This window comes from Puntigrus tetrazona, chromosome 8, assembly GCF_018831695.1.
Source record: "Puntigrus tetrazona isolate hp1 chromosome 8, ASM1883169v1, whole genome shotgun sequence".
Lineage (NCBI taxonomy): Eukaryota > Metazoa > Chordata > Actinopteri > Cypriniformes > Cyprinidae > Puntigrus > Puntigrus tetrazona.
In genome coordinates this window covers 13,018,356-13,090,444 of record NC_056706.1, presented here as the reverse complement: position 1 = coordinate 13,090,444, position 72,089 = coordinate 13,018,356, and the positions used below count along the sequence as shown (strand labels likewise).

At 37.5% G+C, this 72,089-nt stretch overlaps 4 protein-coding genes across 6 annotated transcripts in view; 2 read left to right on the top strand and 2 right to left on the bottom strand.

The window, feature by feature from the left end:
- Positions 1 to 25,921: 25,921 nt before the first annotated feature.
- slc16a1b (solute carrier family 16 member 1b) lies at positions 25,922 to 45,044 on the top strand. Of its 2 annotated transcripts, none has more exons than XM_043246816.1 (5): positions 25,922 to 26,079; positions 35,371 to 35,661; positions 39,591 to 39,734; positions 39,852 to 40,646; positions 42,181 to 45,044. In XM_043246816.1, the coding sequence occupies exons 2-5, from the start codon at positions 35,445 to 35,447 to the stop codon at positions 42,417 to 42,419; spliced, it is 1,395 nt and encodes a 464-aa protein (XP_043102751.1). In that variant the 5' UTR covers positions 25,922 to 26,079; positions 35,371 to 35,444; the 3' UTR covers positions 42,420 to 45,044. The 2 variants fall into 2 exon arrangements, with proteins under 2 accessions (XP_043102751.1, XP_043102752.1); XM_043246817.1 differs by lacking the exon at positions 25,922 to 26,079 and adding an exon at positions 35,190 to 35,285.
- Positions 45,045 to 45,896: 852 nt separating this feature from the next.
- On the top strand, positions 45,897 to 54,483 carry zmynd12 (zinc finger, MYND-type containing 12). 2 transcript variants are annotated; one of them, XM_043246829.1, is made up of 8 exons: positions 45,897 to 46,249; positions 47,226 to 47,367; positions 47,452 to 47,623; positions 49,199 to 49,368; positions 49,594 to 49,716; positions 49,798 to 49,879; positions 53,059 to 53,204; positions 53,815 to 54,483. In XM_043246829.1, the coding sequence occupies exons 1-8, from the start codon at positions 46,137 to 46,139 to the stop codon at positions 53,926 to 53,928; spliced, it is 1,062 nt and encodes a 353-aa protein (XP_043102764.1). In that variant the 5' UTR covers positions 45,897 to 46,136; the 3' UTR covers positions 53,929 to 54,483. The 2 variants fall into 2 exon arrangements, with proteins under 2 accessions (XP_043102764.1, XP_043102763.1); XM_043246828.1 differs by having other exon boundaries at positions 53,059 to 54,483.
- Positions 54,254 to 67,352, bottom strand: rimkla (ribosomal modification protein rimK-like family member A). The gene is made up of 6 exons (XM_043246824.1): positions 67,032 to 67,352; positions 66,731 to 66,927; positions 61,187 to 61,417; positions 59,629 to 59,715; positions 57,900 to 58,103; positions 54,254 to 57,635 (listed from the first exon to the last, which is right to left on the bottom strand). Exons 2-6 carry the CDS (start codon positions 66,891 to 66,893, stop codon positions 57,103 to 57,105), a joined length of 1,218 nt encoding a protein of 405 aa, XP_043102759.1. The 5' UTR covers positions 66,894 to 66,927; positions 67,032 to 67,352; the 3' UTR covers positions 54,254 to 57,102.
- A 3,667-nt stretch (positions 67,353 to 71,019) lies between these two features.
- The window catches only part of prdm2a (PR domain containing 2, with ZNF domain a), a 6,641-nt gene continuing 5,571 nt past the window's right edge, over positions 71,020 to 72,089 (bottom strand). Inside the window, exon 3 of the mRNA XM_043246785.1 lies at positions 71,020 to 72,089. This exon is cut by the window's right edge and continues 3,751 nt beyond it. Within this exon, the coding sequence (XP_043102720.1) occupies positions 71,411 to 72,089 (679 nt within the window). The 3' untranslated portion in view covers positions 71,020 to 71,410.

Genomic DNA, 72,089 nt, shown 5'->3' with positions numbered 1-72,089 from the left:
CACATAGACAGACAGCCATCCAAACAGAATAAAAATGTTTTCACCCCTGAGGGGAAATTTTGTTTAAAACATCTGTTTACAAAACTATGCATAACACAATAGTTACACACACACTGCATAGATCTATATATACGGTAAGTAACACTTTGTTTAATAGTCCACTTTGCAAGTAACTTCGCAACTGCACATTGACTAGTGGTCATAAGTATAAGTAGACTGTCTGCTTAATTATTTGGGTCCACAACATACAACATACTGACTGTCAGAAATGTTGTAAGTATACGACAGCTTATTCTACTAACCCTAAACCTACCCTAACAGTCTACTCTGAGACTTAGTAGATTTGTAGTTGCTAATTGATGAGAATAAGTTGACATGTAATTACAAAGTTACTAGTTAGTAAAGTGTCTAAAGTGGACTATCAAAATAAATCAACACACACAGTAGTCAGTGTCAATTAATAAGATTTTATACAGGTACTTGAGATTTATAATGGGACTGAGGTACATTTTAAAAAGTCATTATTTAATAATATGTAAATCAATGAGCAGCCAAGATGAGCAATTCAGCGCAATCAGTCTGTTCATACTGATTATTTGCACTGACAAAGGTTAACACTACTAATCACAACCTATGATCTCTACATTATCTCTTTTACGAAAGGCATTGGCGCACTTCATTTTCAATTACAGTTTGTATGTGAATGTGTCAGACATGTGTGACCTGTTGCCTGCTGGCTGAGTGATCAGTGTTTTTCTCATCTGTGTAATGGAGAAATTCTCTCAAATGTGCTTGTGTCCTACAGCTGCCACAGCTCTATTTATAACCACAATCCTTTGCAATTAAAGAGACAGCTCACCAAAGGTTAATAAAACAAAATAATTACTTACTTTGCCTTTTACTACAATGGAGAACAAAATCAGATGTTTTGAATAATAAATACTGGTTGCATTTTTTTTCCATTTCCATTATTTCCACTAGCATTATTTAAAAGCAAATTAATCATTATATTTAGCATTAAGATGCTTTCAGTACATTGAAAATAACATTTATAGTTCTAAATAGATTTTATTTTAAATTAATACTGTTAGTAAAAAACTAATGGTTTCAATAAAAAATAATAAGAAGTACAATTCTTTTTTTGAACATTGATAATAATAGGACACTACATCTCCATGTTAGATTGATTTTTGATTCAAGAATCATGTGAATGACTGCTGAAAATTAAGCTTTTGTATCACAGGAATTACTTTTGAAACTATATTAAAAATACAAAGCTAATATTTTAAATTGTAATAATATTTAAAAGTATTATGGTTTCTGTTGCAGCATATACTTAAATAAACGCACGCTTGTTGAGCATAAGAGAAAGAAGTGTTTAGAAAGTACATTTTTATTGTCTTATTTGAAAAAAAAACATGCTTGACTAAAAACAACCATTTCTGGGTTATTTGGCAACTCAGTGCAGGTTAAATATTTAAATATTGGACAGATCACATGCTTCTGGGTTATGTTGTTCCAGCTGGTTGTGTTAAATGTTTTTAACCGACATGCTGATTTTTTTAACTCTGTTATTTAAAGATTACTATACTGCTGTCTTAAAATGATTTAGAAATTAGAAATCGAGGTCCCACTTTATGTTAAGCATCCTTAACTTCTATGTACTTAAAATTATTTGGTACGATACACTTATTGTGTACATACATGCTTATATTTTTAAAAATACCTGCATGTAATAACATCTGCAATCAATTGTATGCAGAATCACTACAGGCAATAATTAGAATCAAAAGATTAACATCTATTAATTATGGAAGCTTGCTTGCGCCGCTGAATAAAAAATAAAAAAGTTTATTGCAACTTTTCATCTCACAATACTGACTTTATGGAGTCAGAACTTGCAATTGTGAGTTATAAAGTGACAATTCTGACTTTATCTCAGAACTGTGAGATATAAATATGCAATTGTGAGTTATAATTTTCAGCGGAAAAAAATACTGATACATTCTGAGAATGAGTGTATTTCTGATAAAAAAGTGTCAATAACCTTTTTTTTTATTCAATGGTGGAAACAGACTTCTATAATCAACAATAGAACACCCATGGACAAAAACAAATGTCATTTTTATGAATATAGCATAGTTAACAATTTTGCATAAATTGAAACCAACACAACAGGCTCAACCCAGCAGTTGCGTCGAAAAAAGGATTTTTTAGAATGCATGAGACAATCTTGTGTTGTTGGTTGTGCATCAATGACTCCATTTCACTGTCTGGAGTATATAATGATGATGATCATCATGATAATAACCTTTCATAAATATCACACATTTACCAATGCTTGCACTTTGGAATGAGTTGTATACTTTGCTATATCACTTCTCAGTCTTTTTTCATCGTATTCAGGGAGAGTATGAGAGGTGAAGCCGGGGTTATTTCTGTGGTTAATTTTGCTGTAAATTTCTTAAAGTGCAACGTAAAACCGCAGAGAGGACGTGGCCTCTGATCCTCAGCACCAAATGAGAAAGAATCACTTTTCTAAGAGTCACATTATTAAGCAGTGCTGGTATAAAGGGCTTAAAGTGGTTTTCCCAGCTATTACAGACTTATTTAGTTCCCATCTGAAATAAGGAATATGGGGAAACATGACTAAACAGAAAGATAAATCTCTAATTTGCTGACACATAATGAAATTCTAAAAGGTGAACAAAACCTTCTATTAGACCGACGAGACAGAGGAAGATTTCCTCTGCACATTAAGGTATAACTCAGTTAGTTTGTTGTTTTTTGACAGGCAAAGTTATACAGCTTTTTGTATTGAAATACCACACACTAAACTGTTTAGCGAACTCCTCATTTAATGTTGTACAGATAAGACAGAAAGAAGCTGAGTTGTGTGTGTGTGTTAAGGCTTCTCTCATCCTGGCAGCTCTACACAAAGTAAATAATTAGCAGCTTTGAAAAGTCCATTAACAAGCTTAACGAGCTTAACGAGGGCCTCTGTGGTTGAGTTCCACCATCCCACGGTTGCTAAGACTTAAAGCCTGTTTTCAGAAACAGGATTATTTAGAAACATTAGTATGAGGAGAACTGGCATGACTGAACCTAAAATGGCTTAATAAAGTGAATCTCCCCTGTGGCAAAAATAATGGATTTAGACCACGAGGTTGAACTTTGGTTCACAAACCCCTGTGGCAGTTCCGCTTGTGGATTGAATTTGTGATTTTCTTGAGGATTTAGAGTGAGCAGTGGTGAGAAGTGTTTGTAAGGGACCCAGATGATAGTTGCATTGCTTATACTGTAGGTTCCTCTTTCAAAGCCCTGCATGTCATTGTGTTTCGGTGAAGTACGCTATATAATTTTTCGGAGGTTTTCCAAGATAAATACACAGGCATAAATAGTATTAAAAGCTGACATACCTGATTATAGAGTTACAATATGAAATTTATGTGTGGATAGCATGTAGCCTGGGTAAGGGGCACACACTGATGAGAATAATTTGCTTGTTGAAATTTGATACAATTTGGATTGTAGACTCCTGTGCAAATATGAGCACACACTGTACAAAAATAAATCTGTAAAAAAAGTACTACGGCTAATTAAACACAAAGGAAGCACTTTCGATTCTAGGACATTTTAAAACGCTTTTTAAAGTGGCTTACTGCTTTAAAACAGTGTTTTTAAAAGACCAAACTCAGTAACATTATTATTAAAGCATACTATGTACAGACAAATGGATGAGACAAGAATAAGAACGTAACTCATTACAGCGTTTCCTCCTGTAAGGAATACGCTTAACGTGAATAAATAGAATTAAATGAAAGAATCTGCATTTTGTAACCAGTATACCACGGTTCTGTAATTTAAAGAGATTTTACGTTAGCTGAGACTCTCAGTTACGGCTGTTTTTCGAATTTATAAATTCTTAGGTGAGTGAATTCTTAGATCTTTCAGAAATGCAAAATCGCATGATGGCCTTGATTGATGATTGATCTTGGGTAATGATCTGTGTGTGAGAGAAAGATCGATGCAGGTGTGGATAATGCAACTGTAATTGATATTAGGCTTTGTGTGATTGGATTAGTGCATTGCCTGTGTGAGAGGCTGTATTGATTATTCAGAGCTCTGAATGATACACAAGTTAATAATCCTGTAAATTCCAGTGAGAGAAGCACACCAGTTACCACAAGATATCGTGGACTAGGAAAGGCAATAAACACAGGCATGGAAAGCTCATATCTAGTTTGAACTCAGTTAACTTTCAGAAGCAAAACTTTCTAATAAACTAAAGACCAGACACCTTATAATTTTATATATATATATATATATATATATATATATATATATATATATATATATATATATATACATACATACACACACAAAGAGGCAGGCATCATTTCAGGTTGTCATGGGGAAATCCATCATTATGCATCTCAGACATATGGTGGTTTATACTGTATACCTATGATACATTAGAAGGATCATTGAACAATGATTCAAAAACGTCTTATCAATCAAATTTTAAGTAAGTAAGTCCTGCACTGAAGATTGTTTTCATCATATCTTTCCGCATCTAGTTTGTGATGGTGGGGTGTGGAATTTCAAGAAACACTCTGCAGATGTTTTTTTCTGTCTCAGATTGAGTAGCTGTTCCCTTAAGGAATGAAATCCCAGGGGATGTTCAAATGCGGTGTGAAACGTTACTTTAAACCTTTCAAAACTGCCTATATAGACTGAATTTTAGCCGCCATATGTGAACTGATATGAAGCATATGGCAGCTGCTTCAGATTGAAGTCGGTAAATTGAAAGATACCTCATTTTTGCCTAAATTTGAGGCAGCATCACATGTCTTTGTGGAAGAGGTAATCCCACTGTGTACTGCAGCAGGCTCAATGAAAAAAAAATATTGACAGTATTCTTTATGAATATCACCACTTTAATATTCACTAATGAAAAGTGTTATTATTATCTTATTATATGCTTTTTCATTTTATTATTTGTTCTTTTGTTAAGAAATTGTTTTTGTTTCATAAATGTCCTGTTGCTTTTTGCTTTTCTCATGCAAATACTCATAATTGCAACAAATATTCTAACTCAATAAACAAGGTAAAAAAGTACAGAATCTGCAGGACCGAAGGACAGAATCTGCAGGAAAATAACAATTTAAATCTGCTTAAATAAGATTTATCTTAATGAAGTGTTGACTAGCAACAAAAAAAAGTTTGTTTTGAGAAACTGAAAAAGATTTGCTAATTAATGTCTGTTAGCATTAATGCATCTGCAGAAGCACGCAAAGTTCTAGTGAGTTACAATAGTCATACAATAGGATTGCATAAATAGCTCGGTCAAGTGTTGGTTTTCTTTTAACACATGTTGTTAGATAAAAGGATAAGTGGACGGATGGACAGACAGACACCCTTGATAGACATACTTACAGTATCTTCTAAAGACGTGAAAGTATGTCTGAAGAAGTTAAGCGTGCATGTTGAGTCATTCATGTCAGAATACATATTTATAGATTTCGTCTGCCGAAGCTAAAGCTGAAGCTGAAGAAATATCTGCAATATTAAATGTCTAAGTTTAAATCAGCTCTCAAGAGAGGAACCTGCTCGGAAAATATGAGCTCTGAGGAACGATTAATGAGATTCAAAGTGGTTGAAGTGCAAAGAGTTTAATATTCCTCACATGCATCTCAAATGCTGTTTTCACTAAAACCAGGGATGTTTATTAGACAAAAATTAAATGAGGAAAGATAATGAAGTTAACCATAATGTAACCAAGCTGTAACCATGTGAAATGTGTAGGAACATTTGAGATTTTGCTAAAGATATCCTTTATATTTTCTATATTACAACACTTAGAGGTCAATCAAAATAGTTTTTTCCAGATAACGATAACCGCTGTAGGTTGGACTACACTGACCGATAACCGATACTCAAGCTGGCCAGCCATTGACATTTTTTAGATCTGCTTTACACCACAATCTGAATCGTAATTACTTCATAATCATATGAAAATGTGCTGTATATATCTGTTTTAAATCCTGCTCTGTGCAGCACACTATATCGTGTCAGAACAAACTCCAGAAATTGGTTATTAGTGCAGATTAATCGGCAAAACTCAATAACTCAAACTCTAAAATACCCCTGAAACAGAGAGATTGTGGGGCTGTTAGACGTGTATATTGGGAGTGTGTCGTCCAATAATGAGTGTATTGATTTGATTGACCTGCATTAGTGGATGTAACAGAGGTTTAGAGTTTTATGATTAATTAGTGAGAAAATCACCTTGTGAGTCCAGAAAGAAACAGAGGAGGGGGGTAAAGACAGAGTGAAAGAGACGTTTAATGGACTTGGGACATGATTATTGATTAGCTACCCTGCAGCTAAATTAATTTTTCCAATCTAGCATTAATTAACAGAAATTCCCCAGTGAGAGCAGCATGTGTAAGTGGAATGAGAGAGCCTCTGTACTGAATTGGGGATTTATACACACACACAAACACATACACACACACACACACGCATATCTTTCTTCATAAGAAGAAAAAGAGAGGATAAGCAGTTAAGAAAGACAGAAAAGTGGCAATATGTTTTTATTTTATTTTATTTTATTTTTTGACCCTTTTATGGTTTGTCATTGTTGGTCATTCACAAAATATGATAACATACAAAATGTTTGTATTCTTTCTATTATTATTAATTGTTTTTTTTAACTTTAAAATACGTGTTACACTAATGATTTAGTGAATGAAATGAATATTAAAACTGGACATGGAATATAAGCATTCAAAAATATACATAATATGCTAAACAAATTTTTATTATTTAAGGCATAGTTCACCAAAAAAAAGTAAATTGTTTCATTAATTACTCAAGCTACTGACTTTCCAAACCTGTAAGACATTCATCTTCAGAAAACAAATTAAGATATCTTTGATGAAATCCGAGAGCTTTTGGACCCTGCGTAGAGAAGAACGGACCATCAAATATATCTTAATTTGTGCTCCAAAGATGAATGAAGGTCTTGTAGGTTTGGAATGACATGAGTAAGTAATTAACGACAGAATTTTCTTTTCTTTTTTTCCCCTTTAAAATCAAGAGATGTGCTCGTGACCATATTTTACAAAATGACCCTTAATTATTTTCAAAGCCTGAAAGTCTAACTAAGTGATTCTCCAATAAACATTTCACCCTGAAAGAATGAAACCAAGCCCAGTGACACTTACAAAACACACTTCACAGCTAAACACGAGACAGTACAGACAGAGTTACGGTGTCACTGAGAGTTCATCTCTGTCGCTGCAGCCCGGTTACGCCCCTCGCTGTGTTCGTCAATAGCTTTTAATTAGTGAGAGTGATTAGAATACGTCCGAGCGAGAAAGAGGGTGAAGCTACTAATTTATCACTCTAGCATGCAGATCAATCACCGTGAGAGTGATTAGTGTTCCTGTCATCCTTCATTATTCTGCTGAGAATTTCTCATTAATCGATCACTTCCCCCCTAAAAAGCGTCCACAAAAGAGGTCAGATCTGATGCCCAGGACCCGACTCCACAGGGGAGGGTAAATGGAGAGAAAGAGAAGGAAAAAAGTGAGATAATCAGCATGTCTTTTGTATTTGAAATGAGACGTCACGTTCAGCTGCAATAAGCAGGATATTGAGTGATGCATGTTCATTTGAGCCTGAGACTCTCTGCTGTCTCACATGTACAGGTGATCAATCTCTGAATCACCACTGATCACTGTAACTCATGTGCTTTAGGAGAAATGAGCTTTGAATGTCACCTGATTCCTGCCTATCTATCTACCTGTCTATGTGTCTGTCCATCTTGAAAATCAGATTTCCAGCCGCTTTGGAAAAGCTAGTTAGCTGCTCTACAAGCTACTTAAGAAATGTAGTTAACGGGGACATTGCGTGATCACGTCTCAGCAACGATTACAATGGTAAATATCCATTCACTCTTTTTTTTTTCATTCCTCGAAGTCTCAATTATTATGCCATTTTGAACTGCTCAGGCCCCGCCCACGAGAGCTGATGGATTGTCTCGTATTAGCATATTTTCACCCTCAGCCAGTCGTATGCTTTTTGAGCAGCTGTAGCAACAACTATGGCCTCGTTCACACAGTACCAGAATTCTGTAACCAAACTCACACCAGTAAAAACCCTGCTCATCTTCACAATACAAAGACATTTTTAATCTATTCTGAGAGCTCTCTGACCGTCCCATAGACAGCTACGAGAATACTTTTTTTATTTAAAGACAACAAAAATAACAGTTCAACAGTTCAGTTGGATGCAGTTCAATGCAGCAGTACCTATCTCCTTACATGTTTCTGGACATTGATTGTGTTAATTACATTGCTGAGAACTCTCAGAATGCATCAAAAAAATAATCTATGTTCCGATTATGAACGGAGGTCTTATGTTTGGAATGACATGAGAGTGAGTATTTAATGACAAAATTTTAATTTAGGGGAGGAGTAACCCTTTAGTTTGTGGTTTTGGTAACTTACAGTGATGTTAGAAATGAGCTGTGTCATCTGAAATTTTCTGAACGTCTGAACGTCGCCATCTTTGATGTTACTTCAGTCACTGTTGCTGCTGAGGTTACTGGTAAAGGAGTCCGGGCTTGACTTTTATTGCACATTAATACAAACAGTATTCATAGTTCATTCAAAGTCTCATATTTTGTAATTGGATGTAAAAGTGAACATGGCAGTCTTCTTTTTCTTACAATATCAGAGCCACTAAGTACACAAAATGGAGAAGACAGGGGCGGGGTGAGCAGCAGCTCGTTATAATTTAAAGAGACATGCACCAAAACGGGTTGCTGTAAACAGAGCTGGTTTTGACAAGGTAAAAGATCTTGTGACCTGTTGCTCCTTTTAGTTAGTTACTTCACAACATTGGACCTTAGTCAATGGAAAGTCTTAGAGAACCGATCACAGCAGGAGAAACATAAAATAATGTTCTTTAATGAAGCAGGATAGTTTTTTGATCTCTGGCAGCAAGTCTTTGTAGCTGTCTTATATTTTGTTCATATAAACACAGAGCTGTTCTCATCTAGTCTGTTTCTCTACATCTTCAGGATGCTGCTCTCCGACAGCAGGAGAGAATTCTGGGTAGGTGAGAAATGCAGGTCTGATTGGATATTGATCCAGCTTGGAACATCATCGTGTGACAGCAAACAGCAAATACACTATGATATGTATCTCCCTCTCTCTCTCTACACAGACACATACTCCCTGTTGCCTGAAATGTGAGAGCCAAACACAATGGGAGTCTTTGATAAGTCCCAAAGCAGAAAATACTGTCAGTGGAGCATCATTCACAAATGTATTACTCAGACTGTAACCTATGCCCAAAAAAACAATCCTTAACTTTTGATTTTATTTTAATCCATTCAGCCATAAATAAATCAGAGAACAGAGAATGTTTTGAATAATTCTGAGTGATCAGGGCTGACAGCACATACTGTAGATCAATGCTGTTAGTGCTCATTGTTTCCTGATATTTCTCAGACAGGTGGAACGGACTATCTGGGGAGAAGAGAGATGCTTTATAAAGATCCAAATATTCCATCATTTCTTTGATTGGAGATCTCTGTTGTGTAATGCTACCCCAAGGTATAGAGCAAAACTTGTTTTTTAGCCAGAGAAGCTTTTGGCAGCCTTGCAGCTGTCTCAGCTGATCCTCCAAAAACACACACACATAATTTTGTTGTATTTTTTTGCCTTTTTTATGGTTTAAAATTAATTAAAAATATTAATTTAACTTAATTTAATTTAATTTAATTTCTGTGAATTTGTATTATGCTTAATTCTACCTTTTTGCTCCCACATAGATCAGTCCAGTCAAAAAAGTCTGGTTGAAGCCAACAGCGTATTGGATTTCACTTCTGATGACGAGTTTGTGTCCTTGTGGTCCTTTCTCAATCTCAGCCCATTCAGCAAAAAACACCAAAAATTAAATAAAATAAATGTTATATATATATATATATATATATATATATATATATATATATATATATATATATATATATATATATATATATATATATATATATATATATATATATGTCTGTGCAAAAGTTTTAGGCAGGTGTGAAAAAATGCTGTAAACAAAGAATGCTTTCAGAAATATAAATACTGATTGTTTATTTTTGTTAATTTACAAATAATTTACAATTTAAATGCAAAAGAAAATCTAAATCAAATCAATATTTGGTGTTACTACCTTTTGCCTTCAAACCAGCATCAATACTCATAGGTACACTTGCACAAAGTCAGGGATTTTGTAGGATTATAGTCAGGCATATGATCAACCAATTATACCGAACAAGTGCTAATGTCAATGTCACACGTAGTTTGAAACCCAGTCATGAACTGAAACAGAAGCAGCTGTGTAGGAGGCTTAAAACTGGGTGAGGAACAGCCAAACTCTGTTTAATGACAGTTTAATGTCATGGCAACATTAAGCACAGCAACAAGACACAAGGTAGTTATACTGCATCAAAGGTCTCTCCCAGATTTCAAAAGCAGACTGGGGTTTCAATATGTGCTGTTCAAGCTATTTTGAAGAAGCACAAAGAAACAGGCAACACTAAGGATCGTAGACCTAAGGAAACTTAGTGCAGCAGATGATAGACACATCAAGCTTATTACCCATTGAAATCGGAAGATGTCCAGCAGTGCCATCAGCTCAGAACTGGCAGAAACCAGCGGGAGTCAGTGGTCTTCATGGAAGAGTTGCAGCCAAAAAGCCATACCTCTGATGTGGGAGCAAGGCCAAGCGACTCAAATATGCACAAAAACGTGGGGTGCAGAAAAATGCAGCAGGTGCTCTGGACTGATGAGTCAAAATGTCAAATATTTGGCTGTAGCAGAAGGCAGTTTGTTTGTCGAAGGGCTGGAGAGCAGTACGATAATGAGTGTCTGCAGGCAATGGTGAAGCATGGTGGAGGTTCCTGCATTTCTGTAAATGGAGTTGGAGATTTGTTCAGGATTAATGGTGTTCTCAATGCTGAGAAATACAGGCAGATACTTATCCATCACGCAATACCATCAGGAAGGCGTATAATTGGCCCCAAATTTATTCTGCAGCAGGACAACAACCCCAAACATACAGCCAAAGTCTTCAGCGTAAAAAAGAACAAAAAGTACTGGAAGTGATGGCATTGCCACCACAGAGCCCTGATCTCAACATCGTCGAGTGTGTCTGGGTGTACATGAAGAGACAGAAGGATGTGAGAAAGCCTACATCCACAGAAGATCTGTCGTTAGTTCTCCAAGATGTTTGGAACAACCTACCAGCCGAGTTCCTTCAAAAACTGTGTGCAAGTGTACCTAGAAGAATTGCTGCTTTTTTTAAAGAAAACAGTGATCTCACCAAATATTGATTTGACTTAGATTTCTCTTTTGTTCATTCACTGAATTTTGTTCATTTATGAAAACAAATGTTTAACATTTTTGAAAGCAATCTTTGTTTACTGCATTTTTTCACACCTGCCTAAAACTTTTGCATAGTACTGTATATTCCACAGGATGACAATAAATGTTGGGCTAAAGAGAGAAAACAGTATTAGGACATGACAAGATCTGTTTTGAAACTGTATCAGCAGCACAATGTAGATAAGTTGCATGCTAACAGCCACCCTATAATTGTTTTAACATGAACTCTGCTGGGAGAAACCTAAAAACAGCACATCCTGCAGGTTCCAGGCATAAGAGATTCTTGGCATGTTTGCAACATCAGAGGGGCGCATGTGATCCTCGCTGCTGCACAGGAGCTTCAGGCCGCAGGATTTCAGTTATCATCACAGACCAGGCTGAGCTAACAGGAACTTCTGACCTCACAAACACATAATAGTACTAACTCTTCAAAGAATCGATAAAACAAAATGTGCAGCATTCTTTAGCGTTTAGCATACATAGAGAAAAATGTGGTTTGAACCCCAGAGACAGCCAAACAGCTTTCAGTATCTCAGAGCAGCCTGATACAGCCTCAGAAAACTCTGTGTGTAGCTCAAACACTGTGTTTGTGTGTGTGTGTGTGTGTGTGTGTGTGTGTGTGTGTGTGTGTGTGTGTGTGTGTGTGTGTGTGTGTGTGAGAGAGAGAGAGAGAGAGAGAGAGAGAGAGAGAGAGAGAGAGATGGACTCTTTATTCCTCTATTCATCCACACATCCGTTGATAATCTATTAGGGGTACTTTAGTTTTTAAGTCACAGTTTCAGTGTATTTTCAGTCAAGGGGCACAGGACATAACTACACATACATATACTTTTTTATTACCAATAAATAGCAGTTTTCTCAACAAATTGTGATATTCATTTGTGTTTATTTCATGCTATAACTAGCAAATCAAGAGAAAAAGATCACTAAACTAAGGAACTGACAGAATTTGAAGGATGAGACTTTGGGGACATTTGCACAACCCGTTTTCAACTGAAAACAAAGAAATTGAAGAAGTCCATACTTTTGAAAACTATGACATTATCCTCTGTGTAAATTACAAAAAACTAGAATATTTGCAAATGTTGACATTATGCATATTATATGTTCATGTCCATAGGCATGTGTGCAAACAATATGTTTTAACTAGGAGTTGCAGACATGCAATGCAGTATTTGTTTAGTACACTTGTGTAATAAACTAGAACATTACGTATAGAGATGGACATCCCTGCAATCTGCCTGTTTATCTGTCAACTTTCAAAGCTGTCTCACCAATGTTCAAGCGTATTTGCCCTGAGATATATGGTGGCTCAACCTTTAATTAAACTTTGGCTGTCTTATGCGGGAGGACTCTTGAATTTCTTGATGAAAAGAAAGAGCCAAAGAAGATGAGCAGGCCATGCAGGGTCGGGTCAGAGATTTCCCACCGGCCATAACTTCATTAGAAAATAAAACGATCAGAGCAATAAAAGTGCTTTTTATTTCGAAAAAAGCTTTTATGCTAATCCAATAACTCTCTCAGGGTGCCTGTTGCCCACAGAGATGAGAGGATAGAGATGTGTTTCCATAGCAATTGAAAGGCATTCACGTACACAGCCGTTTGTTGCCGTGGTATTATTCTCAACTCACAGCCTGGAGCAAGTTTTGGGCCCAAACTTACTGTGCATCAGCACATAGTCTATAAACTCCCCAATCTCTCTCTCATTTGCCCAGCAGTGCTGTGTGTGTGAGTTAACGGTGCTCTGAGGAAGAGCCTTGTCCTGATCTGTGCTGTGCTGTTATTAGGAGAACATTGATCTGAGGCCCTTGCCACCACTTCCTGCTGCTATTATCTTTTCCCAGAATCAGAGAACAATTGTTGGTGTGTAAGTGACTGTGTGTTTGATAGAAAAGGGTGTGGTGACACTTTGCCTGTCCTTAAATGCTGTTCTACAATCGACATCCTATTCTATTACATTCTATCAAAGTATTATGGAAAGAGTTCATTTCAAGCTTTGATATTAGTATATATGGGTATATTTTGGACTTTTGGAATAAATGTGATATCAAACATGAAAAAAACACAAATTAGAACTTGTCTACTTGTCTATTTCAACATAATGTTATTTTTTTAGACAAAATAGCATAATATCAATTAAAACTAAATTGTTTTTAAATGAATTGGATTACGATTATGAATAGAAAAACTAGTATGCATTTATCATAGTTTTTGGGTTTACATTTATTTTGTTTAGATATATAAAATGTGCTTTGCTGCTATGGACATGGAAAATGATCTGATTATTTTTTAATAAAATAAGTTTTATAATTCCTTTTGAATTGATCTATTTGAGTCTGTAATTCTACTTTCAAGTCTTTATTAATTCTATAGTGATACTGCTGTAAAGCAGCTCTAAAAGACAATAGTGTCATTATTAGCTCAAGTCAGTTCAGTGTTGGGTGTATTCAGATTCATTTATTTAGCAATTTATTTATTTATTACTATTTGCATTGGTAACAAGCCTCCACAAGCTTTTACGAAATCCACCAATCAGAGCTGCCTTAAACAGTGGAGTGACCCTTAGGGTATGCAAGAGAATTGTTTAAAGATTTTAAGTATTTTTTCCCATGTATTAAAAAAGTAAAATAAAATAATTAAAAAAATAGTACAGCACATCCTAGCTATTTTAAGAGATGGTTGAGGCTTACTAGAAAGCTTTGAAGTGGTGCCATCATCAAGAGAATTATGCTCTAAAATCTACAGAAATAGGTTACTGTTAAAAAAAAAAAGTTAATTAAATAAATTGTACTATATTTGGGACAATAGGAGATTTCCTTCACTCTTCAGCAGTGTCTTACTCTAGAGCAGTGGCTCGAGACTGATTTTAATAGTGAATATGAACATTAAAAAAAGTTTTTAAAACAATACATCAAAATAACTGATCAATAAATAAAATATCACATATTTCGGGTACCTCTGGTCAGCATGAAGTCGTTCACAGGTAGGAAGAATAGTCACAGAAAAGAATATTCGGTTCTCTCATTCCTTTTCTCTCTCTGTCTCTATTTCTAGAATTCAACTCTTTCTCTCATGGGTGAGGAAAATTACTCTGCTAATCTACTCTCATAAATTACTTTCCTAATCTAATTAATATTTCACAGGCGAGATCAGCCTGACATCGCACCTTTATCAAACATTAATTATTTAATTGACTGTTAAGGAGAGATGAATGGGGAGTAATTAGCCAACAGACTTGAGAGACCCCCCATAGAGTGAGCTAAGTAGCCCTCACTAACCTGCACAAGCTAATGAGCCCGTGCTAACCTCCGCTAGCTAACGAGCCTTCGCTTGCGGCTTTCCAACAGTCTGAGAAAATGTCCACTATTTCGGTTACAGTCAGCCATATCTTCCATTTCCATTAGATTTCTGTTTTAAAATCACGGCCAAGTAATTCCAAGAGGGTCCTCGCACGCTAATCACCGAAACTGTTGGTGTTTACAAAGGCACTCGATTTAAATGACATCCCGCCATCTTTTGTTCTTCCTGAGATTGTAGCTTTAAAATGGCTCTGTTTGGAATCCCCCAGTAATCTAGTCGTATCCCTTCTCTGTGTTTCACAACTTTGAAATCCTCCTCTGCTGCTCTTTAACATCACAGTGATGGGGTTGTCCTGCTGTCATGCTAACTCACTTAAGCAGGAACAGATGCAGAACAGTTTAGAGGCAGACGTTCACTAAGTCAGTCACAGAGGAGTCTCTGATACCCACGCAAGCGTTTACTTAGCAATCCAAAACAGGACATACCTCAGGACATGTATTGTTTTCTACAGACTTAACACAGCCCTTACCATTTCTTTACAGGGACTTGAAACTGAAAATGTTTTTAACAATTATTTTTGATTATAAAAGAATATGTGTAGTATTTTTGCTACACATTATATATTTTTGTGATACTTTTTTAGTTTAAATCTGTCACATACCTAAAATGAGTGAAACATTCAGAGTATAATGCTGATTAAATTATTTGTATTATAAATAAAAATAATAAAAAAAGAAACATTTTACTATTTGTGTGTGTGTGTGTGTGTGTGTGTGTGTGTGTGTGTGTGTGTGTGTGTGTAATATAAGTATATAATATTTGTATTTTTACTTAGTTAATTTTGTTTTTAAATAATACAAATAGTGCACTTTATTTTTTAAATTAACCTTCACATAAAAAGGGGAAAAACTAGTAACAATTGTTTTAATGTTAATAAAAATCGACCCCACTGACCATGTTGACCTTAACAGATACACACGTATACATGAATAACAAGAAGTCTAGGCTATAGTGTGTGTCGCTAACATGATATCTAGCATTTCTTTCTGATAATACTATTATAAATACAGAAATGGGTGCAGGAGAGCCTCCGGTGAGTGGTGGTTAATATTGTAGACCTCTGAGGCCACAGATAGCACTTTAAACAACGGCCTGACATCCGAGACCTCCCCACACATCACTCTCACACACTGTCACAGAAATACACAAGACAAAGACAGAGAAGAAGAAAACTAGAGGAGAAGAAAACTAGAGAATGAAGCGTGCAGTAAAAACTATTATGCTCTGACAAGATTATGCTCTTACTGTATGTCATGTTCTGTATCCACTGCATTCTGTAAACGAGTCTTCATTTGACAAAACCAAATAGATATAGCACAAACACTGGTTTTGTTTTGTTATTTTTTGATTATATAGGCTTTATTTAATTTGATATCATTGTATCTGCAAAACCAAAATATATATATATATATATATATATATATATATATATATATATATATATATATATATATATATATATATATATATATATATTCATTACATAAAATATTCAATATAATATAAAATATTCATATTCTTTCTGTTGAATCTGTAGGTGGATTATATGTGAGCAGTTGTTCTAAGAAAGTGTAAATGGCCCAGATGTGGAAACTGTCAGAAAGTTACACACATGCAACCTTTGTTATGACTTTAAGCACTTGGCTGTTGAGAAGAACACTCCAACTGAGAGCTTCCCTTAAATAAAATGGCATCCATTATTATTCAACATCTCTGAAATATGTTTTTGAGTCATGAGAAGCCATTTTATCAATGTCAGACAGAAACCCTCTTGCATGCTTTTCTTTTTTCTTTATTCAATTACACGCACTCTCCCTCTCTTTCAAAGGTCAATTTAGCTGTCTCTTTTTAGCCCAGTGATCTCCCTCTCCCTTTCTGTCTCACACACAGGGGTTAATTTCCTGCTCTCACCTGTCTGTCTCTGTGGGGCTGCAATAATGCCCCTGTCCACTTATCTTAATTACGTGTCAGTGAGCGTATCTGTGTGACAGTGAGGAGTGTGTTTGTGAGTTTATATGTGTGTGTGTGTGTGTGTGTGTGTGTGTGTGTGTGTGTGTGTGTGTGTGTGTGTGCGCACTCAGGTGAAATTGTGTGTTGCATTTATTGAATTTGGGACCTTTAATCTCCTCATCAGGATGGACTCAGAGTCTGTCAGGACCACTGTCGAAGAGACAACCATTCTCTCTCTCACTCTTTCTGTCTTTGTCTGCCTGTAAAAGAAGTCTTACTGGCTCTGACAGCTTTGAAACTTTATTTGAAAATCATTTAAACCAAAACGGAACGTTTAAGAGTTTCAAATAATAAATTCATTCAGTTGTAAAGCTGTCTTTTCAAACAAAAATGGCCATCAGTGTTAGTGTGTTATAACACTGAATCCATGATCTTGAAGGCAGAATATGTTGATGGCTTATTGTTCTTTGGCTTTTTGGGACTCAGCATCCATCTGACGAGACTTTCTGAGCTAATCCTTTTAATCTCATCTAATCTAATCTATTCTAATCTAATCCTGCATGTCTACAGTCAAAACGCTGACCCTGTATGACCTTTACCAGCTTTCACTGGAAGTAGTTTTCTCGGTCATCTAGTTGTAGTATTGAAAGCCAAAAAGAAAGCACTCAAAGGAATTTGACTTTCTGCAAAGTGTTCTTTTGGCAGATTGAAAAACAACAGATTTTGTGGAAGACTGCAGATCTTAATCTTTTTGGCCTAAAAGCATGTGTCTTTGGGAGAGAAAGCAATGTTTTAGTGTATAAAATCATGCTGGATACGTCAATATGACTCAATTACACTACATCTTGTATAGAAAAAGAGTTAGTTAGTTATATGTAAGATTATGTAAAAATGATATGGAAACACACAGACACGTGTGTGTGTGTGTGTGTGTGTGTGTGTGTGTGTGTGTGTGTGTATAAATAAATTAAATAAGTAACAATAGTGAATTCATAGTTATAATTGGTTTTTTTTGTTTGTTTGTTTTTTATTTCATGTTGCGAAATGTTTGTGGAACAATGATTAGAGTTAATATGAAGAGCTAAAAAATTACGTATCAAACGTAATGACATTCTTAATCTGTTCACATACGTTTTGGGACATTCCTAGTATGTTTAGTTCGTCTGAGAACTGAGAACCTCAAGTAGATGTTTTCTTTGGTTTTTATGGACAATATTAATAGAAAAAATGAAATATGTGAATGTGATATGCCTGTTTTTTGCCCATTAAGAAAGCAAGTCTGTTTGCAAAGTTAATTCATTAATATCTTGATATTCTCACAAGCTCTGTGCCCAAAATGGTATTATCTGCCCTTTTTAATTCAAGACCTGTCAGTCTATTTATCTGACTTTGTCCACTAGAGGGGGCTGGTTGCTAACAGGTAGATTTCATCTGTTGAAGTCTGGGTTGTCTGTCAGTATCAATACATCAAATCATACTTAGAAATAGTGTGGATAGATAAAGATGTTCATCTCTATACATTCCCTTGTGAAAAACTATTTTTTCTTAAATGTATAGAACATGGACATGTAGTGTAAATAAAAAATCTATAATATAAAGTCTATAATAAAAAACTATAGGTCTAATGATATAATATTAATGAAAGTAATGGCCACACAAGTGAGTACACTTTAATGACAAGGTTTTGTTTATGGTTTCATAGACTGATAGACAGTGACAAACTTTGTCTGGATAGGTAGTCCTACTCATTAAATCTTTAGCAAAGAATTTAGGTGAAACTGAAACCTCCTCGTTTTTGCGTGTACAAATTAGAGAGAAAGAGTCAGTGTCGTTTAGTGGAAAAATGAATCACCATTTCTCTGAGTTGCACCTGGAGTGAACATCTGATGCTGAGTAATGAGCGTGAAGCTGCCAGTCGGACAGGAAGAAACCCAGCAGCTAACCGACGCTTTCCCGCCATATCCAGAGCTGACGGGCAAAATGCGTCAGAATCGAGACAGCTGTTTACTTTACTTTACTTGTTTATTCACACGTGAGTGTCACACGATGGCAGTAAACTGTTCATAATTCTTATTTCGTAAATTTTCCTTACTACTGTCTGTCATATTTTTTTAGTTTTGAATATTCACAATATAGAATGGGCTTATAAATGTCGGTCCATATTTCTGACAAAGGCACCTCTCAGTCAATCATACCGTGTGTGTGTGTGTGTGTGTGTGTGTGTGTGTGTGTGTGTGTGTGTGTGTGTGTGTGTGTGTGTGTGATTTATTTAATTAATGTAATTTAATTGAATATTAGCTTTCATCAGCTTGTATAAGGATATTTTATCATGTAATTTGCAATCAGCAGCATACTACAGTTTGTAAGCAATCTGTCCAGCACTGGTCACATCGTGAAGTTCAAGCAGAGCCTCGAAGCGTCTGTGAATCTCCTGATGTCCACTAGATGTCCCCGTGCTAACACAAACCTCAGCTCTGTGGCGGCCTGGCACCGCTGAGTCCGGATTTCCAGCCGGAACGGACCTCTCTTGGACCATTCACACTTCTCCTTAGCATCATGCTACATCTCTTTCAATAATGTGTCACCTCTGTTTCCATCAGAGCACGGTGACTCTCGGTTAATTAAATTCACATTAACTAATCATTCCCTCAGTATTATTTTAAACAGGGTTTACATGAGTCTTATATTTAAGGGTTAAGGCTGTACTTGTGGAAAAGCCGTTTATTGTCAGTTGCTCCGGTGGAGTTTGTAAGGTCATTTAACCATTTACAGACATGCAAATACACTGGCCTGTGAACTGGAGATGTAAGAGTCCTGCTTTATCACAGTTATGACCTTGAACAAAGCTCTTTAGTATAGTATTGCTGCTATTCCTTTATTCTCTGGAAGAAATATAGACTACAAGTGTTTCATATGGTTTGTGCCTGAATTCAGTATTTTGAGGTCATTTGATAGCCCTGCTGCAAGAGGTAGGCTAAATAACAAAATGTTAATTTTTATTCCCTGCATCTAAAAATCTAAAGTGTGTGTGTGTGTGTGTGTGTGTGTGTGTGTGTGTGTGTGTGTGTGTGTGTGTGTGTGTGTGTGTGTGTGTGTGTGTGTGTGTGTGTGTTTCTATACTTGGGAGGAAAAACACCTGTTTTATTCAGAGGAATACAAACATTCTGCTAACTTGTGATGTAAATCAATGTAATCTTCAGCAGACTACTTACATAACATGCTCAGAAATATAAGCTGTCACACTATTTCTCCCAATAATAAAAAGTGTTAGTACGATGATATAATGTCTCAACGCTTTATGATCAAAGCTCTGTAGTTTTTGGGGGGGTTTTGTGGGTCAAAAAACATTTGCATACAGTGCTGATTGAGAGATGTTGAATCTGATGAATCATATTAGATATTCACATTTTAACAAAAAATTTTATAACTAATTTATGAATTGATTATTTGTATAGATAATCAAGTAAACCTTTATTGCTTCAGTCCAGTAAGTGTTCAACTTAAAACATCACTAGCAATATAGAAATTATTCTTGAAGTTATGCTTAATAAGATTAAATAAAGATTTCAGAAGAAAAAAGACAGATGAATCCTGAAGGTGGACATTCTTAGAATGATACTAAAATTCCTTTTGCACATTATTATAATATATTATAGAATTATAAATCAGACATATGATTGTCAAAAAAGAGTTTTTAGCAAAATGTTGATCATTTAGAAGCGTTCAAATATGAAACAGACAACTTTAGAGGTTTCAGTTTGTAGATTATCTAGGGAAGCTAAAGCTATGACGGTATTTTATGAACTTCATGAAATACGTCTTTCATTTATTCCATACAATTATTTAAGTTACACGGGGAAAAACAAAGGAATACTGAATGACAAACCAACTCTCGTGTTCTCAAGCTGATTCTGCTTGTCAACGCATTGGAAAATCTGCAGCACTGATGCTATAATTAGTATATTAGAATCTTGCTCACTATGTCATGCACTGTTCCACCACGACTACAGACACAACACCTCACACACACACACACACACACACACACACACATAGTGAAACTGACTCCAGCCTGTTGGTTCTGGTTAAAACTTCTAACACCAGAAGTAACATGTCAAGCATAAACACTCACACACAAGTTCATTACAGACGCTAAATAGCACGTGTGTCTTTATTAATACAATTCTGTGATTTAGGTGATTTACAAGAAGTAACATGGTAGTCTTAAGAGAGGTCAGAGGTCAGTCTGCAAACGCTCCTGTAGGCCTTGATTGAATCATGCATATCTAAGCAATTCAATTATTTCCCATGTTATATACATACTAACAAACACATTGTCAAAGGTCAAAGCTTGTGGCAAAGATCTCTCATTTCCTTCACAAGCTTTTTGAAAAGTCACCACCCTCTACGCTTTCAAATCCCTTCCTTAAATCAGACACAGATGGCCACACACCCATCTCCTGTCCACCAATCACAGGAGAGGCAGGAGAAGGCTCCGCCTCCGTCTGTACGGAGAAGGCTGAAAGGTGACAGAGTGCATGTGGAGATGAAACAGGCCCTCTGTGCTGTAAATATGACAGTCATAACAAACATGTGCACCTATACACACATGACAGGGATCAGCAGCATGGATGGATACGGCTGCTCTCACGTAGCTTAGAGCAGTGACTCTGAAAGTAGTTGGTATATAGTACAATACACCATGTAGGGTAAATAAACAAACTATAGATACATAAAAGATTAAGTGTGTCATTTTGTGTTTTTATTGTGCAGAGACGACTATAAGTAAGCCATAGATAAGTCAAAAAATGTAAATAGTGTGGATATGAAGTGGCATTAAAGCTACTTTCTTTTAAAATAGGCACTGCATCTTTAAGGCGTTTAGAGATCTAGAAATACAGCACTGTTTGTCTCCTCAAGTACTTGAGCTTGTTAGGAGGCTGTTTTTGTGGCAAATAAAAAAAATAGTGTAAGATTTAAAGTCACAGATCCTCCATTTTAAACTAATGAATGCATGACTTTAATAATTCACTGGATACATTTGTAGGATTTAAAGGATAAAATCTATATTTTTTATATATATATATTTGTACTCATATTTAATGTTTTAGAACTTGGCATAACTAGAAAAACATATATTCCTTATAAAATGGCCCGTGGCTTTTAAAGATTTTATTAATTCATGCAACTTTTCCTGGTCTGGAAATCGCACATTTAAAATGAAGCTACCTCACGTTTCTAAGACCAAAGGAATCCTGGTTATTCATGAAAAAGAAATAAACGTTGTTAATTAGGTGAATTAAAATGAGAAACATTTTTAGTTGGCCTAGCTTATATTAATGCTTCGTTTTCTTATGTTAAATCGCTACAAGTCATCTTAAGGCCCTCAAATGGAAAATCACTGCTTGGGAACAATTGCTTTACATAATTTTTATTTCCGCATATAAAGCTCAGGACAGTACAGTTTGAACTCATCTCATTTTACATTTCATTACACATTTAGGCCTAGAATCTGTTTTTCAATCGGTATTGACTGTGCTCAGTATTCGGTGTGTGTTGTTGGGTATTTAGCGATCATTGTTGGTCTTGATGTGTGTGAGTGCTGAGAATATCCTTTCAACTCACAGTACATCATCAGGGACCGACACGTTCTTTCATTGGGTGGAAAATATCTGTGCAACTGAATTAGCTATTTAAAAGGGATGTGTTATACTACATTCTGTACTATCTAGAGCATGTCACATGTTTCTCACTCCACATGTCTCCTCTTGGTAACAGAAAAAAGAGCACAGCTTCTCTGTGTGTCTCTGGTCAATGTCATGGTGACAGTTGTGGTCCTGTAGCCTGCTATCTGTCTGTTGTAGTGAACGCATATCTCTCAAACTGCATTGCACCTTGTAAGGTCTTGGTGTAATTCTACTATAAAGTAGCTCTCCGATGTGTTCATGTTTTTACTTGCGTTTGACCTAGATAACCGAACCGAAGAATTGAACTGGAAAAAGATTTCCATGCAAAAGTGTTTTCCAGCCAGAGCAATCTCAATTTGGCAAGCTGTTTCAAACTCACCGAACAAATACAAACAGCAGTTCATTCTTCTCAACTCTTTAATCTGTTTTCAATGCTGGCTTAAACCATTTTGACCAGCGACATCAAAAATCCACCTCAGATATGGATATATCTCAGCTCTTTGCGGCATCATTCAGTACCATCGGATGTCCGCAATAACATTTTATATGAAAAAGAAGTTCTCATACAAACAGATAAAAGAGGCTTTTCAAACTGTGATGTTCTTCTGCTAACCAGTTCTGGAAATGACTTTTAGATAAGCAGAAGGGATATTAGAATGTGCTAGTACGAGTTTAGCCAAGCCAAATGAAATCAGAGCAAGCCATCCACCCCATTGATGAGCATAACCGTTTCCACAGTTCAGAATTAATTACATTACTCTGTTATAATACTGCTCCACCCATCTCCGCTGCCGATCTAAATATTTGGTTTGTAGACAGAAAATAGGCTTCTGTTGATCATAAGCGATACTGAAACAGGAGGAGACACAGGCGCTTTTCCTCGTGAACTGCAGGGGGGGTGTTTTGAGAAGGACTTGTGTAGAGAAGAAGTTCTCTGTGGATAAACAAGCCTGTGGGCTAGCTTGCTTGTGTTGTGGGGTTGCGGGTTAAAGTTCCCACTTCTGATCTGTTCAAACAGAGATGGGTCATTCTACATCTGCAGTAGTGAAATACTAACCGACAGAGGGAGAGGATTTGTGTGGGAACATGCTGGTTCTGCGAAATAAGGATAATATACTCTCTCAGAACAAAAAAGGGGTTTTGATATATGAATTTTTGAAATTAACTGTTGAATGAAAAAAAAATAATAATAATAATAATATTGCGTTCCACAGAACTCATATAGGTATGGAATGATTTGAGTGAAAATTCAATACTAATAAAAATTCAAAAACATCTCTTTTTAAAATAGTTTAATTGTCTACGGAAGTGGCTCTAAGTATGTTTAAAGGCGCACATTCACAAATCTTACATCTTTCTGTCGGTCGATACTACTAATTCGTATAACAAAATACGTAATCTTTTGATTTTCACTCAGAATTGAAAATTGACTGTCACAAAGAGCTTGATTGGCAGGTGATCAGACCAATCATATTGCCACAACAACTATTTATTGTTTGAATTTCTTAAAAAAATTAAAGCTGAGTCCTTCTTTCATACCAGAGGTAACCTGCTTTGTCTTGTCTGTCAGGGTGTGGTGGCTTTCCTTCTTTCTTCGTGGTGTATTTATTACTGCGTGAGAACCAGCTGCGTAGTGTCACACTGGTACGGCTTGTCAGATATAGCAACAGTAACCAAGGAAGGCGGGTTTTTACAAAGGGTCAAAAACGTCTGGATTGCGGCCACAAACATTTACCACCAGACGACAGTTAATCAGACTGCATTTTAAACCTACCACAGTATGTAGCGCTAACCAAAGACTGATACAAATTAAGTTATGTTGTTCTTGCAATTTTTGGCTTGGACTCATCAAATAATTATTGTTTACCAAAAAAATTTTCACCTGGGTGTGTCTGATTCTGATAAAGCTGTGCTCAAGATCTTTGTACCCTGAAAGATGATGAAAGCAGGATATAAAGTATGCCAGTATCTGATTCCAAAGAGAGTGCAAGAAAAAGACAAAGGTTAGCATATGAATAATTTATATACGCATTAGTATAGTGGAAGCGCTCATTTTGAGCTGTGCTAAACAGCAGCTACTGAACTCTCCAACTTACTATACAAGTAGTGTTTAAAATGTTTTTTTCACCTTTGAATCAAATTGGTTTGGACACGAATCGACAATGTTTACATATATACCTATAGTGCATGAGCAGAGATTTAAGAGATTCCACTTGTATTGATTTCCACTCATGTTTAAAGTTGGAATGCTTTAGAAGGGAGTTTCCTGGAATTTCATCTTTTCCATTCCTCCCGTTGAATTCTTCAGAAACTCAAAATGAAATAAAAAAAAATGGAATGTAAATAATCACATCTATGTGCTACCTTTAAGAATCTTTCATCAAAACTGATCTCAGGGTGTGATATATTCAGGAACACACCAGGGGACTTATCATATCCTGTAACAAAACCTGATCCTTGCTGCCTAGCATTTATAAGCTAAATGCCCATATAAAGGTGACCTTTGTAATCTGCAGGTCACACAAATGTTTCAGTAACCATATACAGTTAGGAATTCTGTGGTAAAGTTAAATCTCTGCAAATTGAACTTTTGATTTGCAACATTTGATGTGCAAAGTTTGGAGTCTCAAATGATTAATGTGCTATTCTGTTTATACAATTAGGTTTCACAAAGAGCTTCTTGGGTTAAGAATTTGTGGTCACTATCTGTGTTTTGCGTGCTTGTGCACACCAGAAACATTCAGAACAAGTGGTTTATCAGACTTGTTTTCATATTTTTCTTTCATTTCAGCGCTCTTTCCTATGGTGATCTCTGATTCAGTGAAGGAATTAGTTTTCTTTATTGCCGTGACTGGAGCCGATGGTTATTAACAAAAGATTAATTAATCTCAGCTGGTGCAGCACAGCAATTTCACATGCTGTCAACTGGAAATTAAAGAAAGGGAGACGGCAAGATATTGGCAAATACAAGGAAATCTTTTCAGTTTACAACTTTACAAAAAATAAAATGTCTCAATCTGAACAAACTGTAATTGAATTAAAGTTAAATAAAATACATATGCAATACATACACATATAGGTTTAATATTTAAATTGCATTTAAAAGTAGGCTATCCACAGTCGTTTAAAATAATTACTTTGTGCTTTAATATATTTTTCTCTTATTTTTCACCTTCCCAATTTCATATATTTTATTTTAAGAACGTTAAGATATTTTATTTTTACTTTAAAGCGAAAAGTTTGAATGTTGAACCCAACTTTAGCTAAAAGTTCAAGTCTTGATTTTTTTCACCCTATTATTATGTAGATTACAGTAAAAATGCAAATAACGTGTAGCTTACGTTTTAAAAGTTCCCGGTGAGGTTATAACATGACGGTCAAAGTCATGACTCTTCATGTCCTTGTAACTGGAGACTATTGCACCACATCACGCTAGTGGGGCCGTGCAGCAGTTGTGCGCATGCGCAGCAGGGGTTCTATGAGTCGAGTGGATGGAAACCTCACACCACATATCCACGAATCCACGGATCCACTCAGAGCTCTCCATGCTGCTCGGTGAACCGGGGCCGCACACCGAAGACGGATAGCGCGAACTTACAACCAGAGTTGGTGAATGAAAAGCTCAGGTATGTGTTTCGTGGCAGTATGTGCAAGTGAATTGTGTGACAACACGGTCTTGCTGGAAAGAGTGGGGGTCCATTTAACTGCGCGCTGACTTGAGCTCTTACACCATGAATTAACCTGAACTCTGGAGAGCGCGAGCGACGCTCTCTTTGTGATTGCCTCTCAATGTTTCGGGGCAGTTACATCATTCGTGATGTCGCAGTAGGCGCAGACTTCCAGATGGAGACATTGCGCCGATTTGAGACGCACTGGTGAGTGAATACGAGGTTTGTAACCCACCATCACGGGAAAAGAGCCTTCGCTTAAAACCAAGAAGCTCTCCATTGTCACGTTGTTCGCCTTTTGAATCCATCGCTACGCGCGCGTGTCACGCGCTCACGTGCACAATGAAGCGGTGGTGGTATGAGAGGAAATGGTGAAAAGTGAAATAAATGTTTATTATTTATTAAAACATGCCTTGTTTTGTCAAGTTGAATTATTTTCAGCATTTAGTTGAAAAATGAGGGTTAGTTTTGTTTTGTTTTTTGAGGTATGAGGAAATTACCAAAACCTGATGACTGAGATTCCTAGCTAAAAGAGATTTTACCAACATAGTCTAAGCAACCATCTAAAAGGTTTTTGATATGTTATTGTGTAGATTGCTATTCAATAAAAAAAATCCACAGTACTATTTCTTCTCAACTCAACCAAGCAACTTGTAGATGGAAAGTAAGGGAAAACACTGACGATCTGAGCCGCTATTTGATCGAAACTAAATTATAGGCCTTTTTACATTCACAAGAGGAAACCAATACTTAGAATTAAAAAAAAAGTTCTAAGCACTCTACTTGTATATTTGGGTGCGAAATGCTAAAACTAAAATATTTTTTTAAGGACGATGGATATCTTTAAAGAGAATCTGATTTAGTTTATCAGCTTTATATTGCAGGTGAAAGTTTCTAGCTTATTCGTATCATCAAGCTAGGTTGAATGTAGGTCACCTCAGACTGAATCAAACGGATCTCTACTCGATGTAGGACTAGCATGGAGAAGAGCAATGTAAAAAAACGCTGTTTTTATGGAGCACAAATAAGACTGTGTGGGAGAAGATGCAGGTATTTGCATGCCAGAAACCTGATATGAATTCAGGCATAAGATGCACGCCATTTACCTTTTTCCTGTATTTAAAAATATCTATTCAGCAGTAGAGTTCTGTTGCAACTTCTGTTTGCAACGATTAGTCTGACGATAATCTTCCATCAGTGAAATTGGGTCTTAAATGTTTTGCAGTAATGTTTGCTTAAAAGTCCAATTGACTGAAAGTGATTTTGTGTTGTCTGAGGTCCATTTCACTGACGTAACATTCAGCGTGGTTTGACGTAAAGTTCAGCGGTCACTTCTGATATGAGGCACAAGGACAAATGTTAAGGTTGTGGAAGGGAGAGGAAAGGGTTCAGCTATTCATTTGGGTCACAAGACCGAAAGAACACACAGATGAATTGATTTCTGTAAGATGCCGAACTTTCCTAGCGCACATTTGGCTACTATATTTCTTAATAGGTATTGTTTAGTGATGTTTGTTGCTAAGACAACCACTAACTAATTATAGTTGCATCCTGTGATAGTTTGGCAGACCTACAGGTATAGTGTCACAGGCGCTGTTCAGTAGTGGTTTGTGTGTGCGTGTGATTGTGTCCTTGTTAGAGGTGGCAATTGAATATGACAGAAAGGTCATTCTATTGTTGGATAGCTATGCTGCAAACTCACTGTTGCATGTCTAAGATTTTGACTGCTTTGATGGTTGTGAAATTCAGTCTTGGCTGTGGTTGTGAGTGTATTGGGTAACTTAAAGGTTGCGGTTTGATGGGGATAAAAAAGAAGAAGAAATATTTCAGGGATATATTGTTAGCTTAAATACAGGACTGTACCCTTTAATTAGAGGGTGAGAAATCAAGTTGGAGAATGGAAAGCAAGGACATTTGAATGAGAATGGAGGGCAAGGAAGGTGTGTATAGCTTGGGGCAGGTCTGTCTGGCTATTCCACTGTTCTTTTGGTGGTAAATGTTTTTGTCTTTTGAGATGCGTGCACACACACTCGTCAGCATCGTTGAAGCGGTGCTTCTCAAGCTATTTAACTCTAAAGCTACCCGCTGTCCATAACAATATTCGTACGCCACATGACTTTTCCCATTGTTTAATTTGCTGGATTTTTGTATTTTATTAGAATGTGTCTCAATTACAGTGTAATTACACATTTAAGTATTGAGTAATATTTTAAAAAACATTTTTTTCAGAGCTTTTTTTTTTTTTTTTTACATGCAATTGTAAAGAAGAAAAACTTAAATGACTTTTATTCCGTTTCTGTCTCAAAACTCTTTGTAGCGTTTTTGAATAAAAGTTTAAAACATCTGTCCCAATTTATCGTTGCCGTAGTAATTTTCATGTTTTAGGTTAAAATACTGCTTTAACTCGCAGCCCTTCTGCACATGTAAACGATTAGTGTCCATTAGTCAAATGTTTCCTCGGCAGAGCCCTGAGGAGGCAGATGTTGTGAAGTCCGAGACCAATGAATGATGGGGGAGTGTTTAAACTCACCACTCAGGCCTCAAGACTTTGAGAAGGCAAGTGTTGTTAATGTCTTTGTGTATGTGTAAGTGCCTGTTAAATAGTTTTTTTGTGTTTTTTCCTTATTTTTTTTACTCTCTGTGTGTGTGTTAATTGTCTAACTGTTAATAATTGATCAGGGTCATAAGAACAGTTTTACATTTCCATCAGTTTCTACAGAGCAGTCCACTTTTTTAGAAGCAAATGACCTGGTTTGAATGTCTGCACACTTTGGTTGTGTGTATGAACGAATAAAGTCATGCAATACCATCCTTGCTACTTTGCCGAGAGTGAGAGAAGAGGTATTGTGAAAAACCTTGCAAGACCTTGGGCTTCAATGAACTGTTAAACCTGTAGTTTACACTATTCAGAATGAATGTCAGCAAAACTTTGCAAGTGTAAGTCTGGTTCCTGATCAAAGGCCACACATTATGTAGCAATGACTAGATTTCATGCTCGATTAACTTATCGTTCATATAGAGATTGGGCGTCTTCTGTCAGATTTCTGAAGAAGAGGAAATGGTGTTAAGATTTCTTCAGGGTTGTTGCAAAATTGTTTCATAAATGAAAGTGATGAACAAACATGAGGACAAAAAAAATTCTATGTTTCACCATTCAAGCTGATCCTGAATCTCTGATGTCCCGGTCTTTTTGTGCTGTGACTGAGTTTATCATACTTTGGTCTTCTGTCAGTTCGCTTTCTGATTGGATGTTGTTTCGTTTCATGTGGTAATCTCCAGATATGGGTGCTGTCATCCATCTATTGTCTTTTGTTAGATAAGATCATCGTAGTGCTTTGATACAATCCGTGTTGTTAAAAGCGCTATATAAAAATAAAAGTGATTGAAAAAAATCGATTGATCAAACTGAGGGTTTATACCATTTATGAACTATAATAGGCAATAATATCTCCTGACTTGCTGAATACTGCACAGTGTACTACGATTTAAATAAGGCATGAATAATTTAGAAAGCAGTGTCCAGTTAACATCTGGGAAATTAAAATGGTTATTTCACATTATGTCTTAACTTCGGGCAGTTCAGTCTTTAGTCATCTAATGAGTCAAAGATATTGCTCCATCTGGCTGAATATAAAAGATGAATAGTGTTGTGGGATATACTATCCCCCACATTTCTGCTAATAGGTTATCTCTGTATTCTGTCTGTGAAGATAATTAGCTTTGTAAGAGCATAAACTTGCTATGAAATGCAGCTATAGTAAGAGTGACTGCTTCATCCTTTTTTTTCTTTGTTTAATCGTCCCAGCCATTTAAAATTGTATATTGTTAGTGGCCTTTCTGCGCTGCTATTCAATTTTTCCACATAGATGCATTTGGTGTGTACAAATGTTTTGATAAAGTTTGAATTGAAGGTTCATTTAGATTCACTACAGCAATTTATTTGAAATTCTTGAGGTTTTGTTAATCTTTTGAGCATCTCAGAAATGCATACTCATGTCCAGCATAATTAAAGCTTCAGTTTTTATGATGATGGGTTTATTCTCTGTGATCTGTTACGGTCAGCGTTGGAGAGTACTGGAAAATTCACTTCTACAGACTTACTACAAACCATTTAGAGTTTGGGCTGTACAACAGATGCAGGTAATAGATTGACTCAGTGTTTGAAATGTGATTTTCTTTCCATCTGATTTTACGTTATATACATATACAAATAAATAAACCTCGGTAGATGGAAGCTAACTTGATTCATACAACAGGCGATGTGCATTTTGGTGATTTTGCATGATAACTTTGAATATTAATATTTACTATCTTCGGAAGCGATGGAGGATATGTGCAAGTATTGGATGTGTTTTTGGTCACATGTTGATCTCGATGATGACAGACAGCATTGTGCCAAATTATTTTTATTCCTGTACTTTGCATTGATCTTCCCTACGCAGAATACACCAAGGTGAATGTCAAATCACATTATGTTGTGTACTGAATAATAATGTTGATTCAGATTTGATTAAAAATGTTATCAGACCTCTTGGAAGAAATTCTGCAGAATAAAAAAAAGATTAGATTAAAACGGAAAAACTGAAATTGCAGCACCAAATGTTGATGAAAATGCCATAAAATTACTTTTCAGTTTCTGAAATATAACAATATGAACGTGAAATAATCCAGGTTTAATGTAGTTTAATTAGTACTGGCTGATGCTGGACCATCTGTGGACGGAGCTCTCCCTGCTCAAGATTTAAATAGCACCGGCCCTGAGTGGGCAAGACTTAATGGACATTTGCTCGGTTTTAGTGCTGATCTCTTGTCTCTTGTCAAAAGCACAAGACTGTCACCTGTCAACCTATGACTAGTCAGCATCCTGCAGCTCCCAGTGGAGAAATATTAGGCCGTAACCTTTACTGCTGAGAGCCTGACTGAGACACGCACACATGCCCACAGTGGAGAGCAGTTCAGGACATCCGCAGACTCTCAGGAGATCACTGAACCAGCAGCTTGTCCAATACTGCAGTCTCTGGAGGAAAGAGCCTCTTCGTGGCTTAATTGGGCCATACTGAAGCATGCTGGGAGATTTACAAACTAGTTAATATTAGCCTTGTATTCACTGTCTATAAAAGGAAACCATAACCTATTTCAGAGAGATTAACACAAGCTAATTTTTACTCAAACATGGACACGTACATCATATAGATGTCGCAGTAGCATTTTTCTGCTTTTAAATGCATTTCTGACCCTTGCATATTACAACATGGTGGTTTTTCAGTAACCAGAAGTATTCATCTTTGCTTATGTTTTTGCAAGGCTATCATACGTTTTATTAATGATTTATAAATAACTGTATGCCGGTTAAGCTACACTGCCCTTATGAGGGTATTTGCAAAGTCAGTGGAAAACAAAATCTCTTATTTTAAGTTTTAACACACCCACACACACACACACACACACACCTTCGTTTTTCCTGTCCCAGATTTCAGCAAGATTAAATGCATACGTTTCTGCAGCATTAAAAGAACAGCAGGTAGGAATGTTCCAGCTTTATACGTGAGATGATCCTGCTCCAGCTGATGGGATTTCAGTCTGAAGTGCGTTAGGAAACAGATCAGCATTTTTAAGTTCAAATCTGCAGATGTTTCCAAACTCGTTTGTTTTTATTAGTATATTAGTAGATTAGGATTAGATAGAGGAGGTGTTAAAGCATCAAAATACTGCACCTAATAGAGGATTGTCAGTAGCCATCAATAAAACATCACAGGGACGTTGGAGAGGCTGGTGTCACCACACTCAAGTAACGATTCTCGGTTTGTTTCCAGAACTATCCAGCTAGTGTGTTTATGAGCTCATAGCTAACTGCAGATGGATGTATATTAGACAGCAGAATGCAAGAGGATACATCACCCACTGGGTGATATAATATCAAAATGCATTCTCTTTTCTTAAATCAGGTTTCTGGTCTGTTTATTGTAAATGTTATTTCCAAAAAAATGTGCAAAAACAAACATATTACAAATAGTCAAGTCCCGCCTTTTTCAAATCACACAGAAACAAGAAGTTTAAAATGGTTTGCAGTTGGCAGTTCACATTTAGTTTGAGATTTTTTCCTGCTCCTTTTTTGGACTATAATTTCAAATTTGGCAAGGCAGAACATATAGTTGTGTAAATATTTGTGAGAGCCAGTAAGGACTTCGTCCTGGGCGTCAGTGGAAGCTGCTCTTTGAAATGGTTGAGTTCAGAGGGAGTTTCTTTCTCAGAACATGAGTGTTTGGGATTGCAGTGTTGGCAGTGATGTAAAACATGTCCTAATTCTTGAAGAGTGAACAGCTGCTTAGATATTTCATTGTCTCATAAATCATTGTTATCTCTGCAACTCTCCAATATTTTGGCAGTGTATAACATCGCATTGATGCTCTTATTAAGAACATCATGTGCTCCAATGTCAGAAGAGAAACATATTGTGCAGTGAGTCAACATTTATTTTTGCGAGCCGTCTACCTTACACTTATGAATTTGAAATATAAGAATAATATATAATAAAATATATTTTAAAAAATGTTATATTGTATTGCCCACATATTTATTATAAATTAAATCATTCCATACAATAGTATCAAATATCACACTTTGTAATTAACATCTGAATCTTTAAATAGTACAGTCAAGGATATCAGAATTTTCATGTTAAAATATAGATATGAAGTATTTTACAGTAAAAGTATACTAATTAAAGAAAACCACATGCACATGTGCACATGCACATGCATTGAATTTTTAATTTTTTTATTTTTTCAGATAGGGAGGTGTCTTTATTAAAGTATTATTATTGAACTGGGTTGTTGATTTGATCGTGTCAAAACATGTTGCCGTGCGCTTTACGACCTATGCCACTAAACCCGTTGTCAGAAGCACATCTTTAGTACTGTTGTCTTTGTCATATCAGACATTGATGGACCGAGACCGCGTGAACAGCTTCTGCCAACGAAGTACGCTATGTACACTTAAAGAGACAATCCGAAATATGACAATATGTTGTTGTTGTTTTTTTCTTCCCCTCACATGGCTCCAAGTGCGCATCCCCAACGCCCTTTGCATATAATCATTTTTGAAATGTATCTTGACTTTGCTATCTCTTATATTTGCACTGGCTTAACGTGCAGTAACAGGCTTTTCTGTTTAAGTTTATCTCTCTTGAACTTTTGGCAACTAAAGCAGCACACGTTGTTTAACACCAGCTGACATCAAATGTCACGGCACTATTTATGCCATCAAACACTTTCTCACTGTGCTAGACTTCATCAACAATTACCCAAAACTGCTAAATCTCTCCTTCATCCTTTGAATGGCGGGGTGTACACTTTCTTGCTTTTAGTTTTTTCAGACATTCATCAGCAGGCCTCAACAGCTCCCATTATTCTCATGGCCTAATTTTTAATCCGGTTTAACACAACGAAGCTACGTTGTTATGCATAAAATAACCTAGATTATTTTCCATTTCCTGTAGGGCTGGGCGATTATCATGATATTATTTTTCATATTCATCGATCTCTAATTTCGACAAACTTCCTATTAAAGTTCAAAGTAAAAAAAAAAAAAAAGTGAAAATTGTACGAACTAGGGCCTGTATTCAGAAAATATCTTTATAAGGCTAAAGGCCTGTCCTCACCAAGGACAAAAACTATGAAGATGACGATAAAGATATAGTTACTAAATACTAAAAATCTTTCTCAATATTAAAGTATAGCAGAACACACCACTATAACAATAAAGGCACAGAGAAACAATATCGTTGGAATCACTTTCAGAGCATTTTTTTTTCCAGCTGATTAACAATGTAAATATTAATAGCCAATCAACTGTAAGAGTTGCCTGTACATCCTTATATACCTGTTCATCAATACAATGTGAGAGGGCTGGGGACCACCGCGGACCAAATGACTCAAAATAATAATTCACAAAGTAAACCGAGTGATGGACTCCATTGTGCTGAGTGACAGCACTTCTCTTCCTGTGTAAGCGTGCTCCGGCTCGAATGCCAAAGCGCAACGTGAGCGTAGTCTGGGGTGAAATCGTACTCGGACTCAGTTCACAGCAACCGTGGCTAGTGTGAGTACACCCTAAGACAAAGCCACAAACTATCATTACTCTTACTCTTAACTTAAGACTCCTCTCTGTTCCTTAGTAAACGTTTGTCTCGCTGCTGTGTGAATAGGTTTTAAAAGAAAACACTTAGTTAAAAACTTTCTCCAATTTTTAGGAGAAGATAAGATAAAAAAGGTAAAAGCCCCTGATTGTTTAATTGTGATTTTAAACTACTAATGGTGTCGTAGTTTTAGTCTAACAGATCTTATTTTTATATGCTGATTTTTTTTTAATTAAAATTAACCACTGGTCTTCCATAGTAGCATACATTTTAGATTACGATAACCTGAGTAAAAAAAAACGCACATAACCCAGTAATTTAACTACGTATTTGTATGGAAAAAGGTAGTCTAAATACATTTAGACTATTAAAAAAACAGTAGTTGTTTCAACCTGAAATGCCCCGCTGCCTAAAAATGTTTTGTTGAATATTTTAGTTAATACTTCATGTAAATAATGGTAACTTTTTTTTTTTTTAAGTTGTAAGAACCACTGTTTTTTACAGTGTTGTTTAAGTGCACAGCTATCGGTGTGCTCAGGTAAGTTCTGCCTAAAGTAACAGTGAGAGGACTTAATTAAAACTGTTACCCCCATCTGCTTTATCCTTACTGATATATTAGCCTTCCTCCTCTCTGAGTGATTTAGCCTCCACCTCCCCTAGCACACATACCAGCCTGAGAACATGACTTTCACGCTCAAATGAATGTTTTCTGTGCTCTGGAGCCAGAGGGACTCTGTTCACTGGAATTAAAGATCGTGTGTGAAGACATCTGAGCCTGTTCTCTATATCACTTGTGGGGGAAAGGACGTTTGATGCGTCCAGGTCTTGTACGTTTGTGTATTTTGACATCAGCTGAGTTAAAGAGTAACTGACTAAAGCATTTACATTCAAACTACAAGCTGTTTACACAGTGTTTGTGTTCACGCTTTGTTCATCCACATGCTGTGCTCTTGCTCTGTCCGCGTGGATAACTTTCCCTGAATTGGACCTCATCCAGTGTGGACTAGTATCTGACACAGTTCACAGGGTTGAGAACTACTGTGTGAATCATCTTTTTCAGTCTGCTCGTGTGCGTTTCCGCTCTAAATTCTTTTCTTTTTTTCCTCTCGCAGACTGACCCAGTGCGGTTGAAGCTCGGCTGATCCTTCTACTTTTTTTTTTTCGTGGTCATCGTCGGTGTGTGAAGATGCCGCCAGCGACAGGAGGGCCGGTGGGCTACACTCCTCCAGAGGGAGGCTGGGGCTGGGCAGTGGTAGTAGGAGCCTTTATCAGCATTGGCTTTTCCTATGCCTTCCCCAAGTCCATCACGGTGTTCTTCAAAGAGATCGAGGTGATCTTCAATGCCACCAGCAGCCAAGTGTCGTGGATCTCTTCGATTATGCTGGCTGTCATGTATGCAGGAGGTCAGTTCCTTTTACTACTGTCACTTCTTCCCAACCTGGTACTTGCTGTACTTATTAAATTGAGAATTAATTGACTGACATTTTTAAAACCAGTAACAAGCCGTTTTATTTTCACGTCATTTGCGTATTGCCCTTGTTGCCAACTTGTTGATATTTGCGTATTTGTCTGAATGAAAAGGCAAATTCATTCCCCTAGGTGCCGCTTTTGTAGAATTAAAAGCTTGACCAATGTAGTCAAAAAATTAGATAAAATATATATATTAAATTATGTTAAACTTTTTTTGTTAAGGTACAAAATAACTTTTTTTTTTTTTTTTTTTAAAGTTGAAACAACTACTGTTTTTTTACAGTGTTGTTTAAATGCACAGCTCAGGTAAGTTCTGCCTAAAGTAACAGTGAGAGGACTCAATTAAAATCGGTTACCCCCATCTGTTTTATCCTTGCGTTTCATATTCACTTGCCCAGAACTTTCAGTTTGTTCACATATATTTATTTTAAGAGATTATCTAAATATTCCTGATTTAAAAAATGGAAAATTAAAAGGCTTGTACTGCAGTTCAGTAGATGTTTCAGTGGATTGCGCTCTCTAGGTCACCGCACAAGTAAATAATAAAAACTGTGAATTGCTCAATTCTGTATTATATGAAATAAGGTCAAAACTGAAGCACAGGTGTGTTTGTAACCAATGTGCACTGCAGGGCTGTGCATCTGTTTGTTGCGTGAGTTTTTAGTTTCTTTAATTAAGCTGGTTAGGTAGAGGCATGTTTGAACTGGTTTTATAATCTTGATGTTCTTCCAGGTAATCGCCAAGAATTCTGTGCTGATGAACGTTTAAACCACACTTCTTTTACTTCCGTGTAGTTAATGTTTTGGAAAGCATGGCAATGGAAAAGGCATTTAGGATGCCTAGCCAGGTTTGATGGGTAGTTTGAAGAAACTGCCGAGAAGAATTTTTGGTTTAAGATTTGAAGAGTTGCTGAGTCACTTGACGCCACACTAGGGAGAAGCTTCTAGTATGACAAATAATTGCAGTAAACTACCTCATAAGAGCGTTTGGGTGAAGATGGTGTAGACTGATGACTTCACTTCCTGAAAGAGAACATGTCTGTGGTTTCCAAAAAAATTGACTTCATTATGTTCATGTGTTTTTGCACGTAGCCTGAAATGAGCAAAGAGGCTCTTCCAGTTACCTATAACCTAAAAAAGGCAAAGAGAGACAGAGCAAGTTTTTTTTTCGTTCTTAAACCATGTGGTGTAAATGAAATGGTTAAATGAAAAGTGTAGTAAATGTTAGGCAAATGATAATGTGCTGTATTCTGGTGAATTAATTAATCTTTCTCTTTCTTTTTTTTCTTCTTTCTGCAAGAGTAAATATGAAAAACAGGATATGATGACAGGATATAATTTTACTTATGTGAAGTTAAAGGTCAGGTTTTATCCAGCAAGGATGCATTAAATGAATCCAAAGTAACATTTATAATGTTTTTGAAGATTTATATTTGAAATAAATCCTGTTCCTTTGAACTTTGATAAGATTGAATATTTCTTGAGCATTTTTAAATATATTAATATTAAATATATTAGTCATTGTAATTGTAACATTTACCAATATTACTTGCTTACACTTTTCGATTGAAATGTAGCCTTGGTGAGCATAAGAGACTTGCGAACAGTAGTATATATTTTCTGCTTTAATTAAACATTTAAAATAGACTGCATTGACACTGCAAACCATGCAGCTTCCAATGAGTTTAATGTTTTTTTAATTTTTGTAGTAATGCGTGTCAAAAATTAGAGTTTATTACGTCTTTCATATGACCAAGAGGTCAATCCGTGACCTTTTAGACCCTTTATTGGTCAAACACTTTGTTGCTGTAGAATTAGCAGGTGAGAGTTCACCAAACTCGAACTTTAGTTCAGCAAAATCGATACCAGGGATGAGTCAATACCAGGGATTCCCAAACTTTTTTGTCCTCCGAGTGCCTTTGACCTGAGGTCTTTACTTTCCTACGTTTTTTTTTTTTTTTTTAAGTTCATGTTTAAATGTAACAACATATTCAAGTTTTCATTTCATTGTTGGTTAACTGTCACATGACTTGCAGGCTTTATTATTTTTTATTAATATTTTAATATATTATTTGAATCATTTTACAATGTACTGATTTGCTTCTCATAAGCTCACACACCCCCTAGCCTTCCCTCATAAACCCAATGGGAAAGCGTGTCCTATATGCGTTTGAGTATGACTGTGTGTATGTGATTTGAATTTAGCGTCATGGCCCTTTAGTCCTTAACTTTTTATTGAAGATCCATTCATTCTGAGTGAGATGGTCTAGACACTTTCCACAGACGTGTGTGTGTGTGTGTTCTCACCTGTTTCCCATGGCTCATGTCAGCACTGTTATGAAGTTATGCCATATAATATCTCTGTGTGACATCCCTGTTTGTTTTCAGTCATGTAAAGCGTTAGATTTTTCTCCAGTGTTAGCGGGACTCACACTGCTGCTCCTGCAAGTCGTGCATTTTAAACTCTCTTCGTAAAAGTACAAGCAGCTCTCAGACTGAATATCTAAAACCTATCCTCTGCTGACTCTCACGTCTCTCTGAACCAGTTTATATAATCGTGTATGTGTCTCTTTGTCTCTTTTTTTGGACTGGAAAGGATGGCCCGTTTGGTGCTACACAAAGCCTGTCAGAATAAATTAATTTGAGGAATGTGACTGGGGGACGGGCAAATAGCTTTGAACTCTGATTGGCTGCGTGAAACGTATGAGAAAGTACCTCCTCCTGATGATAGATTAGCTTCCATGGCGAACCGGCACGTGCAAAGTTTGTAGATATTTTATTTTGTAAACACAGGCAAAAAAAAGTTTATAACATTTTTGGTGTCTATACATTTCTGTACACTATTCATCAAGCCTTTTTTTAAAGCTACGCGACACGTTAGCATTAGCTGGGGTTGTATGTGCACAGAACTATTTGCCATGACGTTTTTATGGAGCTTTCTCTAGATTCCCCTGCACCGTGTTTTCAGTTTCTCTCAACACTGATAGATTTGTCTAATATAGGTTTGGTTATTACAGAAACACTGCATCTTTTCTGTGTTTATCATTTAAAAGTTTGAGTTATCGTGTTGAACAAACAACCACTGTCTTAAAGCTGCGGTGTCTCGCCTTGTAAGTGAACTGAAGTTATTCAACTCTGACGCTGCTCTAAATGGGGCCTTTCACAAGAAAAGCAGAGCACTGACCAAACAGTGCATTTATTCACCAAGAAAGCCGCCCCTTTCTTTTAGTTTTTGAGTATATTTATTACTACCACAATACAGATCAGGAGTGAATAAAAACTTTTTAAGCAATTAATTGATATAGCTTGCGGTTGTGTGTTTGTGCGGGAGCTTTCGCTAATTCTTTCGAGTAAAATAAGGTCATATAAGGCAGCTCGTTCGGTCTGATTTGCATAAAGTTAACCGAAATGAACACTGGCCTGCCATACACTGAGACGCACAGAAATAGCAAGTTCCTGTTCTGGTGGCTGGAGGCCAGCTTCGTTCTGCTGATTAAGATTTTCTCCTTTACAGCACCTCGGTAGATCACATGGTCATGTAGTGAAGTGTGTGCGTATGGTATCACGATTTCCTTCCTCTCGGTCGTCTCCTGTGTCCTCCTGCAGTCCAAGTGGTGTGAATGACTGCTGTTGCGATGCCATCTTGTGGTGGACTGTATGATTGTATCATTAAAAGATTACAAAATGCAGCCTCCCTTACGAAAAGTTAACCGTGGTTTTATTGTAGTAAATGTGAAATACCCATGCTTTTTTAAATGTTAGATAAACATTAATTACATTTATATTTTATTTTACTTATTTTTATGTAATATAACTATGTACAAAATATGGATTTATTTATTCAACCTGTTTTCTCTCAATAGGACCAATCAGCAGTATTCTGGTGAATAAGTTTGGTAGTCGGCCAATCATGATAGTTGGGGGCTGTCTGTCTGGAACAGGGTTAGTCGCCGCTTCCTTCTGTAACACAGTGGAGGGTCTGTACTTCTGTGTGGGAGTTATAGGCGGTAAGTGCACTGAATGACACCGATCATAACTATTCAGAGACCTCAAGATTGAGTGAGTACAATTAAACAATCAAAATTTCTGAAATCTTTTTTTTTTCTTCTCTCATCCGTTTCTAGGCCTGGGTTTGGCTTTTAATCTGAATCCAGCACTGACCATGATTGGCAAATACTTCTACAAGCGCCGTCCAATAGCTAATGGCATCGCTATGGCGGGCAGCCCGGTGTTCTTGTCCACCCTCGCTCCACTGAACAGCTGGCTGTATGATCAATTTGGGTGGAGGGGGAGTTTCCTCATTCTGGGTGGAGCTTTGCTGAACTGCTGTGTTGCGGGGTCACTAATGCGGCCCCTTGGACCAAAACCACTACCTGCTAGCCCAAAAGAGGACGACGAGCCCAAACGTCAAGAGAAAAAGACCTGCATGCAGACCATTAACAGCTTCCTGGATCTGACCCTGTTCACTCACAGAGGCTTCCTGCTGTATCTTCTCGGAAACGTCGTCATGTTCTTTGGCCTCTTCGCGCCTCTTGTGTTCCTCAGTAACTATGCGAAGAGTAAAGATATTTCCAAGGATAAGGCTGCGTTCTTGTTGTCCATCCTGGCCTTCACTGACATGATCGCTCGGCCGTCCATGGGCCTGGTGGCCAACACTCGCTGGGTCCGTCCTCGTATCCAGTACTTCTTTGCCGCATCTGTGCTGTATAATGGCGTCTGCCACTTGTTGGCACCGCTCTCCACAGATTACCTGGGTTTTGCCATTTATGCTGTGTTTTTCGGCGTGGCATTCGGCTGGCTGAGTTCTGTTCTGTTTGAGACTCTGATGGACCTGGTGGGAGCTCAGAGGTTCTCCAGTGCTGTGGGGTTGGTGACCATTGTGGAGTGTGGGCCTGTGTTGCTGGGGCCTCCCATACTGGGTAAGGCTGGGTGTCAATCCTGTTCACTTAAAAGTCCATGCAGTCCTCGTGTCATTGCAAAACATTTTTCTGTGAAATAAGTTTTAAGAATGGTGGGAGCCAAACAGTTTTGGCGACCTTTAAACATTCTGTGATTCAAAAACAAAAAAACAAAAAAAATTTAATTAATTACTATTTGGAATGACATGAGGGTTCATTTTTATTTTTCACTTATTTTTATTAAGTGTTGGTACAACTTCAAATTAAATGTTCTGTTTAATTATATTATTTATGATTAAAACAGTCATTAATTTTATTGGAAACATTTTGGTTAAACATGAGCATTTAAGGATACATTTTTTAAAAATGTGAATATATAATTAAATATTACAATTAAATAATATAGTTTAAAATGCAATATTAATTATTTAATAATAATAATTATCTTGTAAATTGCTTAAATATTTGGTTTAATTTTACATGTTCTTATCAACTTAAATATTTTATTAAATAATTCATGAATATGGCATAACTCAATATCTACATTTAAAGGACTTTTGTAAAAATGTTGATATACAAAATGAATTACTATTATATTATTTATTAATGTTCAATAATAGAAATAAATCTTGAATATTTTAATTTTATGTTCTCATCAGCTAAAAGGTTATGTGATTAGTATTGACAAAGTATATTTAAAACAAAAATACCTTATACAAATACACTATATTCCCAAAAGTATATGAACAGGTTTAACTACTTTAAGATTTGTACTCATGGATATTACTAATTTTAAAGCATGTAATGATATTCTAGGGAATTGTGTGCTATTTAATTTTGTAGCAACTGTCTGGACAGGACCATTTTCTAAAAGAAGTCAGTGGGGAAGAACTTGACTGGACTGCATAAAGCCAAGTCCCAATCCCAGCTGAACACCTCTGCTGTGACTTTAAATACAGTCCTTGAGTCAAAAACTCATCAGTAAACACCAGTGCAGATCAGTCAAGTTCTTCCACACTCAATTAATACTTTTTTTTTAACCTTGCCTTATAAACAGAGGCATTGTCATGTTAGAATAGAAAAGGGTCCTGTCCGAACTGTTGCAATAAAATTAAAAAGCACGCAATTCTCTAGAATATCATTATTATATGCTTTAACATTAAGATTTGTACTCATGGATATTACTATAGTAGTAACCCGTTCATTAGAAGTAATAATAATGTCAATTATAATTAAAGATAATAATTATTTTTCAATTCAATTAGATGCTTAATTATTTGTAAAATGCTTGAATACAAAAATATTAATATTGTAATGTTATTATGTAGATATCATATTACAAATAAATTGGAAATAAAATTATTATTAATTATATAAAAAAAAGCATCTCAACCAGTTTGTCATGGCATTAGCTCAACTAATGCTGTGAGTTTGGGACTGGACTTTTCAGCTTTAATTACATAAATCGCTGAAAGTTATAACACTGTTAACCTTCTGTTCTAGTTAGTTTGTAAAAGAGACTGACAGGCCTGTTTTTCCATTTCTTCTCCTGCAGGAAAACTCAATGATGATTACGGTGATTATAAATACACATACCAGGGTTGTGGAATCGTCCTGGTGATTGCCAGCATATTCTTGTTCGTGGGAATGGGAATAAACTACCGGCTGGTGGACAAAGAGAAGAGAGAGGAAGAGAAAAGAGCTAAACTGGAAGAGAAGGATGCAGAGACGAACGTAGACAATGCCTTGATTGAGAAGGCGAAGGAGGTGGATGGAGACGCATGGGATGCATGAGATGACAATGCCAAATGGAGGAAACATTATACGCACACACACCAACAATCCGTGTCTTCCGGTTTTGACCGTCCAAAATGATAAACTCAAATCATTTCCCCTCTAATGCATCACTTCATGATTCAGCCAGTGTTTAAAACAGCACAAAGGACTACGATGCCAAGAAATTCTCTTTTATGAAGTTTTATACACATCTCATTCTGCCAACATTCATACGGGAGTGTCTCCATACCTTGTCAAAATTCGCCTTTTTTGGTACATGTTATAACCATAATGAGAGCATTCCTATTTCTTGACTCCAGAATAGCAGTTTATACACCTTTAAATGAAACCACAAAATGCACATTTCAAATTTTATATGAGAATAATGTGATGTGTGACATTAAAGTAACATGCACAGAATTTTTCAGTTCGAGATATGGAAGAGGGAGATATTTCACTCCTGTTTATCTTCCATTTTTAGAAATATAGTGTTTTTGGACTAAAGGTCATTTATTATATGTAGATTACTTTTTTTTTTTTTTTTTTTTTTTTTTTTTGAGTGTGAATGGGTTTTTTTTTTGTATGTGTATGTAGCGTACTTTCTTGATCTGATTGGCTGGTAGAGAATAGTGCCAGGCCTTCCTAGACTGCCGTACAAAGGCAAAACACAGGAATTATATCAAGACTTGGGTCAAAGCTTTTGAATTGCTTGAAAAATAATTTTTGTGCTCTGAACAGTTCAGTAGATCCGATCTGTCACGGGACAGGATTTCACTCATGAAATATGGTAAAAATGTGTAATTACTGTGTTTTGCCTTTGCATGGCAGAAGAATTCAATGTTTGTTTCCAGGTGCCGTTTAATGGATTTTTTAACAGGCTGCTTCCTGCTCTTGTGATCACATGATCTCAAACTCTTTACTCTGTGTACTGTAACCATGAAGATTTCTGTGGTTACCTTTTTTTAGGAACTACAGCAGACACGATATTGTAAAGGTCTTTTGGTCTGAGACGGTTCTCACTTTTTCACATGAAAAGACTGCTAGAGATGTGCTTCTGCTTTTACTTTTCATTCAGCATTAATGAAGATGAGGTTCACTAGGGTACATTTAGATAGGTGATCCTTTTACAATGTTCACTTGCTTTTTTGACCACATTGCTTTTTTATGTCTAGAAACGATAAATTACGGTCGCCAACAGAACCTGTGCCTTGAATAGGTGCCTTTCTATGCTTTCTAACAGGTTTTATTTGTATTTAACAGCCATACGTGTACCAGTACTAACTCCTGACCGTTTTTACAGAGCTTTCTACTGTCAAAAGGATGCGTAGTGATTTTAATTTGATAGTCTGATATTAATTAGCTGTTGATGTGTCATATTAAGAGAGAGAGAGAGAGAGCTTCATTTCAAACTGAGCCAGCAACAAACACAGCACTGCGTTTGTGTTGACTAGAGATGATTTCATTTCAAGTTCTGCTAGTGTTAACCCGAACTCGCTTTCTGAAATAGGTGAAATCCTCGAAGTCGCTCAGCCATTTTATTCCTTCAGCCTTTTAGATTTGGCTGAGCATGTGAAAAACAACACGACTCTCAGGTCAGCGGAAAGAACAAGATTTGGCAGATCTCAAACATATCATTGACAGCTTTGGCTCTCCAGAGAGAGTCAGTTTCAGGTGAAAACAAAGGGATGAAAACACCACCACCACCTGCTGGCTGCCGTGATTCATTGCGACACTGCAGTAAAGCTATTGTGTTGTAGTTCTATTTTTCAGGAATTTTTTTTTTTTTTTCAGCAAAGTAGTAAATCTGTTCTAGTGTCGTTGTTTGGTGTCAGCAGATGACGATTTTGTGTCGTGCACTTTAATTAGGTACATTTAAGGTGAAATTCATACTCGTGAGTTATGCACACCCAGCATTCATGGTGTAAGCCAGTTTATTTGACCTTTTATTCCTTAGCAGAAACGTATCGGTGCGGGTCCCGAGGGAAGTGCGCTTGTATACAGTTCTCTGGTAATGTAAGCTCAGAGCTCGCCTGAATAAAAGAAAAAACGAATAAACAAAAAAAGCAGAGAATCAGAGCAGTGTTAACGAGTCGTTTTCAGTATCTCAGATAAGATCAGTATCTCTGCTCCGACCGCACTTCTGTTTACAGGATCAGAGCTGTCTAAACTCCACTCCACTGTGTGTGTGCATGTGGATTTGTTATTAGTGTTGGTAACCGTGTGAAGGAAGATACTGCTGTATAGAGAAAATGGACCATCCTGAGAAAAAGCATTGTAGAGGGTAAAGCCTTTTTACGCTTCTCTTCTCTTTTTTTGTCGTCGTATTCCCTTTTAATTGTGGGTTCGATGTAACCGAAGTAACACTAACCAGCGTGCTTTTAAAATGTTTCCTGTCAGAAAGACAACTGACTGAGGTGAAGAGAGACAGGGTTAGAAAGTGTTTGTGTGTGTTTGTGCACAGATTCCATGCAAACTCATGATTCATTTAGGAGAGTGGGTAGAATCTGCCCCTTATGAGGTATTCAGGGCAAAGGAAAAATAGTTGTATTTTTAGGTATTTGAACCAATATCACGTGTGAGATCTTGTATGATTTGATGTTTGTGTGTGTGAATGAGCAAATCAATAAACTTTTTCTAAAAATGTAAATGACTGATTACTGTGAGCGCAATGTATAAATTATGTTTACTTCATTTGTTGTGTGTGCTATGATGGGGCTAAAGAACTAGATATTGTTTGTTTGGTGTTTTTTTTTTACTTTCAGAGCAGTTTTTATAAGTAAGTTTCTATGTAGACATGATTAGCTTTAAGTCTTACGGAATGTTATTCAGTATTTTCACAATTACTTCCCAGTGGGGAAAAAAATACATTCCTAATGGTAATGAGGCATGTTTTCAACATATGGGTTAAGTTGTCAACAAACCTTTCGGCTGAACTCGAATAATAGCACAATTATGAAACTAAATTATGACAACTTAAAAGCCACTGAACTGTAGTCTGCTGTAGTTTGTTTCTAGTGTTTATGATAATATCATTATTTACGTCTTGAAATTAACTTCATCAGCTTATTCTCACTTGCAAGTTGCTTTGATTAAAACATACAATAAATGAATAAATGTAAACTCTGAATATTTATGTTTACAACTTGCCCTATAGCATGCATGAAAACAGGTCATTTTGTTGCTAATAAATAAAGCCCTGTGACAACTAGCCCCGGTCTCTCACAACTATAGTGGTCAAGAAATGAAAATAGTAGGCCCTAGAGTTAGATGAATAATTTGAGTGAAGTTTTAATATCACGCAAATAAACACTAGCCAAGCTTCACCACCAGGTGGCTAGACACTTGCACTTCCCGTTTTGCCTGTATTTCGAGACAATACGATACGACAAAAAGAAACGTTTTATCTATATGTAAATATCTATTGAAACGAACACTCTTGTGAGATACAAAACTGTAAATTTTCAATATAAAAAACCCCAAAACAAATACAAAACATTAAAATCGCGAGGACAGAAAAATCCTCGTCGGTTGCCCCGGGGTCGTCTCCTTGGAAACCGTTTTGAAAAACACTACTAAGTTAACTCTAGAGAGAAAGGAGGAATTATTGAGTTGCGTTGTAACGGTATTTGGGGAACTCTTGCATCGGCTTGTGGCCAGAAAGGAAAATAAAAGTTTTTTAAAATTAATTTAAGCACATTTTGAAGGCTGAAACAGCTGCGAGCAAATTTATTTGTGATGTCGGACATCGTCAATCCACTAGCAAATCCTAAAGGGGTGAAGAAGCTGTGCGAACTTTGTCAGAAACCTGCAAAACGTCAGTGCACAAAATGCCTGGTCACATTTTACTGGTGAGTCCGTTCTGGTTTATGTGTTTATTTTAACCAACCGGCCTAGTAATACGTAATGCTCCCTCGTGTAGTTGCTCGTGCGGACAGCAGGTGGCACTATAGACAAAGAAATCGCGCGCGCATTCTTCTTGGCCGCTTTACTGCAGAGATGGAAAGGTTGAACGAGTTCAAACAGCTGGAGGAGAAATTATGTGCAGAGGGAAGAGAATAGCCAGCCATGCGTGCTTAAAGCCAACCAGGAAAAAAAAAAAAAAAGAGAAAGAAATATGACTGGAAAATGTATGTGTTTTGTGTGCATGCGTGGAGTTTTCACTTGCTGCTTTTAAAGACGCCACAATCTTAACAACCCACAGTCTCTCAGTCTGCATGCAAATACACATCGATATAACTTGGACAGAAACAGAATGTTCGTTGACGAGCAGTTTTTAAAGCAATAGTTAAATGAAATATGGAAATTCTGTGTTTATTTGCTCACCATTTGGTTTCGAACCTGTATGTCTTATTTTATTTTGTGTCCGCTTCACAAAAGGAGATTGTATAACAAGTTGGAACACGTGTGTGTGTGTGTGTGTGTGTGTGTGTGTGTACAGGGTAGAGGACATGTTTATATGGTTTATGGGACACATATGTGTATAATGACATAAGTATTACAAAGTGATATGAGTACACTTCCTGTTTTCTTGTAAAACAAATGGTCTAAAGTTATATTTAGATGTGTGGGTTTTTTTTAGTATATGTGTGTGAAGGATAAATTTGTTCTTAGAAATTAGCTAAATCTGACAAAACACTCTTTTGGAAAGTCCAAGTTAAAAAAAAAATAGTATTTTAACTGTAAAATAGAGTAAAGTTTTCTATTTGAGTTTAGTTGTATTATTTATAGTTGGCTTTATATGAAAACATTATAAGTCTGGAATGTGTGTGTGTGTGTGTGTGTGTGTGTGTGTGTGTGTGTGTGTGTGTGTGTGTGTGTGTGTAGTAACTCTGAGCACCAGCAGAACGACTGGACCAGTATTCATGAAAAAGTGTGTCCGTTGCTGGTATCTATCCACGCACCTGCACCGTTCGGCACACTGCAGTCCGACCGAGAACACCACCTCAAAGAAACACTGAAGAAGCAGGTTTGTATGCACAACACATAAATTGAGGCAGTTGGGATGCCAGCGGGGCAGATGTCTAATTAGTCTGTGTGTTTTTGACGCTAGAAAAATCTAGTAGAGATTGCTCATTTAGAAGCGCAGAGGTGGGTTTCCATGAAGAGGTTCCGAGATGCGTTACCGGCCGCTCTCCTGTTCCTGCGCTGGGCCATGCAGGTGTACGGACCCTGCGCTGTTGAACTGGTACCAGCTTACCTACTGCTTGCACAGGCTAACATAGGTGAGACACGCATAGAAACCTGTTTGCAAAAATCAACACAGTGTTGTACTAATTTTAAATCTCTCTAAGGTCCATTAGATTAAAAGCCACTGGTAGACTTCACAGTTTGCTTCACTTTCTGAACCTCTCTGGAGGCTGACAGCCAATAACTTCCACTTCAGGAGAGAATGGAAACAAACGTTTGCTAAAATCTGAGGCTGGCAAAGAGCCCTGTTTACTTCCTGTGGGACGGTCTATCGGTGGGCTCAAGGGCGGTGCTTGGACATGAACTGCGGAGAGAGACACTTGTTATGTAATTCAGGATGTGGCAGACTAGTCATGCAGATGTGTACCGTCTGAATGAAAAACTCTTGCAGCTCTTCGTCGTGAGCTGCCTCTCCATTTCTGTGTTGAGAAACTGCACATTGAAATGCATCTGGTATTAATAAACAACCTCACTGTATAACACGTATGCATCTACATAACAGCTGTTAAAAAAAATTGGCTTGTCCTGCATTTTTTATGTAAAACGGGTCATGTGCAAATGTAATATTCAGACAATAAGCTAATTAAACAAGGAGCTAAATCCTTCCAATATACTTTAAATAAACAAATCTGTAAATATTTTTATAAAAATGAATACTTTTATTTAGCAAGAATGCAACAGTGAAAGTAAAGACATTTATATTACAAATAAATGTTAATGATAAAAATGGTTTGTATTACAAACAAATACTGTTCTCTAAATCCTGACCAAAAATATGTTTTTTACAAAAACATTAAGCAGTACAATAATAATAATAATAGTAAATCTTTCTCGAGCATCAAATCAACGTATTACAATGTATTTTCTATCAAATAAATGCATCATTTGACTTCTTTGGAAAATATTTAACAAAATCTTACAGACCACAGACAAATTTATAACAAAATTTCAGAATATGGATAATTATTACAATGATTAAAATACATGTATTTTTTAATTGTATATATATATATATATATATATATATATATATATATATATATATATATATATATATATATATATATATATATGCAAGAAAAACGTTTCTCTTCTGTGAATATTATGAATAAAATGTCAAGACAGAAATACAGCTTTGTCTAGGTGGATTTACACTTGCACTCATCTTCTCACAACTAGAGACAGTGCAGACATGGCGACATTTCCAGTGACTGCAGTGAGCAGCTGATGCTGGATTCAGTGGATTTTTTGGGAGTGAACATGGAGCAGTTTTGATGATGAGACTGGCCCTAGGAATGGCCACCTCCCTGGGCAGTGCACTGTTGAACTAGGGAGCGGATTGAAACACACCCCTGATAATTAAGCTTCTGTCTATCTAGAGAGATGCGATGCTTTGTATGCTGAGAATTCACAGTGGCTGCTTTCATCTTCTGTTTGACAGATGAACAAACCAGGCACAAATCTTTAAAATGCCGGCTGTCTATTCCAACGCAAACTTCAAAGATTTCAAGTATTAAATAGAACGACCCTCTAATAGCCAGGCTCTCTTAAATTCAAGAAGCATCAAGGACCTTTCGTTCATAATATACGCTGTTTGTGTGTGTGTGTAGGTTTGGGTTCTCTCTCCCTGGCAAATGAGTATCTGTCTAAGGCCGAGTGGACACTAATGAAAACACCAGGCTGCAGTCACACTGTCCTTCATCAGCTACACAGAACCCTGGGCCGCCTGCATGCTGCCATGGGAAAATACACATCTGCTCTCACTCACTTTGCCAATGACGTGAGTCCTAAAACATGTGGAACACTGTTATTGTATCGCATATACACAATTATCTGTTATGACCTTTTGATGATACGTGTTTGTGTGGTAATAAATTAGGATTTTGTAAGGATATTCCAAGGCCCTTTGAAATTCTTAATATCGAACAGTCAGTTGTAACAATCCATATTATTTATGCGTGTATTAACTGCACATTAGAGTTGCTGTTACCGTTACATACTGTAGGTGTACTACGCCAGTGAGGTGTTTGGTTTGGAGAGCACTGTGACGTCTGGAGGATATTTCCTTCTGGCTGATGTGTTTCTGAAGCAAAACAAGCCTGACGTTGCCCATTCGCTGTACACGGAGGTAGGCACAGCCACCATAAGCACACATTGACACATCTGTCTTTGTGAAAGGTCTCTCATCACATTGCGTGCGTGTGTACAGGTGGCAAATTCATGGCATGCTCACTTGTGTAAGCTGATGGATGGCATCAGTCAGAGCAGCACTCAACCGGAGGAGTGTTTTGGTGAGTGGCATAAAGACAGTAAACCTACACAAAGAGACACCTGCAAACATCCAACCCATTATTCATCCAGTCAGCGTACATATTTTTTGGTGAAATATTCATGTCCAGAGACGCACTAAATCGTTCGCTTATAGTAAAATGTATACCTGTTTTTTGTCTAATGGGTGCTGTTTTTATGTACATGTTATATTCATCAAAGATAAAAGGTATCGTTGTTTCCACCGGAATACTAAGCAGCAAACCTGTTTTAAACATTGATAATAATAAGAAATGTTTCTTGAGCATCAAATCGTATTAGAATCATATTAAAAATACTTTCCGCTTTGCTGTCACATAGATTAGATTTAGAGTATATTCAGTAATTGTAATTAAATTGCAGTAATGTTTAATAAATAGAGCCTTGTAGGAAATCAACTTGTCACTCTCCTTTTCAAAATTGCCCATAGTGTTTTGATAATATTCAAGCCAGGTGATAGAACTGGCCAGGGTGGATGTTGAAATTATCCCGCTGCTCCATATGTCCAAGTTTTAAGATCATGAAAACATATTTTTCGCATTTTAGCATTATGCAGCTTTTTCATGAATGCTGGCATTTTTTTGTGGAAATGCTGTCTTCAGTGTATTGAGGTTTACTGTCACTTTGCAGAAGTAGCTATATGTTGTTTTGACACAGAGCTCCTCAATGCTGACGGTCCCTATCTTTCACTTTCTGTTTCTGTCCACTGTTCTTCCTCTCTTGAAGTCTTGCCATGCTTTGTGTATGCATTCATAATCATAAAGACTGTTGTTCCTAAAACACCAAACATTCGGGCCGTTACGTTTACAGACGCTCCTGTTAAACAGGCTCCCATGATTTGTCGTTTTCTGGAAATCTGACAGCTCACTCATTTCACAGCTAGCTTTTAATATCACAAATAAGTATTTATTAATAAATAAATTTGTTACACTTTGAACTTGCAAATAGTAACTTTATTTTAATAAGTAATCTGTATCCTATTAAATACATTGTTTAATTATGATAGCTTGAAATGTCATGAAATTGTTTGTAGTTCATATGAGGTTAGCGTTATATTTAGAGCCATGAGGTTGTGTCCTAGAGCAAAACCTAGTTGGTTCCACTGATGACTGAGATCAAACATGACACAGGCGCGAGTACGTGCGGCGCTCCTGCCCTAGTTCTCTCTCTAAGCCTATTAACCTCAGTGTTTTGGCTAAGTCTTTCAGTGACGTGGCCGGCTTTGCTCAGCGAGGCTGGCTGGTCAGTGGTCAGTATGCTTGATCCTTCCTGCTCTCTGGCCTCATACTGACTGACCCGAGGTCAGTAGACTGGCGCCAGTTCCGCCCTCTGGCCAGCCACATCATATTATAACTTCTGACCAGATGACTCTATAGCAGGAAACAGCTCAGCCGGCCTTGCTCTGCATGTCCTAGTGGATGCGACTGCACAGAGCTACAACAACAAACATGACCTGGTATCAATCAGCCACTTTTATTCTTTTTGTCTCTGTAGGGCAGACGGTCATATCATGTCAGTGGTAAATGAAGCCTGGTATCAAACTATACTCACTGTCCAGTCAAGCAACTCAGTAACACTGTTCAGTACGGTTTTATGTGTTATCATAGTTAGTAGCATAATAATTCCTTGTTTATAAATTAATACACCCGATGTTAAATCAGCGTAATGTTAAAGGGATACTCTACCCCAAAATAAAATTTTGTCATTAATGTAAACCATGTTTACATTCCAAACCCGTAAACCTTAATTTGTCTTTGAAACACAATTTAAGATGTTTTAGCAAACTGGAAGGCATGTGCCTGTCCCATTGACTGCCAAGTTATGAACACTGTCAAGAATCCAGTAAAGTCAGAATATTCCATCTGCCATCAGTGGTTCAATCTGAACGTTATGAAGCGACGAGAATACTTTTTGCACGCGTCAGTGTCTCCATTTTGGAGAATATGCATAGGATGCTCTTCTGACAGCCACAATGTTTTCTATACTCATTTTGATTTGAAGAAAAGCATCCTTGTGACGTGGCTGGCACAAAACAGTGTATGTATTGCGTTCAGTGGATGTTCTCCAAAATGGCACTACAGTGATTGCATAGAGACATGGAGAATTACTGAATAAAGTTATTTTTTTATGTTCTTTGTGTACAAAAAAGTATTCTCGTTACTTAATAAAATTCTGATTGAACCACAAATGGTGTATACAATGTTTTTCATACTTTACTGGATCCTTGACAATGTAATTTTCTTGGCACTCAATGGGACAGTTACAAGCCTGCCGGTTTTCATCTAAAATATCTTAAATTGTGATTTCTGATTTGGAATGACAAGGTGGTAATTGATTCATTACAAAATGTTTTCGTCAACATTTTGGGGTGGAGTATCCCTTTAATTTATTTAAAAAAATACTATTGTTTGTGTTTGTTTGGATTACATGAACTTTAATGTTAGAAAATAAGTAACTAATGATATAAGCTAATACTTATAAATTATATTAATATTACTACAATTTAAAATAACTGTTTTTACATGAATATATTCTGGCAAAGCTTAACATAATCCTTCAGAAATCATTGTAATATGCTGATTTGAGGCTCAAGATACATTTTGTATTGTAAATGTACATAACTGTTTTTTTTCTGAAAACCTTCATACATTTTTACAGGATTTTTTGATAAATAGGTTAAAAAAATAGTTTTTATATATTGCATGCAAATAAATGTTTTAATTTTAAATCTCACTGACCAGACGTCTGCACGGTAGTGTATATATTTGAATATTTTAGGCAGTAAAATTATTTAGAAATATATTTGATATATTATTCATAGACGTGGTTGCTGGTAGATTTTTAAACTGACGCTAGGGAGTGTTAACACTTCTTCTAATGGACCAAGCTTGCATAGTTATCAGCCGATTCAGATAATCTCAAAGTGGTCAAATTTTGGGCAATTCATCAGCCTGGCAAACAATAACAGATGGGATCGGCTCCCCATAAAGTATATATTTCAAAATGCTAGACAGTAGGTCCCATTTCTGAGTATCTCCTAGAGAATATTTCACAGAATTCATCATTTAGCTTTTTCACAGATAGATCTGGTTTCTCAGAATCAAACTGCTGCACTCACCTGTGACTATTTTAGCTCACATTGATCTTCCTCTTTTGTGTGTAGATGAGGCCCAGTGTGTGGAGACTGATCAGATGCTGAGATGTATCTTAGAGTTTGAGGAACAGCGTGTGAAGCCTCACCCTGACCAGTCAGCCATGTTGGCTCATTCTCTGGCTATGCTCTGGTTACTATGCAACAACCACACGAAGGTAAACAATAAAGATAGACTAATTAAAAGTATTCCATTCAGACACTTCATGAGATACATTTACAGCATGTTCCTGAATTCAACACTCATCACCTCCTCAGCAGTGCCCTGCACAACCAAATAATAGTAAATTACCAAACGTACAATTAAATAGAAAGTGCTGAGATGGAACATTTGAATTCCATTGACTTGGATGGATGTGCTGTGAACATGTTTAAGTGCTTCAGTGGAGATTAACACTAAAGACTAAAACCATGATGGAAATTGACAGTCAGACTGTTCCACTGCTATTCTGGTTGTAATGGGATTCTCCTCCTATGTCTCCTACTTCTCAGACTCCATCTTAAATCCCCAGTTCTTATCGCAAACTTGTTCACTTCCAGCTCTCGTATCAAGCTACAGCAAAACACCCTGATTTATCACTTCACAGCTCCTATATCAAGCTGTTGACATCTTATGGATTTAACTCACTGTACTCCCTAAATTAAACCGCTAAACTTGCCCCACTATCATATCATACAGGTGATATTGTTCCACTCTCTTTCTGTGCATAGAAACTAGGTTGTCTTTTTTGGTATATATTCCTTTTGATTTTGTGTTTGTGTATATAGGCTTTGGAGTATGGGAAGAAGGCTGAGGCGTTGATCCAGGGGTTAAGTGAACAAAACGCACTGAGAGAGTCAATCCATAATCTACTACAGCATGCTGAAAAACACTTGGAATGAGACCGACCACTAACCTACGACCCAAATGCAAAAATCAAAAAATGACCACGATATACAGCACAAAAACAGTGTATTATATACTGTATAAATGTGTTTATATTCATTCATTAAATTGATGGATGTTGGGAGATTATTGATGTATTAAGGCGCGAAATTTCAATTTATAGCAATCATTCGCCAAATGAGTGAATTAAATTAAATTAAAAATGACTGGATTTAGCCTGAGAAAATTCATAGAACGGTGAATGTGACAGCAAAAATCTTGCAAGAGATCAGTGAAAAGGGCCTGTCAAATGTGATGTGAGAAATAGACAAGCTGACACAGTTTCACGTTCTGGACATTTTTAAAATGTCTTTATTGGTATTATTGGTATTATTACGTAATAACACATAACATCAATGTTAGCGTTCTATCACTAGTAATTTCTTGTTTTAAATTATACAACATTGCTTGGTTTTTGGCATTAAGGTTCCCACTAGAAAAAAAAAGAAGAAGAAAAAAAAAAAAAAGAGGCAATGAAATGAACACATGGAGTCTCAAAACATTTCCCTTTTCCATACCAGAGAGCTAAGTGTTCATTAGCAGCAACTGTTGTTTTTCATTTTTAGTTACATGAGCTACGTTAATTGCCAACTCGGCAAGTCGGAGGGGTATAGTGGTACCTTAATCAGATTGAGCATTACATCATATTGACAAGTGGCAGATCTGATTATGCCATTGCAGCTCTCAGTTCAGATGCGAATCATGGGAGTTTGACCTCTCCATTATGAATTTGCATTTTATTAAGCGCTAATTTGGAGTCACACAGGTTTGATACTTAACATAAGGGGAGAAAAGACTTCCCGTTTTTGTCCAAGGAAGTGGAGGCAGATATTGTAAGAGTTTGACAACCATATGGTGCGTTATCGCGAACAGCGAAAAGTGTCAGAGTTTACAGGGACACTTGTTCTTGTGTGGGAAGAGGTGGAGGGTGCATGGAATGATGGAACACATCACACACACAAGACGGCAAATCACAACGCTTGAGAGGGGGCGGTGAGAAGAGAGTGTGTGTGTGCGCGTCTCAGGTGGTCAACGGCTGTTCAGTCAAACTCACACCAAAACCCTTCGTCACGCTTCAATCTTTCCCAAGCAAGATAAAAATCGCATATAAACCATTTTTTCCTTTTTCTCAAAAAAAGAAATCATAAATTAGGAAAAAAAAAAAAAAAAGACAACAGAACACTAAATATTATAAAACAAACAAGAAAAGAGTGCATGTAACCATCGGGTCTCACAGCATCTATTTCTCAATATTTTATAACGCTTTGTCCTTTTGTTTATTGATACACATAGGCAGGACTGTCTCGCATGAATGTGTCACATGTTTCCAAGGAGAGGAATTTGATCAAGGCTGCTTCCCTGAGTTGACTCGAAATTTTTAAACCTATATTGCATCTTAATGTAAACGACTTTTCATCTAAAGTCTTAACTCACATGTAATTCTAAGATCTAAACTATGACTTCTAACATTGTAAACCATTCTGAGCTGGCTTGGATTGTGAGCTTGGTCCACTTTAGGTTTGCTGTTTGGAATCCTTAAGACTCTATGTGAATTTCATTACATGCAAATGTGCTGAAATGAAGAATTTGTGGATTTTGAGACACATCCAGGTAGAAAAAGGGACGCAAATAGAGTTGCTTAGGTTTAAATAGAAGAATTAGACTTATGAGAAATGTGTGGTGTACAGATATAACCATGTACAACAGATACATGTAAATTTAGCGCAAATCAGTACAGTTCCTGGTTTTCTTTCAAGTTATCATTGGCTTTTAGACCACCGGGCTGAATTAAGAGCAGTTGTAGCACCCATTTGAGTTGACACTTCAGTTTTATTGTTGCAGTACAAACAAATCGTTGAAGACAAATAGCTTATTCATCGTCAGCGCTTAGTGTTGGCAAATCGTTCAGCCCTTGTGGTAAAAACATTAGTATTTAAAAGTCTACTTGCTCTATTTCTATGCAACTCACTGTTCAGACTCTAATATGAGGGAAATTGCTTTCGGGGTGGCAGACATGCAGATCGGCATGTGGTCATTAGCAGATTTGCGTAGTAGACATTGGAGAAAAAAAAAAAAAAAAAAAAAAAAAAAAAAAAAGCTCAGCAAGTTTTTCCGTTCACAATATCTTCCATACTATTGATTCATAAACAGTTCAAAATGGTGGATTTCTAAAATGGCTGCCTTGTTCACAGAATTACCAGACAGAAAATGTCTGTGAGAATTAAGTTCCTATGGGCCAAATCCTCACTTACACATTAAGGAAGGTAATTCAAAACGGGTCCCACATCACTCATTCAATTTTACCGACACCGGCAAAGCAAATGAAACCTTTACGCCTGTCTGATCAGCAGTAACTCATTTACTACAGGCAGCCACTGCAACAGACTAAAATAACTCATACTCATTCATGCTTTTTAAAAGAATTGGGATGGATGAAAATATTCACAGCTTTCCAGTTTTTGTTCTTGCTGTCCCTCTATGCGTCTGTCTGTGTGGGCTTTTTTTTGAGGGCAGGGAGGTATGTGCCTTTGTTTCCTGGTGGGCAGTTGAAATTTGGGTCCATTCGGTTTCCTCTTTCTCGCCCCACTCATGCAATGCATTATACCTTCAGCCAGGCTTTACCACAAGGTTTGTAACAGACAAAATTCATTCGTTCTCTCTCTATAATACAGACTTTAGTATGTCCTTAAGTGTATGTCTGTGTGTGTGTGTGTGTCTGTGTGTGTGTGTCTGTGTGTGTACCCTAACATACAATATGTACATCAGAATCCAGTTGTTGGTAGCTGAAAGATTACATTTGGGAATCGTGTCCCGGTAAAACCACTCTACAGTGCATGCACCCTCAAATTACAGTGGCAAACGCATACTCGGCTGGTGCACTACAGCCAGGCTGGAGTGTACACTATCTAGTGCACTTCCAACTGCACTGTACACTTGTATAATTCTATAGTCTGTCAATGGAGAAGAAACATCAGGGGAGCAGCCTCAGATGGGGGTTTACAGGGAGGGTTAGTATGATTACACGTGTGCATCTGTATGTATAATGTCCTCTTCAGTATGTGTCGCTCTTTGATGTTTGTGTATATCTGTGTGTGTGTGTGTGTGTGTAGGTTTGTGGCTGTATTTCCAGCTCACTCAGTCAACAGTTTTATCTCACTTGCAAGAAGGGAGTTGATATTGTAGGCGGGATCTGCGGTGACGGGAGCGGGGCCTGTCTCGGTTAGATCTGCCTCGCTCTCGCTGGAGGTGGAGCTTGTGCTCATGGTGGAGACGCCGTCAGGGATGGCACAGGTAGCGCCGGCGGGGCAGATCTCATTGGGAATACACACCTCTGTGGGGATTATCACCTCGGTTGGGATACAGACCTCGGGCTCGCTGCTGGTTTCGCTGGTGCTGGAAACCACGGAGAGCAGCGACATCTTCCTGCTGAGGCGGCTTGGCAGGAGGGAGAGGGCGTAGTCGGCCACGATGCCCGCCACGTCCATACCGCAAGCCTGGTCGAATGCAATGAAGCCGACGTTGGCATTGGCTTCGCACACCACAAAAGAACCGTCGTTTAGCTGCAGCAGGTCGATTCCACAGACGTCCATCCCCAAAATATTGCACACCTGCACGGCCAGCTGCTTCCCCTGCTCGCTGAGGGGGCACATCATTCCTACACCACCTAGAAAAGAGAGTGAAATCATGAGCAGAGAGGCTAACGGGAAAATCTGATCAGTCAGATAAAACTAGAGAAACTGACATGAAGTTGAATTAATGCAAAATTTCAATTACTGAAACTATAATCATACATTTAAAAAAAACAACAACAAAAAAAACAGTATATAAACTGTGGTAAAATAATTAGTAAAAAAAAAACAGGACATTAAAATTCTACATATACAGAAGTAAATATTTTAGAAAATGAAACGAGTGTGTGATTTCGTACCAAGTGAGCAGTTGCTCTGCATGCGTCCATCAGTAGAGCAACGCAGCATAGATCCTATCACTCTCCCTCCAACAAGAACCACTCGCACATCCCGCCCATGGCTCTCCTTCACATACTCCTGAAACAGGTACGGTGCGTCATGGCGAATCAGGTGACAAAGGTCTGAGAGATGATGTTTATCCCGGGCCAAGAACACAGCTTTACCTGAACAGATCAAAAGTATCACCATTTAAGACCAAGAAGACGTGTCTTTTGCTTCTTCGGGAAATTATGCAATATGCAATTTTTAAAGTGTCACTGCCAGAGGCTCAACTCATGATTGATTTCTCTGCATAGCAACCAAATAGAACAGGAGCAACCTGTAACAGTCCAGGATGTCAATCAGTTATAATACATAATAATAAATACACAGCCATGTGTAGCAGCATGTATTTAAACACATACAGAATGTTGAACAAAAGGGGTAGAGAGAAAAGAAGTGTATTATTGTCATCTAATAGATCCAAGGAGATGCGTAAGACACTAATTGCAGGGAGAGGCCCCCTAGAGCAACCAGGGGTTAAGTGTTGGCTCAAGGCTACAAAAAGTGACATGTGAACTATCCAGATGTTTAACCAACCAGCTGCCACCACCCCACCCAATTCCCCATGGGTCAAAGGAAACCATTTAATACATGTCACAGCCTGACAAAGGTCAACACTGTATGCAATGTTTTATTTTCATCTGTAGTTCATCGACCCAATACCTTTTTAAACAAAAGGTTTGACTGAAAGTCCTGCTTTACATAACCAGTGTTCCCATAGCTTTAACCAATAATTTCCATGCCTTCTCCAGTTTATGGGCACTACAAGATATAAAAAAGAGAGAGAGAGACAAAGTGTTTTTTCCTCCTTCACTCAATAAAATTGTTTGATTACTAATGTATTTCAATGTGAATGGTGTAAATGCATATAAGATTAAAATTTTCTATTACCAGATTTGTACCATTAAAATGGATTTGTAAATTAACAGAAGAATAAATACCACTGTAATTGAATTAATTAACTTAATTTTCAAGCTTCACACATTTGTGAATTTCTGACAAAACCGGCAACATGACGCAACGCACAATTTCACAACAACTCCACGGATGCGTGCATGAACCTGCAGACATGAACATTCTGAGCCTGCGTGCACAGGTTGGATGGACTGATCTGACTGGAGAATTCGTTTTAGCACCAAAATAAAATATTACATTATATTATATCATATCATAGGGTAATGACATTGTTTATTCATTTTCTTCAGGTGTGGCTGCTGGTCTTAGCATCAAAGCAAGTCTGACTGTGAAAGCCGTTTGTGTAATTCTGCATGATTGCAGCCACTACCATTAAAACAAAAGCAGTTGAAAAGAAAATGATGCTTTCAGCGCGCACACACACACACACACACACTTCAAATGTGCTTGAAAAAACAGTGCAGCACAAAGGCGCCTTATGCGCACTGGGAGAGAGAAAGAGAAAGAAAGACAACCTTTGTTTTTAAGGTAAAAGAGATGATGTTTCTAAGCTGCCTGATTTCTTTCTTTGGAGAGATCCTGCGTGCTGTATAACTTTGAGGCGTTTGTGTTCCCAGGGCTCCTGAAGGTTTGTCAGCACCCGGGTCTGAAGTCTAATGTGGCCTGTTTTTTTTTTCTTTCGTCCCCAATAGACCCATTATGCACATGGCTGTTCTAGAATCAGTGATTTACCTCTGTGTCCACGAGCGTTCTTCACCACCACGGGGTAACCCAGCGGCTCGGCTTCATCGATCATTTTGCGGAAATTGTCGTGTCCTCCTAGAGAGACACACGCAGATGCTGGTTAGTGAATATGTAATGAATGTAATTAAAAGTGAGCTTTAAATTTGAGTGAGAGATTCCCGAGAAGGATGCAAACAGCACTAATGAAACAAGCAACACCGAGACATTCAATATCCACATGAGAAGGACTGCAACACTGACAGATTTTTTTGCCACGCACAACGTTTCCCATTTCCTGGATAGTATTCTGTCCAACTATGTGGCCAGTTTTTCAAGGTTAATGGCCTGAAGATGTTTTAAGAGAAACATGACGGCCGCATGTCTGTAACACTTGCTTCATTATCGAGCTTTATACTTTCAATTCCTTTTAATTTACCTTTTTAAGAACAGCAAATTTGATATCTCTGTATAGTAAACAGTAACATTTTAATGTGTGTGTGTTCAGTAGGTCTTATTCATGCTTGCTTTAGTGGCATTTAATGTTTCAAGTCTATGAACTGAAAGACTTGGAACAAAACAGGCTACAAACTAAAGACGTTTAAAGGGGAACAAAAATATGTAGACGTAATGGTTTTAGACCTAGCTAAATGATAGGCAACATGAAATTAACCATTAGTATTCGATAAATGATAAACCTTTCATTTAACGCAACATGTTCAAGATTAAACAAACAGAAGCGTATGTAAAGTGCAAAAGGAGAAGAGAAAGAAAATGTGAAGGAGTGGGTGGAAATATAATTTAGGCTCAAACCTAAACCACAGGAAGTATAACTACTGGATGTTTCTCTACCCTCTACATGCTGAAATATAAATATTCTTTGCTTTTCTAGAGAAGATTCTTTGGGATGCAGGATGTGTTCGGCTGGTCTGAGCTAAGCAGATGAACTAGCGTTCAAAGGGAGGGGGCGAAAGAGAGAAAATGCAGGGTATGTCAGACCGGCTCTGCCAGGAACACGTCACCACAGCAGCTGTAACTGCTGTTATACACCCCCTCCCCTTTTCACTCTCTCCCTTTCTCTGCTTTTTCATTTTGCTTTTCTTTAGCTAGTCATGAGGGCTTCCCCTTTCATTCTTTCAACGGGAGACTATCACATAAAAAGCAGTTGTCTGTATGAATGAATGACGAATGCAGGGGCGCACGCAAATACACGACTGTTCAAAAGTCTGGGGTCGGTATGGTTTTTTTAAAAACATGGATGGGAACTAAAACAAAAAAAAACCAAAAAACATTACTGCTCTCCAGAGACTGCATTTTGTGAAACGTTGCTGCAGTTTTAAACAACCGTTTTCCATTTTAAATAAAAATAAATAAATATGTTTTATGTTTTTCCGGACACAAGCATCCTTGATGAAGGCCTTTGCATGTATTTAACATTTTTTGTTATCTATACCTTTAAGAATTTATATACCAGTGCGTCTTTGTGTGAAACAAGAATAACATTGTATTGTTTATTTTTTATTCTGATGACTGGGCTTGGCCTGTTTCAGATATAAAGATGATCTCTCACCGTAGGAGTACGTGTCTGGCAGAGGCACCCCATGCCCGGCGAGCTCTTGGAAGGTCCAGAACTTGTTGACACAGTTGAGGATGGCCTGAGGCCGGTTGACCAGACGACAGCCCATCTTCTCCAGGTGACGCAGAACGGTGATGTCACTGTCCGACTGGACCCATGGGGTCGGAACGCGCACCACAGCAACTTGCGGGTATGAGGTAACAATTTCCTGCCCAACCCGCAGACCTGAAAGAGAGAGAAAGAAAGGAAAGATAAATTACAATGCTGCAGTACGGTCAGTGCAGTCTGTGTTTTGGCCGACGCAGTATTGTGTGAAGGGATTACACTCACGTATCTGGGCAACCAATGAGAGCCAGACTTTCATTTGGATGTGTCGCCCCTTTCTCTCACACACACACACACACACACACACAGTATGACAGATGAGCTGGCCTTGGTTTACTAAACAACACACACGACAGCATCTCTGCAATACTAAATAGCCGATCTCCTTCTGAGAGCGTTACACAACACTGCAGAAGGTCGCTTGCTTGCTTTGCCTCTCTACTGCGACGTTCATGCTGACCCACTAACCCAGTTTGCACTGCTTTCTGCTTTTAATTAAGATGCCAGTTAGGTTTTATGCTCACCTAACACCAGCCTTCATTCGGTAAAATCTAAAATCAGTTTTAAAACCGGCACTCATTGGACTTAACACCACAAATCATGCGTGTTATGAATGCAAGAGCAAATCAAACTTTCATAAAAATACCGAATGTGTCATTTTGTTGTTCGGACGGAGCAGAAAACACCAAACAGCAGATGACGACGAGAAAGGATTTCACAGATTACGTAAAGGCGAGCACATGTTTGAGCGTTCAAGAGATAACAGGAAATGTAAAACAGAGGATATAAAAGGAACCCTGAGAGAACAGGAGAGAGGCAAAACATGAATGCGTCACAGAATTTCTAATCTTTCCAGCTTCTCCGCCATCTTAGGATGGAGCAACACACAAACCACGACTCAGCATCTTCACTAGCAACTGCTACATCAGCACTCCCTCTTCCTCTCATGGATCAAAGCAGATGGGACTTGAATGCATGCAGTTAAAGTATGACGGGCTATGCAGGCATAAAGAGAGAAAGAAATTTGAATATATAATATTTTAGCTCCGTTCTAAATCCTAGAGTGCTCTACATAGGCAGCATCCTAGTCATCATACACAAACAGCACTCATCTTGGAAACTCACTTTGTGTCACAACTGAGTTTTATTTTGGCTTTAGCATATTGTTAACACTGTAAAAAGAATAATACAACAAATGAACAAAAATATAGGGTGCACCATATTTCTAATTGCAAACTATGAAACATTAAATATTTACACAGTAACTGAGTGAAATGTTACACAAAAAAAATCTTATTTTAATAAATGATTCAATATTTCTGTACTCAAAAGCTGAATTTTCAGTAGGCATCACTTGAATCTTAAGTGTCATGTAATCTTTCAGAAATCATTACAAAAGGTTGATTTGTTAAAAAAAAAAAAAAAAAACATTTCTTACCAATGTTAAATATTTTTTGAAATCGTGTTATATGCATTTAAGAATTATTTTATGAACAAATTGAAAAGGGAAAAAATTAAGTTACTTTAGATTTTTTTTAGTTACAACTTCTGAATGGTAGCATATTCACAATGGACTTATCGTGGATGGTGTCAATGGCTCACTAGGTTTTAATACAGCACATATTTCACACCCAGTATTTAAAACCCTAATTAACAAGGAAGCACAATTATTTTTATTTTATCATGCTACTTCGACTTTCAATATGTATCCAGTTTTTTTAATTCTATATATTTAAAAATCTGTACATTTTAATATAGGCCAACTGTAACCAAAAAGTACACAGATCAGGCGTTCATACGAGTCTGACTAATTTCCGGAGGAAATGACAGTCATATATACACTCACTGTCACAACAAGAAATCAGCCCTCAAACACTTTTGTTTATCTAACATGTATGAGTTAATACAAGACAATCAAGTTTTTTTTCTGGCTCAATCAGTAAATGTATCTACAGACCCAGAATTCATAGCACACACACACCATCTACCTCCTTCACTTCCCCTTCTGTCAGTTCTGTGGCAGCTGTGTCACCGTGGGTTAAGAAACGCAAATGACTCTCACACCAAATCCAGAGCAAGTGAGAATTTTAGGGTAACCTACTGTATTAAGCACAGTATAGGTTTAACCTACTTCGGAGGTGTGCTTTGAGGGCGAGGTGAGCTGGTATTAGATACAGGTAGACAAACAAACAAAAACAAATACAAGACAAGTAACCCCATTTAAAAGACACCACAGCTAATCGCACATGATCTAGATTAGATCGAATAATTGTGGTATTGACATCCATCCAAAAATGTGGGGTAGTCAACAAGAGTGAATTTGTTTGTTTAAAAAAAAAAAATCACTTGAAATGCTACAATTTTAAATAACTGTTTGCTATTTGAATATTGTTTATTACTATGATGGCAAAGCTGAATTAGTGTCAGTGTCGTATGATCCTTCAGAAATCATTCTAATTTGCTGGTTTGGCACTTAAACATTTCTTATTGTTAAAAACGGTTGTGCCGCTTAATATGTTGTGGTCATATTTTATTTTACTTCAGATTCAAATGAATAGGAAGTTCGAATGGTATGGTTTTATTATCTGAAATAAAACATTTTTTGGAATATTTTTTAAATCAACCGGCATCATCCTCAATGAAAAACAGTATTAATATCTTACCAACTTCTGAACAGTAGTAGAACCACAATCATCACAAAAAAGCCAAGGCCTTTCATTCATAAACCAACTAGACCACCATAAACAATGAGCAAATTAACACACAACCCAATCTGTGGACATTAAGGGCTAGAAATGGCATACATTCCTGTATGATTACACTAGTATACAGCACAGAAACCCTATATTCAGTCCTGAAAGCCAGTGAATTCACAGTAGTGTCATCCAACACTGAGGATCCTAGCCCAAGTAAACTGCCTTCCTCATTTGCTAATGAACATGCATTTTGCTAGTTGAGATAATCAAGAGGAACTACCTTATCTTAATGCACAACAGAAGCCAATGACATCTAAACACTACACCTCTCCATCCTCTACATCTATAAAAATCCTCCCAAGGATTTTATTTGTATAATGAATAAGCCTTAGGAAGCGGTTGATGAAATCGTTCCCGTCTGGAGTTTCACTTACCGCCAACCACAGTCCAATACAGTCATGTGTGTGCATTATCTGCATTTTTTGGTATTTTTCGACATGCTTGCAGCCTGTGCACGTGTAGGACCTTAAATCGGTGCTAGATTCCGCATCTCTTAGAGGAATGGACACTTGACATCAAAAAGTAACACGCACACACTTCGCTGACACCATCAATGAAGTAAAGAATCACAGTCACAAGTCTTGAACCCCAATTACCCATTGATTGTTTGATTGCCGCATGTGGTGCAACACACACAGCAGGCGATAACTAGACACACACTCTTGCAGTGCCTGTCAACAGGTTCACTGTTAGATCTGCAACATATCTGAATTAAATGAGACATGTTCAGGAATTTAAGACGCTGGTCTTTGACTGCAGTGTTTTTACTGACACAAGAAATCATGATCAAGTGTTGACCTACTCCGTTTCACGAGTCTCACATTGATGATGTAACTCAGCAGAATGTCAGGATCTCTGGGGCTTTAAATCCCAAAGCTGACCAACTGTCATCCACCTCTTAATCGGACCAAGACAGGATCCAGGCCAGCAGATTAAACACACACAAATGACATGCCAACAACCTGTACCAGTTGTGCTGCGGTCATGCTCTCCAGACAGCCCTCTACCTTTGCATTAAAGTAGGTCAATACAGCCTCAGTTCCTCTCTCCTTCACTTATCTTGTCCGTTCAGGTCTTCCTGTTACACTGGACGTCCTTCATGTTGCGAAGTCACCAATAAACTTAAAAGTAGCTGATTCAAAGCATAGCTGCATTGGTGCATAGCCACTCCCTTTACCTCAGGTCCATGCAAAATGCACTATGTCCCAGTCCCCATCTGCCGCCCCTACAAGAAATGCTGTCACCTCAAAGCAAAACAGCCCCACCCACCCACAATGGCAACACTGGTGTCAATGACTCAGATCATTGTCTTATGAAACACTTTGCAACTCGCTGTCAGCCGGTTATTAAAAGGACGTTTGAGATGAAAAACATCACTGTCATTTACTCATCCTTATGTTGTTCCAAACCCCTATGTCTTGCTACCAAGACGTTAAACAGAATGAGCGTCTTGGTCACCTATCATTTGCCTTGCATGGAAAGAAAGATGCAATTTTAGTGAATGGTGACTCAGGCTACCAGCCTCTTACATTCTGCCATGCATCTAGTTCTGTAGGCCACTGAGGAAAATCAGCTTGGAACAACATATGGGTGATCAAATAAAAGGATGTTTTTTGCGAACTGTCCATTTAAATTTTAACAACATGACCACCACATGTTTTATTCATATTCTGGTTGGTTCTGCACGCTCCCAATTGGCACAAGTGATCTAAAAATCATCTTTGGCATAGAAACCATTGTTGTCTCAGATGTTTAAATGGTTAAGTATACAAATGGCTATAAAGCTAAACTGGTAAAACAATACAGATCTATCCATGACTAACAGAATTCGATATAACGTTAGCTGTGTGTATCTTTAAACATTCCGGTTACCTCAAGTTCATTAGACGATATCTGTATCTTCAGCATGGCTACCAGATCGTGATGCTATTACATCAATACCGTCTAAACGACGGCACAAACATCCTCCGATTGATTAAACGTTTTTAAATGCGTATTTCAACCGAGGTTTGCACGTGACGAATCGATTATTTCGATTCGAGCCCTTTGTATGTGGAATCTCGCTCGAATGCGTCATTACGCCTCAGTTTCATTTATTGGACAAAAGCTTGCGCATTTAATATAAACAACCAAAAAGCTAAACGAAAAAAAAAATCTAAAAATCACCAAGAGTGTAGCACCTTAATTATAACGGGTCTTTGTGAACGTCGCGCCATCTGCGCTCGAGGCTTTATGTGTTGATAATGAACGCGCTCGCGCCGCACACTCGTGACTGTCCACTCATTCGCGCGCACATGGTGCAACAATAAACGCCGATATGAACACACTCGCGTCAGTATTGAGATATCAAAAATTCGGTATACGATTACAACGATTACTCAACGATTCTAAACGCCTTCCATCCTTCGGCTAGGCTGTGGCGGCTGACTGCCTGAAAGTGGGTTAGGCGGTCACCCACACGCACATCTACACAAAACACACTCGCACGGTGATGTACATCCGCTCAATGGGAGCGCGCTAACCATCCACACTGACCAGTTATTTAGCCAAGTCAACAGTTTAAACACAAAAACAATATCCATGCTCGTACAGAAGGAATGCGTATGTGCATGTATGTATGTTTGTATGTATACATATATATATATGCATGTTTGTGTGTGTGTGTGTGTGTTTTTACCGAGTTGCCCATCCGTGATGGTCAGGACGATCTCATCCATGAGAAGATAGCGGAATTCAACATCGTCCTCGGCGCAGCGCTCCTTCAAAGCTCGCAGGATCTGGATCTGCGGGTACTCCTGGCTGATCCGCCGGTCTGTGATAAACCACACCCGGGAGCACATGTTTTGGAGCTCGGAGTGCGGAACTTCGGGTAGCCTGCAACAGGGACACGAAGCTGAAGCCACACAAAGAGCTGCGGCAATATCTTTAAAAAATCCTAGGTAATCCGGTCTAACCAGATCGCAAATCAGGTAACGCACCTAAAATCGATTTTTAACGAACGCGCGGCGAGAGGCTGCGGCTTTGCCTCCCAAATAACCGAAAGATGATAACGCGCTCCCCCACTGAGGGGCAACAGTAACTGCCCCCAACACGGGGTAACAAAAGCCTCGCTGCGGAACTCGGGTACTACCGCTCTCTACGATTCAGACTTCAACGATAAAAACGACAAAAGTCGCGACAAAATGGAGAGAAGGCGGATGAGAGGCTGGATGTTGTGACGAGTGATGCCCTGCTGATCTCCGGCGCTCGCGCTGCTCTCAGCCCTATGCCTCGGCTTTTCCAGCACGCGCTTTGCGTTTACAACTCTTTCCCTCGCGCTCATGCACGACCCTCGCCCGCCAATGAGCGAGAAGGGCTCGCACTCGCATCGCCCAATCGCAGGACAGAGTCCTCACCGCCCACCAATAAGAAGCGATTACAAGAGGAGGCTCGAGACAGCCGCAGTAGCCAATGGGAGACGCTATGGGTAGCGAGGCAGAGGGGAGGGGCGACGTGCTCGCGGGTGCGCGCAGTTGCGCGCGCGCTCGATCTCCGCTAAGGTTTTTTTGTGTTGGTGTGAGCGCGTGGCAGGAATTTCAGCGAGCGAGAGGGGAGGGAGTCTCCAAGAGCGCGCGCTGCCCCCGAACCGGTTCAGACCGGGCGCGGGGAGGTTTGGTTTGGTTTAGTTTGGATACCAACGCCTCTAGCTCATGCTACGTGTTGAAAAAAAAAAACGGCTGAGAGAAGAATCCCCCACCCGGAGGAGGTGGGGAGCGAGCGCGTCTGCGAGCGCATCCTCGCTCTTTTGTGTAGCTCATCCAGCGTTTTCTTACTGTCGTGGCAACCACATAACAACAAAACACCGAAGATATCTTTTCTTGGAAAGGCAGATGTCGGATATGGGTTGCCTGTCTGGAAATTTGAGCCAATACGCCACTACGCCTGAGCAGCGTTTGTAGCTTTGTTTGATTTCCTTTGTGGTTTTAATGCCAAATACGTCGTGTATTTACATGATGCGTCAGAGATGCGGAACCTCTTCTATTCTCATGCGAAATCATACCACGACAAATGACCCACTTCGGCTTTGTTTACACCCAGAGAGGGAAGGGCGAGGGGAGGCAGAGAAACGGGCTTTAGCTGCAGATATTACAGAATCTGCGAGCTAATAAAGGGTTTGCGTAAACGGCCCTCTCTCTCTCTCAAACGAATCTGTTAAATTCGCTGTGAAATATGATCTGTAACGTTCGCAGAAATAACGCGAATCCTCATTTCAGCCCAAAGGACTGTTGGTCCCGCCCGTATTTCGACCTTAGCACGTCCATCAACCCCCAGCGCCAAATTCCTTAACCAATCAGCTTTCAACAAATGTTTTCAGGGCGGAACGTTTATGGCGTGATACTCGTTATTTATTTCTTTTCTGTCGAATCTAACAACGTACAGCGGGCATCCTTGATAATGTCGATAAAACTACGGCCCTCTCATTTCCCCAAACGTGCTCGAATGCGATGGGAAAAAAATAAAACCTTTCCTGCAGCAATTGCATCGCAAACACGCTACTTCTACACAATGAAAAACAGAAGACACAAGTGATGTGGGCGATGGAGATGGAAATGTCGTCGTGAGGCGAGTCCGTGCTGCCACCCAGTGGCTATTATCAGTATAACATCAACACATGCTTTGACATTAGCCGAATAACATCCTTACCTAAAATATGTAGCATTATAAATAATGAATAATGAATGAATTCTTAAATAATGAAGAAGTAAACAATAAACACTTCCATAAAAACTCTACCCCTTCGTTTGTCATCTTAATCTGTTTACTAATTTAATCTATTAAACTGCATATGATAAACCTTTATTTAGGGTGGTTAGAGTAGCGCTCAATATCTGATATTCTAACTGAAAATTTATGAATTTCAGTCCCATGGATAATTTGAGCCAAGAATGAGCCAATAGCTGAGAGGATGCATATGTCATAGTTCTGGTCTTCATATATGTCCCATCGTGAGCAAAAAAAAAAATGCAAAATAGTTTTGAGTCATATTTAGAAATATAAGGTTTGTGAGAGCTGTTGGAATGCATCTGAAACGTTAACGGCATCCTTCACTTTCATTATGCATAATTGTTTGGGTAGGATAAAAAATACAGATGTTTATTTTTTTGCTTTATATGCTATTTATAATTTTTGTGACATCGTGCAGTTAATCAATGAAAACGAAACACACACCCATCAAATGAACTTTATTTATTCAATCATTAAAGAACAAGGTTTCTAAAGTATATATATATTCAACTCAACCCTTAAGATGTTGAACATTATTTTACCATTTTCCAGACTGCACAGACATTTCACATTAAAGAAGCTTCTGAAACCCTTCAAGTCAACAAACCTATTTTGGGTCAAAAGTATGAATGGAGATGTGAGACGGTTAATAAGTCCAGATTTCTCTCCAGAGGACAAGTTCTGATATTAGTACTGTAAACATCTCAAACGGGCATTATTTGGTAAAAATTTCAGCCAGAACAGCCAATAATAGTTGAACAATTAAGTCTTCATATTAGCTTTGATGACCTTTTGACTCCTTTTTGCGAAAACATTACAATTGACCTCTTTAACAACAATTCTTCTAATTAAAAGAGATATTATTCTGTAACACCGCATCAGTTCTTCATAATGATTTATAAATCTTTGACACTTCCAGGCCTTTTGTTTGGTATAATACCATGTTTATCATCAGAAGGTTCATTCAGCAGGTCACAAATTTGTGCAAATTTAATAATATTCTTTAGGGCTACATTTCAAGGCCTGATGATAAGTGCTTTCTATATATATATATATATATATATATATATATATATATATATATATATATATATATATATATATATATATATATATATATATATATAAACTTTTTAATTATTAGATTTCATTATTTTGGTAATGTTTTATTTTTCTTTATATATATATATATATATATATATAATAATGTGTGTGACAGGAAGCAAAGTGGAAGAGAGATATTGGTGCCAACAGCAAACGCTTTATTATTTTGCAAATAAATATCTTTACCAATGCTTCCAAAAAATAATTAAAAACTATTAGCCTTTTAAATATGAGGACTCATTTGACAACTAATCAAATTTTTGCAGTAGGATAGCACAAGGAAGTAAAGGTGAAAGAAATACAGAGACTTTTGACATATATTCATAAATATTATTTGTGAGCGGAATATATTTTTCTCCTGCTCCTTGAGGTGCAGATGTTGTCAAGTATGCAGAATGATCTGACCTTTCTTTTTCGTCTCCTGCTGTCTTTGTTACAGTACAGCGTCTGATATATAAACGTTCACACAATCACTCAAACATGAAATCTCTGGCATGCACGAAGAGTCCAGACTGCACCTATTCAATAAATAAAAACAACACAACTAACACAAGCTACAAAAATAGAAGTGAGTAACCATTACAATAATACCTGTGCTCCAGTGAACCCCACTGAACACAACTTCTTTTAAACACAGAATACTGACATTAAATAATTAGCAGTAATGGATTCATTGTATTGCGGTGCATCTTAAACAAGGTAAATACGAACTACAGCATAAAGTGCATGAGTTCAGAGTTTAATTCAACAAACCTAAACCAGCTTCGCAAGCTCTTTTGAAAACCACACACAGGTGTGTTAGAGTAGAGTATAGGAGCTAAAGATATTCGGGAATACCTCCACCTGTATTTGCACATTACAATTTTTCCAGACAGCAAATGTATTTACAATAGTGCTATCAAACGGTTAATCACATGCAAAATAAAAGTTTTTGTTTACATAATACACACACACACATATGTGTGAGCGTTTGTGTGTTGTATATATTTATTATGTATATATAAATATAAAAACATGCATGTATATATTTAAGAAAAATGTTGTTTATATATTATAGTTATGTATAAAATATGGGAATATATAAATGTAATTATTTCCAAAATATACACTGTATGTGTGTGTATTTATATAAATAATAAATATACACAGTACACATACATAAATAATGTAAACAAAAACTTTTGGATGCGATTTATCGCGATTAATCGTTTGACAGCAATAATTTACAAATGAGAAGTTGATATGCTAAGGTGTTTTTATGTGTATAGACAGTAATGAGATTTCATAATGCTTAGAACATAAATTATAGCCTGCTGGGTTTGAGACAAGAAATTAAAAAGCCGTAATTTGAACCGTGATAGTGTCCAATATTTAGAAGGATCATATTTACAAATAAATGTTGCATCAAGCAGGCATTTTATGAAAACAGATCGTTGACATCAATAATCGTTTGTTAATTGTTATCATTATTATTGTTATTTCACAAGACTCATTTCTTGACTTGGAGAACAACAGGGTGCATGACGATGCTGTGACTGTCTGGCTGTTTAAGGGCCGTTGTTGTGGTGCTGGCCTGCTGCACACTGCGAGTAACAGGTCCTCCTACTCTCTCTCTCAACCTCAGAGACAAACGGTCCTCTCTTCTGGGCTGTATCTTTATGTCACCCACTCTCTGTTCCATTTTTCTACTTAAAACATGTACCCGGACACCTGGCTCCTGAGAGTTAACCTGAGCGACAGAAGAGAGGACTATCTGCTTTGAAGCCAGCTGTGGCATAAAGCCACCCTTTAGCTCCATAGGCTTGCCTTTTTTACTAGATTGAACCACAGATGTTGACAGAATGGTAGATCTTTTAATCCTAAAATCCTGAGTGGTATCAACTGCTGCATTTTGCTTAATGATCTGATTCTTTGTTATTGTTTTTGGCCCGTGGTCTGACCCTTGTGGCTTTGTGCTCATATTTGCAATTTGCCTGCGAAGGCTCCCGTTGTTCTCCTGGGCTGAAACAATGCTGAGTGTTCTTTTTTTGGAGTTTCTACTGGCCGGTCTCATGGGGCAGCTAAAAGCTACGTGTTTCTTTAAACTAGCATTGTATGTAAACGCTCTCCTACAGTGAGGACATGCAAAAACACCCAGGTCATCCTGAGCAAAGGCCTTTCTTCCTCCA

What these genes read in the sequence shown, in the direction of transcription:
- slc16a1b (XM_043246816.1), top strand. Translation starts at nt 35,445, where the DNA reads ATGCCGCCAGCGACAGGAGGGCCGGTGGGCTACACTCCTCCAGAGGGA. An exon ending in CTGTGTGGGAGTTATAGGCG is followed by an intron (nt 39,735 to 39,851) that starts GTAAGTGCACTG and finishes ATCCGTTTCTAG; the next exon opens with GCCTGGGTTTGGCTTTTAAT. An exon ending in GCTGGGGCCTCCCATACTGG is followed by an intron (nt 40,647 to 42,180) that starts GTAAGGCTGGGT and finishes CTTCTCCTGCAG; the next exon opens with GAAAACTCAATGATGATTAC.
- zmynd12 (XM_043246828.1), top strand. Translation starts at nt 46,137, where the DNA reads ATGTCGGACATCGTCAATCCACTAGCAAATCCTAAAGGGGTGAAGAAG. An exon ending in TGCCTGGTCACATTTTACTG is followed by an intron (nt 46,250 to 47,225) that starts GTGAGTCCGTTC and finishes GTGTGTGTGTAG; the next exon opens with TAACTCTGAGCACCAGCAGA. An exon ending in AAGAAACACTGAAGAAGCAG is followed by an intron (nt 47,368 to 47,451) that starts GTTTGTATGCAC and finishes TTTTGACGCTAG; the next exon opens with AAAAATCTAGTAGAGATTGC.
- rimkla (XM_043246824.1), bottom strand. Translation starts at nt 66,893, where the DNA reads ATGTGCTCCCGGGTGTGGTTTATCACAGACCGGCGGATCAGCCAGGAG. An exon ending in GCCAGACACGTACTCCTACG is followed by an intron (nt 59,716 to 61,186) that starts GTGAGAGATCAT and finishes GTGTCTCTCTAG; the next exon opens with GAGGACACGACAATTTCCGC. An exon ending in GCAGAGCAACTGCTCACTTG is followed by an intron (nt 57,636 to 57,899) that starts GTACGAAATCAC and finishes TCTCTTTTCTAG; the next exon opens with GTGGTGTAGGAATGATGTGC.